The sequence below is a fragment of the Prosopis cineraria genome, unplaced genomic scaffold (assembly GCF_029017545.1).
Source record: "Prosopis cineraria cultivar Desert tree isolate PC_DT_omini unplaced genomic scaffold, ASM2901754v1 PC1, whole genome shotgun sequence".
Lineage (NCBI taxonomy): Eukaryota > Viridiplantae > Streptophyta > Magnoliopsida > Fabales > Fabaceae > Prosopis > Prosopis cineraria.
In genome coordinates this window covers 11,840,303-11,901,250 of record NW_026555332.1, presented here as the reverse complement: position 1 = coordinate 11,901,250, position 60,948 = coordinate 11,840,303, and the positions used below count along the sequence as shown (strand labels likewise).

At 30.5% G+C, this 60,948-nt stretch overlaps 2 protein-coding genes and 1 pseudogene across 4 annotated transcripts; all 3 read right to left on the bottom strand.

The window, feature by feature from the left end:
- Positions 1-513: 513 nt before the first annotated feature.
- Positions 514-3,864, bottom strand: LOC129322870 (2-oxoglutarate-dependent dioxygenase DAO-like; annotated as a pseudogene).
- Positions 3,865-9,966: 6,102 nt separating this feature from the next.
- On the bottom strand, positions 9,967-26,675 carry LOC129320751 (phosphatidylinositol N-acetylglucosaminyltransferase subunit A). 3 transcript variants are annotated; one of them, XM_054966332.1, is made up of 10 exons: positions 26,152-26,675; positions 25,057-25,193; positions 24,008-24,580; positions 23,516-23,584; positions 22,659-22,813; positions 13,655-13,745; positions 13,251-13,367; positions 13,072-13,175; positions 11,102-11,192; positions 9,967-10,434 (listed from the first exon to the last, which is right to left on the bottom strand). In XM_054966332.1, the coding sequence occupies exons 2-10, from the start codon at positions 25,174-25,176 to the stop codon at positions 10,345-10,347; spliced, it is 1,410 nt and encodes a 469-aa protein (XP_054822307.1). In that variant the 5' UTR covers positions 25,177-25,193; positions 26,152-26,675; the 3' UTR covers positions 9,967-10,344. The 3 variants fall into 3 exon arrangements, with proteins under 3 accessions (XP_054822307.1, XP_054822315.1, XP_054822323.1); XM_054966340.1 differs by having other exon boundaries at positions 26,170-26,675; XM_054966348.1 differs by lacking the exon at positions 23,516-23,584.
- Positions 26,676-34,984: 8,309 nt separating this feature from the next.
- LOC129296170 (2-oxoglutarate-dependent dioxygenase DAO-like) lies at positions 34,985-43,440 on the bottom strand. The gene is made up of 4 exons (XM_054934762.1): positions 43,410-43,440; positions 40,313-41,192; positions 36,437-36,761; positions 34,985-35,367 (listed from the first exon to the last, which is right to left on the bottom strand). The coding sequence occupies exons 2-4, from the start codon at positions 40,663-40,665 to the stop codon at positions 35,104-35,106; spliced, it is 942 nt and encodes a 313-aa protein (XP_054790737.1). The 5' UTR covers positions 40,666-41,192; positions 43,410-43,440; the 3' UTR covers positions 34,985-35,103.
- Positions 43,441-60,948: the final 17,508 nt, after the last annotated feature.

Sequence of the window (60,948 nt, the reverse complement as noted above, 5' to 3'; positions counted from 1 at the left end):
AAAAAAAGGGGGGGGGGGGGATGAAGGTCTTAGGGCAAAAATATGCTTTTTTTTAAACAGTAGCCAGAATTTTCCAGTAAAAAGGCACTAAAAAAGGGTGCCAATGACTTTTGGGAAAATCATTTTTAAGATTTCATATAACAAATCTAAATATAAAAAGAAGTATTATAAAACATAAAATTACTTTGAATTTTTCATGTCCAATAAACCGAGTGGTCAATTATTGTGAATAATTATTAGTAGAATATTTTCATTAACAACTATGCAATAACAATTAATAACTATCCACAGTAATTAACAATTTCAATAAAAAGACAATTTTAGAATAATTTTATAATTCCACAGGATTTTTTTCACATTTAAATTTCTTGTTATTCCTTTTAAAAACTTGTTTGAAATAGTTTGAAGCATCCCCTTAAATTGTGCTAAGCATGTAAGAGGAGCTATATTTACTATAATTGAGTTCTCAAGAACTTTTACCGCAGTTTTCTTAGCATGTTTAACACACACATATAGGCGCGCTAGGAATAACAATTTTCACTATTATACATAACTTGAATACACACACACACACACAAACTGTCATGCTGTGGATGATTTTGAATATACATAGCTTGATAGACTCTAGAAATTAGATATTTATATGAATTAATTCCCTGCGCACATCCTTAGTTCTTTAAGACTACATCTAGAGCATTTAAGATTAGACTTAGATAATTTAAATTTTATTTATTTATTTAAATCTAGATTGTCTACATATAAGACACGTACTAAGGCAAGGGCTTCTCCGGCATGCAATTTTTGGGATACCCTAAGCTCCTTGTAATGTTCATAAGAGAAAGGAAGAAAGAGACGAGGATGATGATCAGAATCCACAAGCTCCTTAGGTGCTTGTATGTCTCCCTCCTTTGGTCCCAACAAGAATGAAGCTATTAATACTCTCACACTTGCTTCCTTGCACTCTACTCTGTGCTTCACAGTTTCAAACCCTCCATTGCTCCATACCCAAACACACATTTGTATTATTCATTTCATAATTTGTAATAATCCCAATTTGTTTACACACATAGTTACATGAATTTAGATCCCTTAAGTTGCAATCCCCTCAATTGGTTTCATTTTCAAATTATAGTTTGAATTGATTAAACAGTTTCGATTTATCTTTTTTTATAGAGATGTAGTTCAAGTAAAATAAGAAATAAATAAATATCACATTCATGTCGGAAGGGGAAAAAGTAAAGGGAAAATTACAATTAGGTCCCAAATAAGGAAATTAATTATTTTTTCAGTTTATTTACAAGTCAAACTTTGATATTGACACATTAAATTTCAGCATTTACAAGTGGTTGGGACCTAAAAGTAACTAATTTTCTTATATGGGACTTATACATAATTCGCCTAAATTTGAATTTATAATCTATATAAAATAGGGGAAATATAGACGTTGCATCTCCCTAATTAGGAAGGAAAGAACAGAGTAACAATTCAGAATTTCAGATCAATTAACTATTAAAAATTAAAAATTAAAATCCAGACAAGTTAAGGGAATTGCAAACTAAGGTGATTCAAATTCCACAAGTATTATTCAACCAAGCTTGTTAAAATTAATCAAACTTTCAATCATTTTAATTTGGAAAAACTTCTTCCGCTAATAACAAATGTCAAAACCTCACACATTTCAGAACTTGATGATGATCACTTAGGATTGAAGGCCAAGAGATGTAACTTACATGAGTAATATCACCAAGAATGGAGAAGAGACTTCCTGGGCAAGGAGGGACATCAACAAATGAACCAGACTTGTTCATGACTTGAAGCCCTCCAACATGTTCATCATCTTGCAGAATGGTCAGGGGGCTTGAGTCTGTGTGGATTTGTACACCAAACAACCCTATTGTTTCTGGGTGAACCTGTACTTGTTAATCCTGAACTGATATGGCCAGTCCTAGAAATACCTATCTCCTTCTTCCAAACCCAAATTCTCTGCCATCTTTTTTGATACATCCATCAACAACTCATGAATTGCTTTCCCATATGTCTCTATCACTTTCCTACATACCACACATCACATATATATACACTTCAAACAAAAGCACTCTTTTGTTCGTGGAAACTGGATTCAATAAGAGTCAATAACAATCTTGAAAGATCAATAACATGCTTACAAGACCTAATAGGTGATGAGGGTAGTTTACTTTCTGCTTGTGCCTTGTAACACACATAACTATAAGTAAAAATGGAGAATTTCATTCCTGGAAATAGTTTTACATAAAAAAAAAAATTTTGAACCAGACTATGGGTAAACTATACAAGAGCAATAGAAAAAAAGAACAAAGGGCGAAAAAGGATCAAGGCAATGTTTAGTTCATGAAAAAGTGTTTTCTAGAATTTCATTCCTGGAAATAGTTTTACATAAAAAAATTAAAAAAAAAATTGAACCAGACTATGGGTAAACTATACAAGAGCAATAGAAATAAAAGAACAAAGGGCGAAAAAGGATCAAGGCAATGTTTAGTTCATGAAAAAGTGTTTTCTAGAAAGAAAACAAGAAATGTACCTAGAAAGGGGGGTGGGGTAGGTGCATTTATCATTTCTTTTCTAGAAAGCATTGTTCTACCTACCTAACATTACATAAAAGTTCAACATAACAATGACGTTAAGAACCCTGGAGGTGTGTTGCACAAGTGCTAGAACTTCATTCAACAATCTATGTTTGGAGAATTAAGCATTAGCAAAAGTCAACTTGTTTCTATTTTCCCAGAGTTTCCAACACAAGAAGCCAAAAGTAATTCTTCACTTTTCACTTCTGCGATGAGGATTAAGATTGGTGACTAGCCATTTTTCAAGAGGGAGGTTGAAGAAGTCACTCAAAGTCATGGTCAGTTATTCCCCATCTTCAATACACATGCTATACTATGATCTACTTTAATGGCTTCACATTAAATTCATTCAAGTCCATTCCAACTGTCCATTTGAAACCCACATGATCGTGTAATTTTCATCCCAACCACCCGCACGTAAACTATAGATGGTTGGGATAAACTCTTACCATCTCTTGTTGGATTCATGTCATTTTCAGTGCAGAATAATAAATAAATAAATAAAAGTTATGAATCAACTAAAATGCTTTCAAAACAGAATATCAGACTTTCCCTCCCTGAAGTGTTCTTCTGGTTCTTAGAATTTTCTAACATGTTCTGCAATTGGTGGTCTCCACAAACAAACAGGCACAGACAGATTTTTTTTTTTTTAGTGTGTGTGTGCTTACAATGAGACAAAAAATTGTCCTAAATTAATGGATGATATTTACTTAATAACAGATAATTGTAAGAAAAAGGGAGAAAGAGTTACGTTTGGTGAGGAGAAGCATCTAATTGAGAGCAGAAAGCTTGGACGGCGTGAGAAGAAGCCATGTCGTAGATACCCACGCCCTCGTAGACAGGATTCTTAGAACTTGGAGGAATATAGCCACTTTCTGGGTTACTTGTTCAGTGTTTCGCATCTTGATCTCTACAGGAAGGTCAAGCAGAAATCTTGCAACCTGCTTCATCTGCGCCATGAGACTCGAATCAATAGGATGGTTCGTCAACCTGAAATATCCCCACTCCTCGCACGCCTCTCTCAGTGTCTTCTTGAGATTATCTCCAGACTCTTGCAGATCGATCACTGGCACGTCGCTGATCTTCGCCATCGTGCCCCTTTTCCTCCTCCTCCTCCTCCTCAGTCTGTTCTTGCCTTCGATTTCTTTTTATAAGAAAAAGCAAAATTAAACTGTACTGTACAGACGTAGCCAAGTAGAAAGTGCGATGATCAACGTTTCTCTACGTGATTTTTCCGGGGACTGTCTACTACGGTCAGTGATGAGGAGAGATTTCAACTGACACGCTTTAAAAAATAACAAGTTTTCCATTTAATTTTTGGAGGCACCGTTTGGTTCTTCTATTTTTTACTTTCCAAAAATGCCATTTTATTTTTGGAATATAAAAAGTTATTTGAAGTCATTTTTGAGATTAAGTATATTTTTAGAAAGGACTTTTTAGCTAGATTTAAATGTAAAAAATTAAAAACTGTATTTTATAACTTTTAAAAAGTGAATTCAAAAAGTAAAATACTATTTGATCATACTACTCCAAGTTTAATCTCTTATTTTTTATTTAAAAAAAGTTAATTCATTAAAAATAGAATTATCATTTCAATAAATAATAATTAGGTATCAAATTTTTAGCATTATAAATTATAAATTGAATAATTAATTATGTTAATTTTTAGCATTAATGTATAATAAAAATTATAAGTCTTTATCATATTTTTTAAAATTACAAATGAAAAAAATATAAATAATTAGAAATTAAGTTTTTAACATTATAGATCAAATTTTATGTTATTTAAAATATTTATCACATTTTTTAAATATTTCAAATATATTACATTTATATAATAAAAATTACAAATCATTATAAATCAATGTCCTTTTTCATAATTGCATATTTAAAAACATATTTCACTATCATAATCCGAACAACTTTCAGTGCACTAACTGACTTTTAAAAAAAAATATATTCAAACACAAATTTTGTCACACCAACTGATTTTTATTAAATTAACTTTTGTCAAATTTTTTCATTAAATGAACTTTTGACAAACTGAAAATAAAAAACACACGTAATTTTAACTCAGGTTAAAACCTAAAGGGTATTTTGGTTATTTGATATTCAAAACTTTTATATGATGTAATTTTTTCTTTTAACTTTTGAAAATAGTGCATTGGGCACCCAATTTTCAAAAAAAAAAATCAACTACTAGAATTACTTATAAAAATTGCAAAAAAAAAAAAACATACCTGTAACATCCTACAAATTTTAAGACTCAAATTTATTTTAAAAAAATAAAATAAAATATCTATAATTAAATTAAAATTTAGAATAATTTAATAGAGACTTAGAGTTTGAATTTTACTAAGCAAAAGTTTGGTTTTATTTAATTTTTAATTATGAAAAAAATTACCAAAGTTGACCCAGGTTTTTGTGCAATAATAAAAAATATTGGGCCCTTTCTTGTAATTTTCCCCAAACTTTTTGACCAGGAATTTAAAGGCCAAAACAAATGCAGAAACGCAGAAACTGAATTGGAAAGAAAAGGAAAGGAAACGCAGAGAGAGAGAGAGAGAGAAGAGAGGAGAAAGGGAGGGAGTTAGGCTTGAATTTAAGAGTCTTTGCGACCGTTGCGAGCTCGGCTACACGATAGGTAAACTCCCTACTTCAATCCTCTTCCCTTTCTCTTGATTTTCTTCAATTTTTGGAAGAGGAGATTTTTAAATTTTGATCCCAAAGGCTTTATTCTTGTAATCTTTTGTTTCTTTGGATCCTAGGGAGCATATTTTGAGTTTCTATATAGTGATCTAATGTTTTGAGTGAATAATTGGATGAAAAGAGGTGTTTTGGGCACAAAATAAACCTTGAGAAATTGAGTTTTTGCTCCTCAATGGTTTAAGCCTATTGATTTAGTTATAATTTTGCTATTTGAGCCCAATAAGATTTAAATTAAGGTTTGGTTTTCATTATAAGGGCTAATGGTGAAAGTTGGTGGTACTAAGTAAAGGTTTTTAATTGATTAAAAAATTATATAAATTGAAAATTAGCCTAGTGATGGCTAATAAATGGTTTCGGTGGTTAAGTGATACTATGTTAATGGTTGGTTTAATATATGGACCATTAGGGTGGATTATGACTCATTGACCTAAGTTGTATGGTATGAGTTATAGTCTTCATTAATGCTATTTGTCATGATAAGTGATGTGGATCACTTATATGTTGTAGAAAATTGTTGGTGGAACTTATTGAAAAGTAAGGAACAAGCTGAGCCTTATTTTGTACAAGGGAAACCCTTTTGGTACCAAAGGATTGAGGTAACAGGGGAATTTATATTTTTTATTACTTTATTTTAGCTATTTTTGAATAAATATTACTAGTTATCATGCATTACATGTTTTAAAAGATTAAATGTGCTTTATAAGGGGTTATGGGGTACTACTTTGATTATAGTGCAAATATGTTTTCTAATTGTTTAATAACAATGTTTTTATGGAAATGAGATTTATAAATATTATACTACTTTGGAGTATTGAATGGTCAATACTCAGGAAAGATAGACAAGAGTAAAAGGCATGATCTCGGTGGGAGTTTACTAATGAGAAGGTGTGGATTTTTGATATTTTATGGCACACTGTCAGTACTCAGTATTGTCTTACGTATTGTGGGCTCAGTGCACTAAAGTGGTTAGTGTATTGAGTGTTCGACACCTCTCAGTGGGGGAGGGAATCCAACATATGAAGTGTGAGGTTGAGTGCCTAGGCCAAGGTAGCCCTCATATGGAAAGTAAGTTGGGCTAGCTTTGGGAGGGAGTTAGCTTCAATTGCTTAGGATTCACGTCGAAGGGGCATAGGAGGTTCGGTGGATTAGATCATTCCTTAGATTATGTTTTGTGCCTGTGGAGGTACAAGTAGGTATAAGGTTTACCTGCGAGTTAAAGAGTGTCGGGGGCATTCTGTTGGTCATGAAAGGCCATACCAGCCTAGGTCATGCATTCATGCATTTTAAATGGCTAAATTGTATACTATGTTGAATTTATTATTCGTTTATTTGATTATGGCTTATTTTGTAATAATCAATGTAGATTTCACTGTTACTGAGACTGTGGTTGTTTCACCCCTTTTTTTTCAATATTCTAGGTCCAGGTGAAAGATCCAGTGGTGGACGGGGAAAGGAGCAAAGTTAGGGGTTTGCTTGTGATTTGTAAAGAACTGCAACCCCTTTCTTTTGAGCAAATATATTGTAATGTATTTAAGATTAGGGTGCCAGTAGGATATGATTATGTGTGTGTGTGTGAATATGTGTGGATTGTGTGCTTGTGTATGAATTTTTGTCTGTTTGTAGACTTGTGGCTAGAAAACTTGGTTATGGTGTGTGGTTTTGATGGATTTACTTAGTAGACCAAGTTTCTATTATAAGCAGATATTTATTTTGATATATATGTGATTTTATATGCAAATGCAAAGTGGTTACATTGCAAATGGTGTGCTATGGGCAAACATACACCTTGGATAGAGAGAGTGGGTGCGTGGGCCCCACAAGGAGCTCTGAGCCAAGTGAAAATGTTTAGCATATGTATTTATATAAATTCATGGTATTTGGATTGATTTGTGACTACTCTTGTATGATTTGTGCATTTTGGGGGTCTAGAGTCCATTTTAGGAAATGGCACCCGGGTGATCAAATTTTGATGTATAGAGGTTTTCCATCATTTGAATGTTCTATCAGGTATTTTTAATCTTATTTGACGTGTCCAAAGTGTTTCCACAGGTTTGTGACCATTAGGATGAGATTTGGACAATTTTGAAAATGGTTTTTACCAAAAAGCTGCACTTTTGCATTCGGGTGTCCAAATCTTAATCCGACCGTTGGATTTCTCTAAAATTTGGGTCACAAGTAAAACCTTTTATAAGCTTCGTGTGGGCTTTGGAATCACATCAATTGGATATCGGACGGAGAAATGATGCACTTCGGAATTTGGTCTGGAGGTGCTGTCATGACAACATTAAATTGCTGTCATGACAGCTACAGTGTTGATGTTGTAACCTGCACAAAATTCAATCCGTCCGTTGGATCTTTTCAAAATTTAGTATGCTAATAGTATTCTTTAAAAGCGACATGTGGGCTTTGAAATCACTTCGATCGGAGGTCAGATGATGAAATGGTGCACTCCGAAAATTGGTCCGGAAGTGCTGTCATGACAGCTGTCATGACAGCAAAAGTAACCAAATTTATAACATGTTTAATTTTTAATCCAACCGTTAGATCTTTTTGAAATTTGGTATACTTATAGTACCCTTTGAATGTGACGTGTGAGCTTTAAAATCACTTCGATTGGAGGTCGGATGGCGGAACGGCGCCTTCCAGAAGTTGACCCGGGAGGGCTGTCATGACAGCAATTTAAATGCTGTTATGACAGTATCTTTTTATTTCTCTTTCGTCTAGCTTGCTTCCTTACGCTATAGTTATAACCTATAATTTTTTTTAAGGTTTTAAATGTTTACTTTGCAATTATATATTTACTTAATGATTTTTGGATAACACTCAGGGCAAGTGTTACAATATCTAAAGGATATTGGTTGTTTAATGTCCTAACTTTCACATGATGTGTAATTTCTTCTTTTAACTTTTGAAAATAGTGCATTAGATATTTTATTTAAAAATAAATACTTTGACTGTTAGAATTACCTAAAAAAATTTCAAAAAAAAACCTTAGAACTTCCAAAAAAATATCAAAAGAGTTCTAATCCACATTAATTCTCTTATAGAATTTTATTTGTAATTTTATAAGTTCTTCTTTATAATTTTTAAGATCTTTTTTTGTAATTTGTTTGAATAATTTTTGATCAAAGTTAACATTTTTAATAATAGAATACTCAATATATCATTTTGAAAAGTCAAAAAAGAAAATTATACCATACAAAAGTTTCAAACAACAAATGTTTCTAAGTGCATAATTGTAGAGTAAAAATGCCCTTTAATCTTTTTAACTTGTATCTTTAACTTTGAGCCATTAATAAATTAGCCCTTGTACTGTTAAAAAAAAATATAGTTTTTCAAATGCTAGATTATAACCAAAATATAAATTGTACGGATTAATATTAAAATTAGAAGATTAAGTTGAACCAAGTTTGAAATCAACTACTCAGTGATTGGTTTTTTCCTAATTTTTTATTATAGCTACAATTAAGACCGCGAGTTCATGTGAATGGATTAAAGGTAAAGTGACAAAAAAAAAAAAAAGAAAAAACAAAAACAGTTCCTTTTAATGTTTAGATGATAATAAAAAATAACAGACAACACATTGGATATTCATATAACAGAACGTGACTCATCCTCCTGCAGTCCTGCCACCCATTTATTTTATTTTATTTTTCACTCTCTAAAACCGTAATTTTATATTAAGGAGTCGAAATATTCAAAGTTTGACAACAGACTCAACGTCTTTTTAAATCCTCATAAATACCCATCCAGTTATTATTATAAAATATTTTCAATCATTTTATATATTTTAAAACAATTAATTTTTTCTTAATATCATAAAAAAATTATATATATTTTTATTTTTACCTTTCATTTTAAATAATGATACAACTATATTAAATATTTTTTATGTTAATAAAAATAAAATTGAAAAAATGTTTAATTATTATCAAATATAATATATTTTACAGTCTACAAATAAGATCAGACGGAGTAATAAATAAGGGCAATGTTTTTAAGACCTAAGTTGGTCAAGATGGCTAAACCACCATTCAAATACAAAAATGAAATTGGAGCTCAAAACGATGGGATTTTATTGAAACTTTTTTTTTTACTTATTTTAGTTATAAGGTTTTTTATTTAATTTAAGATTATGCCAATTAATTTTTTTTGAATTTTTAAAACTAAAATATTTCCAGCAAAAGTCTTCAATTTCAGAATAGGATTTCAAAATATAAGAACTTATGCACGTCTTATAAAGGTCGGCTCGCCCTCCTAATTTTTTAGCTTATTATTGTATATAATGAACATGTATTTATGAAATTGAAAATCCAACTCAGAATTGTTATAATTATTTCCTAACTTATGAAAATTTAAAATAGACATTTTGAACCATTATATGTAAGTATGTAACCATTCAATTCAAAATTTAAATAGAATTTTTTTTTTTGGTATAACAATTCAATATCCAAAGCTGACAGCCCCAACAAATCCAAATTCGAGCATTGTTAGGCCCCCAAAAAAGTGGCTCTTCCAAACATATTTTTTCCATTCCCATCACATTAGAGATCGAATCCAAAAGCTGATGGTTAAGGGAACTCAGATTCCTTGCCCTCTGAGCCAATTGTCTCTTTTTTTTTTTTTTCAAACTTCAAGCCATTTATACAATCCAAAGTGCAATAATTAAAGTAACACTAACATGAACCTCAAAAACCTAATTTAAAATTAGGTTAAAGAACCTAATTTCACAATAAAATAATTACAAAAAATAAAATAAATTTAATAAAATTCTAAACTTTCCTAGAAAATAAAATAAATATTCATTCATGTAATGATAAACAAACAAGCACGGAAAATACCTGTACTAAATATTCCTTGTTTTTAGAAGAAATTTCGATTGCTTAACTTTAAAAGAAGCTATGTGGTTTATATTCTTGTTTCATGAGAGGTATGTACAAGTTATTGAAAATGAAAGAGATGTCCCTATAATTTCAATAATAAAACTCAAGAAAAAGCATATAGGATTTACTCCAACATTATTGTATCGTGCTCTTCATCTCATTGGCTTTGATTGATGTAAAATCTCTTCATGGTGGCTGTCGGGAAGAATAACATCTGGCACCACCTCAATCTCATCTGCAGGCTAATGGAAATACCCAAGAAAAGTGAAAAATCACCACAGAAACAAAATTGAAAATGTCAAAACACATGGGGAAATTACAGTTTGAGACCGAAAGAAGAATTTAATTTCAGTTTCGGACTAGGATTATAAAACGAGAAAATGACCAAAGGTCATTGAATAAGTTGACACTGATATTCCACAATTTGATGCTGATATTCCAAAAATTGGCATCCTAAAGACTAATGTTAAAATTTGGCACCAATAGTTTTAATAAAGAACCAAAGGTCATCATTAACCAAGTTGATACTGATATTCTACAATTTGACAGTAACAGAGTTTTAGAATATTATCATCAAATTTTGGAATATCATCATCAAATTTCAGAATATATATATTTTATAACAAAAAAGTTAAGATGAGTTGGGTCCTGGTCCCAAGGCACTAATGGCCATTGGCATGCTTCCAGGTTCAAAAAATATTTACAAAGGCACTTACAAATCACTCACTAACAAAATCCCCATATCAACAACGAGTTTTGAACCCATGACCTTTTTCAGAATATTATTGTAAAATTATTTACGGATCTTTGGTCCTTTATTGAATTTTTTTTTATCCTAAATTAAAATTAGATTCATATTTTGGCCTCAAACTGTAATTCTCCCAAACACATACCAATGCACCATCCTACCTGCCATAGTTCCAATAGACGCCATAACAAAAAGCCAACAATCATAACTAAGCAAAAGAGCTTGCCTGCCCATGATCCGCATGACAGGTACCTAAAAAGGATACTAGGCTATCAGCAACCCAAGAAATATGATACATTAAGATGGCAGCAATATTTCTTTCGGTGAAGAGGAAGATTTATAAATAAAATCAGACTCCTGTCCTTCCTAAACAATAGATCAATCTTCTGTCAACAGAGAATCACAGACCAAGAGGATTTATTAATATTCCAATCTGAATTTTATGACACATATTGTCAGTGAGTTAAGCTCGCTCGCTCTTTCTTTCTTTTCTTTCTTTGTTTTTTTTTTGTAGGCAAATGTCGAAACATTTGTAAGCACAGTTCAAACCCACAATCCGAGCATCACAAGGATGCCCCCATGCCAACTGAACCAAAGGTTCTTGGCACTGAGTTAACCTCTTGACTTTATTAGCTATTCACTGAATTATCATGGGTCTTGTATATGAGGATAATGAAACTTTCGATCCTTTGAGTTTGACTCAATCATCAATTTGGTTCTTGAAATTTCATCGTGATCAACCAAGTACCTAAAGTTTCCAAATCATAGCCAGTTCGTTCTTTTGATTTGAAGGGAAAATAACATCATAAGAACTAATTGTGTATGGTTATAAAACTTCAAACCAAATCAATAGCTAAAACAAACTTAAAAAACCAAAAGTTTCATTCTCTCTCTCTCTCTCTCTCTCTCTATACGCACGAATGTATGTATATTGATACATTAGAATTAGTAAGGTTAATTAGAGAAATCAGAGATGTAAGGGTAGTTTGGGCATTTAGTTATATTTCTATAAATAGGGTCTTAGAAATATAATGGGATCTTGTGAAAATGAATTAGTCTCTTCTCTCTCTCTCTCTCTATTTCCCTTCTACATCTCTCTCTTTCTCTTCTACCTCTATCATATATTCACGGCAAAAAAAAAAAAAACAGAAAAATAATAAGAGGACGGTTCAAACAACAGCAAGCCAAAAACGAATCTGTACATGACAATAACACGAAGACAACTATCAGCTTCACTACCACAAGACAAAGATTCATTAGGGACAGCTAGCTCCTCTAGCGCAAATAAACTTGACTTATATCTAAGATAGGAAAACCTAGCATAAGATGAAGCCTTCATGAGCAGGTCATCTTCCACTGATCTACAGAAAAAACTAAGTTAACCTGCAATATTCCATCTGTCCTCATTATTCTGATGAAATGCAAATTTAGCACCATATCTTGGTTTTAGTGTCCACTACAGGATACAGGAATGGCAGCTAAAGCCACAGTTCATGAGTTGTCACACCATATAGATGGTGTATGAGAGGAATTTGCATCTCATTTAGTCAGGGACTTGAATTACCCTCTCCAAACCACAATATAAGTCATTTTTTTAAAATCTTTACTTAGTCCAAAATATAAGGCATTGGGTAGGTGCCATTGCCATACATTTTTTTCCAATTACACCCTTACTTTATTGAGTACTTAACGAGGGTATTTTGAATAAGTTAAATACTATATTACACTCAAGGACACAATTGGAAAGATGTGTAAATTTTTAGAAAATAAAAATTTTAACCAACCTTTTTTGAGAAACGTAAATTAGTTAATAATGACTTTTATTGTAATCTGGAAGGGGTACATCTCAAGTATCTGATACAAATTTAGTCAAGGACTTGAGCCCATGACAATCTTAGCTAACTTCCGAATTATCACGGGTCTAGTAGGTTAGGCCAACTACCAAACCATCTATCAATCGACCCAATTCTAAACTGGAACTACATATCTAGCTACACCAGTATTGGCAAAATTAAAAAATTTGTTTTCTTTCCAGTATTTAACAAAATAACAAAATTAAACTCAATAAACAACAAACTTGCTACTACAATAATGCATTAGTTACATTTCACATGAGATATTCCGAGTGTACCGTGAAAGACGTTCCAGCAGATTTTGATTGGAGCACCTTAGAGCATTGTCATATACAATCTCAGTCCTTTTGGCAACATCATGCCAATTGTAGAGCTCCCTCATCTGCATAAAATACAGGTGAAAAATAAGAAACTGATTCACTCCCTCAGAGAAAGACTCTTAAAACTAGAAATTCACCCTCTTGTGCATGACTTGTGGATCAATCTCTGGCAACATAGAGATTGCTCTACCAATTGCTTGCACCATAGCACTAGGATCAGGTTCCGCCAAAACAATCATGTCCTCTGGCAAAACCTAGAAACAAAAAAATAAAGTCGACCCAAATTCAAGTGTGACATTATTATGACAATGATTAATAGGTAAGAAACTTAAGATCATAACAAAAACCCTCGAAAGATTACAAACAACAACAACAACAACGAGCCTTTATCTCACTAGATGGGGTCGGCTACATGGATTGTAAGACGCCATTGTGCTCTATCATAACAAAAACCCTCGAAAGATTAAAGAAAAAAAAAAGATTCAAAGACACATATGTTCACAGTTTGAACAAGTACAGAGAGAATATCAATGATACATACCTCAGGAACACCTCCAACTCTAGTGCTAACTGTTAACAATCCACAACTAGCAGCCTCTAATATGGCTATGCAAAATGCCTCCGTCAAGGAACTGCAACAATAGGGGACAAGAAAGAATGAATAGAAGGTACAAATAAATCATATTTTTTAAAACAAAAATTTTACAAGCAAGGTAACAGTAAATACAGTTCTTCCTCAGTATTTTTGTTGAAATTCAAGATTTTGACGCATAAAATCTATATTGTATCATATTAAAGATTATGAACAAGCTAATTCGCCAGTAAGCATTTGAGTAACTGCTAGCTAACACAACAGCAATCAACTCTATCAGGATCAATATCATGTTCCTCAGCCCATCCCTTGGAGTGTCTGATGGGAACAAGGTGTAAAATGAAGAAACCAACTGACAATAAACCTTAACATAATAACCATGTAAGGCCCCAATCAGTACAAGCATAAAGCACTTAGCTTAGTTGGTCACAGAGATAACAGCAAACAAGCACACAAACATGAGAACCTCAGTATTCATCTAAGAAGGAAAATCATTCCAATAACAACTACAAATTTCTTGTTTTGATACGATACAAGGATCAGTTTCTACTTATAATTAAAACCATCACATCAGAATAAGAGTTTCACATCACATATTTTTAATGTTCGGACCTAGGCTGGCCCAAATAAGCCTGAGACAATTTGGGCCAAGCCCAAATAGCCAGATGACTCTTTACGCCTGAATTGCCCAATCGGCTTCAGCCTTGACACAAATACCTGAATGACTCTTTAGTTTTATTTTTTAAAAAAATGGCCCAAATCAAGCGCAATCGGTTTGGGCTTGACCCGAATAACTCTTTAGTATTTTAATATATATATATATATAATATAGTAGATATTAATTAATCCTTTAAATTTTAGTTCATGTTACAATAGGAGACCATAAATTTGAGTATATTAATATAGATACTTTCTCCCAAAAAAAAAAAAAAATCAATGTGTTATATTTTCATTATTTTCATACGTAAAATAACTTAAAAAATAGTTAAAATTTATTTTATCTTTATATTTAAAAATTAAGACCGAATTTTTTAAAATAAAAATTAAGTCTTCTATATTTTTATAACAAAAATAATTAACTTTCAATATAAAAATTACATTTTGCTTAAAAAATGGAAAAAAATCACAATTCTGTAATTCAAACTACCCCAATAAGACTGAAGACTGAAAGTGTACAAGGGCTTTTTTATAAGTTTAGACTTATTTGGGCCAACCCGAAGAGGCCCTCCCTGAATTGAGCACGGCACACATAGCCTAGCCCTCCCAAAAAAGCCTTAGCTTAGTTGAATTTTATCGTATTAAAGATCATGAACGAGCCAATTCAGTAGCAAACATTTGAGTAACTACTAGCTAAGATAACAGCAATCAATTCTATCAGGATCATATCATGTTCCTCGACCCATCCCTTGGAGTGTTTGATGGGAATCAGGTGTAAAATGGTGAAACTGACACGACAATAAACCTTAACAAAATAACCTAGCCTCCAATCAGTATAAGCATGAAGGACTTAGCTTGGTTGGTCACAGAGATAACAGCAAACAAGCACACAAACATGAGAATGAAAAGGAAATACAGAAGAGAGCAGGCTCTCCACGTTACACAAGAGACTGGCACTATACAGTACCAATCCCACACGACTCCAGCACACTCACTTCCTCCATTATATTTGTCAGAGTTCAATGCCATTTGCCCCCAATCTCCGCCAACTCATGCCTCTCCCTTGCCCCTTTTCTTCTATGATAGGTTTCGATCATTGGGGCCATCTCAAGCCCATCAATGACACAATATTCCGATCCCAAAACATGGCAATATTTGAGTCTCCATATCAGTTGATCAAACTAACTTGTCATATTTCAAGCCTTAAAAACTAAATAAACCGACCATTACAGTATTACTCTCAAACATATGAAAGAGGAAAAACTGTCGCAACAGCCTCAAAGAATAAAACACCAAATGTAGGCTCCCCACACACAGACAGATTTTTCAACATGTACTTCCCAAAGATGCCATTTAAAGCTAGAAGCAACAAGGATGAAGAGAACAATTGCAGTTTTTTGTTTGATAGTGCAAGAACCTAACCATAAAGACTTTACTAGCTAGTTACATTACAACTAGTGAAACCTAAGAACCTCAATACTCATCTAAGAAGGAAAATCATTCCAATAACAAGTATCAATTTCTTGCTTTGATAGGATACAAGGATCAATTTCTACTACAGAATAAAAGTTTCACATCATATATTTTTAATGTTAAGACCTATTGGCCCGAAACAATTTAGGCCAAGCCCAAATACCCAAACAACTCTTTAGTTTTTTTTTTTTAAAAAAGGCCTAAATAGGCCCAAAACAATTTGGGCCGAGCCCAATCAGTTCATGCTTGACCAGAATAACTCTTTAGTTCTTTTAAAAAAAAAAAAAAAAAACACACACACACACACACACATGTAATATATTAGATATTAATTAATGGGAGAATGACAAAAAGGTTCCAAAAGTACCAATTAATTCAAGCTAGGGCTCAAGTGCCAAACTCTAAAAATTTGCAATTCAATCTCTCAATTTTGCAACTGTATTGTGATGAATTTGTAACTTGTTTTTCAAATTTTAACATGGTTGAAGAATAAAAGAATTTATTTTTCCTGTTAAAATTTGTAATACAAGTTGCAAATTCATCACAACGAAGTTGTAAAATTGAAATATTGAGTAGCAAAATCATGAAATTTGACACTTAGGACCTACCTTGAATCAATTGATCCTTTTGGGACCTCTCTGTCATTCTTCCATTAATTAATCCTTTTAAGTTTTAGCTCATGTTATAGTAGGAGACCATAAATTTGAGTATATTAATATAGATACTTTCTAAAAAATTATATTAATATTGTTATATTTTTATTACTTAGCATATAGAACATAACTTGAAAAATATTTAAAATGTATTTTACTTTATATTTAAATATTAAGACTGAAGATAAATGAGCAAAACTGAACTTATTTTATTCAGTGGGTGTCGACAGAAAATATACAGAAGGGAAGCCATGATTTGGGCCGAGAAAGAAGGGATTTACAATGATAGAGAATAAAATCAAAACTTCCCTAATAAATCTGATCCTATATGATCGTATAATATCTGCGGGAATAATCACCAAATATTTACATTAAATATTATATATTTCCACAAAGACAAATTTTTTTTAAAAAAAATTGAGTCTTCTATAATTTTTTGAGTATCCCAAATAGAATATTTTATATTTTTTATAATAAGAATAATTAATTTTAAAGTAAAAAAATCAAATTTTGTTTAAAATATGGAACAAAAATTACAGTTCCGAAATTTGGGCTATCACGAACAACCCCGAAGACCGAAAATGTTAGGGTCAATCTTGCCTGTCTGGACTTTTTATAAGTTTGGGTTTATTTAGGCCAGCCTGAAGAAACCCTCCCCAAATTGAACACGGCACAAATAAGCCCAGCCCACCCAAAGAAGGCTTGGCTTAGTTGAATTGTATCATATTAAAGATAATGAACAAGATAATTCACTAGCAAACATTTGAGTAACTGCTAGCTAACACAACAGCAATCAATTCCATCAGGATCAATATCATGTTCCTCAGCCCATCCCTTGGAGTGTGTGAGGGGAGTCAGGTGTAAAATGAAGAAACTGACTGAACAATAAAAATTAAACACAATAACCACGTAAGCCTACAATCAGTATAAGCATGAAGGACTTAGCTTGGTCACAGAGATAATAGCAAACAAGCAAACAAGAGAACCTCAATGCTCATCTAAGAAGGAAAATCATTCCAAATACAAGTATCAATTTTTTGTTTTGATAGGATACAGGATCAATTTCTACTTACAATTAAAACTATCACATCAGAATAAAAGTTTCACATCACATATTTTTAATGTGCAGGCCAAGCCCAATCGGGTTCAAGCTCAACCCCAATACCCAGTGACTTTTTAGTTTTTCAAAAAATGGCCCGAATAAGCCTGAAAGAATTTAGGCCAAGCCTGATCGGGTTTGGGCTTGACCCAAATACCCGAATGACTTTTTATTTTTTTAAAAAAATAAAGATCAGTTAGGGCTTGACCCAAATAACTTTTTAGTTTTTAAAAAAATATATATAATATAGTAAATATTAATTAACCCTTTAAGTTTTAGTTCATGTTATAATAGGAGCCCATAAATTTGAGTATATTAATATAGATACTTTCTCAAAAAAATAAAAAAAATCAATACTTTTATATTTTGATTATTTTTCATACATAACATAACTTAAAAAATATTTAAAATATATTTTACCTTTATATTTAAATATCAAGACCCAAATTTTTTTAAAAGAAAAGTGAGTCATCTATATTTTTTAAGTATTCCAAAAAGAATATTTTATATTTTTCATAATTAAAAATAATTAATTTTATTGTAAAAAAATAAAATTTGTTTAAAAAATCTAAAAAAACTTACAATTCTAGAATTCGGGCAATCCCTAATAACCCAAAGACCAAGAGTGTTAGAACTGGGCTTGGCTATATCAGTGTTTTTTAAAGTTCAGACTTATTCTGGCCAACCCAAAGAAGCTCTCTCCAACTTGAGCCTGACCTGCCCAATGAAGCCTTAGCTTAGTTGAATTGCATCAAATTAAAGATTATGAACAAGCTAATTCACTACTAAACATTTCAGTATCTGCTAGCTGAGACAACAGCAATCAATTCGATCAGGATCAATATCATGTTCCTCAGCCAATCCCTTGGAGTGTCTGAAGGGAACCAGGTGTAAAATGAATAAACTGACTGAACAACAAACCTTAACATAATAACCACGTAAACCCCCAATCAGTATAAGAATGAAGGACTTCTTAGTTGGTCACAGAGATAACAGCAAACATGCACACAAACATGAGAATGAAAAAGAAAGACAGAAAAGAGCATGCTCTCCACGTTACACAAGATGCTGGCACTCTCCCCTACCTATCAAACTAACTTGTCATATTTCAAGTCTTTAGAACAAAATAAACCGACTATTTACTCACAAACATATGAAAGAGGAAAAACTGGTGCAACAGCCTCAAAGAATAAAACACCAAAGGGTAAGTTCCCCAAACAAAAGACAGATTTTTCAGCATCTACTTCCTCAAGATGCTGTTAAAAGCGAGAAGCAACAAGTATGAACATATTAATTAATCATTTAAAGTTTAGTTCATTTGATAATAAGAAACCATATATTTGAGTATATTATTATAAATACTTTCTCCAAAAAAGAAAAAATATTTATATTGTTACATTTTTTTTTCTTTTTTCAAATATAAAATAACTTAAAATAATATTTAAAATGTATTTTATATTTATTTTTAAATAAAACGACTGAAATTTTAAAAAAATTGAGTCTTCTATATTTTTAAGTATTCCAAAAAGAAGATTTTATAATAAAAAATAATTAATTCTAAAGTAAAAATTAAAATTTTGTTTTTAAAAAATGGAAAAAAAATTGCAATTCGAGAATTCAGATCATCCTAAATAAGCCCGGAGCCCAAGTGTGTTAAGGCCAGGCTTGGTTAAGTAGGCTTTTTTAAAAGTATGCCCTTATTCAGGCCAACCCAAAGAAGCCCTCTCCGAACCAAGCCCAACCCAAATAAGCCAGGTCCGCTTGAAGAAGACGTGCCTTAGTTGAATTGTATCATATTAAAGATTTTGAGCAAGCTAATTCACTAGCAAACATTTGAGAAACTGCTAGCTAACACAACAGAAATCAATTCTATCAGGATCAATATCATGTTCCTCAGCCCATCCCATGGAGTGTCTGCTGGGAAGCAGGTGTAAAATGAAGAAACCGAATGAACAATAAACCTTAACATAATATCCACGTAAGCCCCCCAATCAGTACAACTATGAAGCACTTAGCTTAGTTGGTCACTTAGATAACAGAAAACAAACACAAACATGAGGACCTCAGTACTCATCTAAGAAGGGAAATCATTCCAATAACAAGTACCAATTTCTTGTTTTGAAAAGATACAAGGATCAATTTCTACTTATAATTAAAACTACCACATCAGAATGAGACTTTCACATCACATATTTTTAATGTTCAAGCCTATTCGAGCTTGGAACAATTCGGGCCAAGCCCGAATACCCAAATGACTCTTTAAAAAACCATGGCCCGAATAGGCCGGAAAGAATTCAAGCAAGTTCAAGCTTGACACTTACTTGAATGACTCTTTAGTTTAAAAAAAAAAAAATTTGGCCCGAATCGAGCCCAATCAGTTCGGGCTTGACCTGAATAACTCAATAGTTTTTTTTAAATATATATACACATATATATAAAACAGTAGATATTAATTAATCCTTTAAATTTTCGTTCATGTTATAATAGGAGACCATAAATTTGAGTATATTGAACTTAAAAAATAGTTAAAATTCATTTTATCTTTATATTTAAATATTAAGAACCAAATTTTGTTTTAAACAAATATTTTACATTTTTTATAGTAAAAAATAATTATCTTGATATAACAATTAAAAATTGTTTAAAAAATGGGAAAAAATTCACAATTCTGAAATTCGGGCTGCGCAAATAAGCCCAAAGACTGAAAGTGTTAGGCCCAAACTTGTCTACAATGGCTTTTTTATAAGTTCAGGCTTATTTAGGCCAGCCCAAAAAAAGCCCTCCCTGAGTTGAGCACAGGACAGATAAGCCTAGCCTCCCCAAAGAAGCCTTAGGCCAATTCAGTAGTAAACATCTGAGTAACTGTTAGCTAAGACAACAGCAATCAATTCTATCAAGATTATATCATGTTCCTCGACCCATCCCTTGGAAACTGACAGAACAATAAGCCTTAATAAAATGACCACAACCTTAACAAAATGACCATGCAAGCCTCCAATCAGTATAAGCATGAAGGACGGACTTAGTTGCTCACATACATAACAGCAAACAAGCACATAAAAAGGAAAAACAGAAGAGAGCAGGCTCTCCACGTTACACAAGAGGCTAGCACTATCCAGTACCAATGCCACCCTGCTCGGGCACACTCCCTTCCTCCATTATATTTGTCAGAGTTCAATGCCATTTGCCCCCAATCTCCGCCAACTCAAGCCTCTCCCTTGCCTTTATTTCTTTCCATGATAGGTTTCGATCAGTGGGGCCATCTCAAGCCCATCAATGACACAATATTACTATCCCAAAATATGGCAATAGTTGAGTCTCCATATCTGTTGATTAAACTAACTTGTCATATTTCAAACCTTAAAAACTAAATAAACCGACTATTTACTCTCAAACATTAGAATTGGTAATTCCGGCAGGGTGGGCTTATTTAGATAAGGCTCAATTCGGACCAGATTGATTCGGATCTAGCTTAAAGTATCAAACCATAAAGAAAAAAGCCCATACGGCCAAGCAAGACCCTGATTCCTCAGGCTGGCCCGAATACCCTATTAATATGATTTTATTTCATTTTTTTCTCTAATTTCAATTTCATTTTAAAAAATTAATATTTTCACTTTTTATATTATTTTATTAATTAAAAAAAAAGAATACGAGCATTCAAGCTAAGCCCATTTAAGTTTGAGTTTGGCCGGATTTCTTTGGGTTTATTCAAGTGGCCCGGATAAGCTTGAAATAAAGAAAAATCTTTTAACTTCCCAAGCCAGGCCATAAAATTTTTTGGGCTTATTCGGACTTGCGCAAATTACTACCTTTATGACAAACATATGAAAGAGGAAAAACTGTTGCAACAGCCTCAATGAATAAAACACCAAAGGGTAGGTTCCCCAAACAAAGACAGATTTTTCAGCAACAAGCATGGAGAGAATAATTGGAGTTTTTTGGGTTTGATGGTGCATGAACCTAAACATTAAAACTTTTACTAGCTAGCTACATTACAACTAGTGAAACCTAAGAACCTCTGTACTCATCTAAGAAGGAAATCATTCCAATTACAAGTATCAATTTCTTATTTTGATAGGATACAAGGATCAATTTCTACTTATAACTAAAACTATCACATCAGAATAAAAGTTTCACATCAAAAGTAAAACCCGTAATTCAGGCCAAACCTGACAGGCAGACTCGAATAAGCCAGAAAAAGTTTAGGGCTAAAAAGGCCAGGATTCACAACATAACATAATTTTATTGTTCGGGCCTATTCGAGGCAAGCCGGATAACTCTTTAGTTTTTTTAAAAAAATGGCCAGAATAGGCTTAAAAAAAAATTCAGGCCAAGCCTGAACCCAGATAACTCATTAGTTTTTTTGGAAGAAAATGGCCCAAATAGGCACTCTCCACTACCAATCCCACTGTACTCCTACACACTCTCTTCCTCCATTATATTTGTCAGAGTTCAATGCCATTTGCCCCTAGTCTCTGCCAATTCATGCCTATCCCTTGCCTTTTCCCTTCTATGATAGGTTTTGATCAGTTGGGCCATCTCACGCCATCAATGACACAATATTGTGGTCCCAAAACAAGGGAATATTTAAGTCTAAATATCTGTTGATCCAGCTAACTTGTCATATTCCAAGCCTTAAAAACTAAATAAACCGAACAATTACACTATTACTCTCAAACATATGAAAGAGGAAAAACTGTTGCAACAGCCTCAGAGAATAAAAGACCAAAAGGTAGGTTCCCCAAACAGAGACAGATTTTTTAGCATTTACTTCCTAAAGATGCCATTTAAAGCTAGAAGCAACAAGAATGGAGAGAACAATTGGATTTTTTTTATTTTTTTGGTTTGATGGTGCAAGAACCTAAACATAAAAACTTGTACTAGCCAGCTACATAACAACTAGTGAAACCTAAGAACCTCAGCACTCATCTAAGAAGGAAAATCACTCCAATTACAGGTATCAATTTCTACTTATAACTATAACTATCACATCAGAATAAAAGCTTCACATCAAAAGTAGTAATCAAAACTTGAAAAAGAAAAGAGGGAACATCCAAGAAAATTATACCTGTTTAAGAAGATATGCCCAGTTATTAGAACAGAACGAACTTGGTCATGTGGCACAGCTCCCAACATTTCAACTTGATCTTGAAGAGAATGCTTTTCTCTCATCTCTTCCAACCGCACCCGCTTTGCTCCATCCCCACCAATAATGAAACGGACCTGAAATCATATTAGCCATGCTTTTGAAATTCCATGACCATGTAACCACTCTTATTCTAAATACCAAAATTCATTCTAACAGCGATATATTTATGGGTTATTGAATATGGCTCCAGCATAAAAAATATCTTTAAAGCACTAATAATGAACACTTAAGAACAAGAAGAACACTGAAAAATAAAAATATACAGGGAGTCCTTAAAATCACCAAATTCCACAGGTTCAGTAGTTTCTGTTAACAAATAAAACCTTCATATCTCATGGCTGACATACATGATACATGTGAACATCTGATTCCACTAAGTTCTACACAAATGTGCAGGTTAACATCAAACCATGTAATCAAATTTCCAAAAATAGCATTCTGTAGGTATATATATAGAGCCCACTTCAACAAATTGAATAATGTAGTATTATGTCAAGCCACAAACAATGCTGAACTCTCCAACCATAATATTGTTGTCGTGGGAAAAAGTTGTGTCTATGGCCTCACTATGGCTTTGGTCACATGAGTGTTCTAAGGGAAACGCTCTTGGAGAAATGGAGGGAAATTGGAAAGATGTGCTGCATGCTTGAGCTTGCTTTCTCTCTTCTCTTCGTTTTTTTTTTTTTTGGAAGTTTGCTTCCTTTAAGAATCAAGAAGGAAATCTTCCCCCAACAATGTTGGAGAACATTTTTTTTACAAAATTGAATATAGTTTACCTCATTATATTCTGAGCATGACCATAATATGACAGTCTGAAGACTTCTCCCCTCTTCCAATTCAATCATCTGTTTTAATTACAGGGTTTGAAATAGATGCTCTAGTGCATGTTGTTAGCCGTCAAAAATTGGAAATGATAAAAAGCAATGACACCCAGCAGAACTATTTTTCCCGCTTTCTTATGGGCATCAATTAATGTTAATACTGAAACTAGGACTACAGCCATAAGAGTCTATTTATAAAAATATTCAAAGGACTAAATTGATGAAATAGAAATCTCTTAAGGAACTAAAATGGTAGTTTACTCCTACACATTCATTTAAATGCAGCATGGGACAGGTGCTTTGCCTAAAGATATTAAATGTCCATTAATTTTAAAAGAATATGTTCAATCTCAATCATTCGCAGGGATTTTCTAAATTTCACTATGGCATGGGATTTGGCTCGTTTTTGTTGTTGTAGGTAACCTAACAATCTCTTTAATAACTCACATTGGGATATAAGCGGCACACTTCTGGAATGACTTCAACAAGTAAATCAGCACCCTTCCGGTAAACCAATCGACTTATAACAACAATAACAATCTCTTCTCTACTGGGACGCTCATCTGCCGGCTTGAACATGGCAGTATCAACAGCATTAGGTATGACAAAAACCTTTTCTGGTGGCAAACCTGACCGTAACACAGTATTTTCCTTGCTTGTATGTGAAACACATATGGCTTGACTTATATCTGCCAACGTAAACTGCAAAACCTTGTTCATATGGATGCTTCCAATGTCAGCAAAGCCATACAGTGAATGATCTGTAAACACAACCTTGTATCCCATGGTTCTTGCATGCATCAGAGCTTCATGACAAAATGTTGAAAAGGCTTGATGTCCATGCACTATGGTTATTTTTTCTCGAATGAGGATGGTCCTTATAATTGGCATTAACCCATAAATTGTTGGTAGCGTATTCTGCATAAAGAATGGTCTCCATGGTACATAATAGACTTTCAGGCCTCTGGTCATATATCTAATCCCAGAACGATTTCCATAAGCATGTGTTACAACCACCACCTGAAAAATCATAGTTTAAAAAGTTCATGTAACAACTAATTTTACCCACACTGAGCAAGGATAATTTGAAAATTATGGAAAACTAGTTTTTCCCCAAAACCCAATATGCTAATTTTAATTTAAATAAATAAATTTGATGGAACAAAATAAAAAAGATACAAACTAGTTTTTCCCAAAACCCAATATGCTAATTCTAATTTAAATAAATAAATTTGATGGAACAAAATAAAAAAGATACAAATGTATATCAAAAGACAACTTATTTTCTGTACTTTTACAGTAACACCTCTATGGGAAATTCATCTTACTTTCTGGCTTCCATGATGAGAATAAAGGTAGAAAACCTGTTTTAGTAATATTCAAACTTCCCCTCCATTCCTTGCACTCTCAAGCAGCAAAGACCATTTGTAATAGAACCCTATCAATGACCTAAGATTTGAACATCTTAGGAACATGTTGAAATTTTGTTCTCTAACCTTGTGACCCAACTTCAACAGGCACTGGGAGAGATAATATATGTGGTTCTCCACGCCACCAAAGTTGGGATAGAAAAAATCTGAAACCATTAGAATTCTATGCTTTTGATGATCACCCATTAAACCGCTTCAAGAACCTGCAGTAAGTAAATAAAAATAAAGCAGGATATGAAAACAAAACCACCCTTAATCAGAAGTGAATCCCCACTGGCTGAGTGACAAGATATAATGGAGAGAAATGGAGGGGGGGAAGCTTTAGACAAGTACAATAAAAAAAAAATGAACAATTCAAGTTTAACATTGATTTGGACATTACAATATCTAATACAGACTCACTAAAACCATCAAAAACATCCTGCAAAAATAAAACACAATGAATACGAGATGGTAAATGGTTAACCACAAACTTTCAAGCTTGCAGATATTCTATGAATAAATAATCCCTCATCCACAAATTAACAAACACGAGTTCAAATAAAAATTTTAGAATTACAACAGAAAATACATTGCTTTCCAACTGCATACTGACAATAAACTGACAATTTGTATCTCATCAACATAACTTAATTTTCAGCAACATCAGTTTAATGAATCCCTGTCAAAAAGTTCCCATGTTGGACTAAATCCGGCCAAAAGAAAAGAAGCCAAAATTTATTAAAGGAGTATTATCATTGTCATTCTTCAGTGGCTTAAAGGAGTTGTCTGAATCATTTGGCTTACTAAGGCAAACAAAAATTTGAAGGGTATGATATCAACTATGCATATGTCAAAGATTTCAGTGGGGGCACCCACTGACTGTAATATGGGCCCGCCTTTGGTTAGCAAGATGCAACAACAGTGGTCACGAAAGGAGCTTAAAAAATTATTTTATTTTGTAAACATTGATCTATGCCTAAGGGCTTTAGTGGATCATAGAAAACTAAAATATGGTGTGTTGAGGGATGATATATCTTTTGAGGCAATCAGTGAGAAGCTGGCAACTAGAACCATTCCACATAGCTCCGTGAAGTGGTACACACAATTAGTAGCTCATTTTCTAATTGTTAATACATGTGTAATGAACTTAAGTGATCTGTATTGGATGCGAGTACACACCTCACAGTTTACACTTACACTTGCAGTATGGACTGGACTGTGGAGTGTGGAGGAACACGATCATCTAGAGCAGAGACCTGCGCTCAAATGCCCATTCCTCTGTCTCTCACCGTGCAATTGTCTCTTCAACCTCACTGCTCTCCATCTCCCTCCCCCCCTTTCTCCCCCTCCCTCTCAGTACAATCGTCTCCCTACAGTTGAGCTCGCGATCCCCTATTCTCTCCAGCCGACCACCGTTGTCATCCCTGCGCCGTTGTTCTCCAGCCGACGAGAACGACTCAACCGAGATGATGGTGAGTCTTGAACTTCGACAGGCGAGACTCGCGAGCGAGAGGCGACTAGCGACTTCACTCACGGACTCACACTTCACTCACGGACTAGAGGCGACTTCACTGGAGAGCGCAAGCCTCGACTTCACTGCAGCGGCGCCGGCGACAAATGGAATGGAGAAGACGCTGGTGCTAAGAGCGCCGGTCACAGTTCTTCGATTTTTACATTTGCGTTTGGCAATTAGCGGCCGTTTAGGAATTCTGTCAGTGTTTGACGGTGGAGGGTTAAATGTTAATTTGTCAAAAATTAATTCAATAAAAATCAGTTTAATTAAAAAGAGTTGCTATAAAAAGATTTGTATTTGAATTATATATAATAAAATATTTTATATATATATAATTATTAAAAAGAATATTGATTTACAATAATTTTTAATTTTTATTATATAAATATGATATATTAAAAATATTATAAAAAATTTAAATAACATAAAATTTGATATATTAAATAATAAGAATATAAAATCAAATTCAATAGACCAATGCTATTTTTTATCTATATAAAAAAAATTAAAATATTATTTTAACCAAATACTTTAACCTATAAGGCCACCATAAGAATTATTTTATAGTCAATTTTTGTTTTAAATTTTTCTTTTTTACAAAACCCAAGCAATTGAATATAGAGATTATAAAATATCAATAAAAAAAGTTGAATATGCTTATCAAAAGTTTCAATCCATTACATTTAAAAAATTCACTTTTATGACTATTTGAATTGAATATGCTTTTTCAGAAGTTGAGGTGGGTAAAATTTATTAACCAAATAATATTGAATTCTAAAAAAAAATGCAAATTTACTTTTCAGGATTTGTACAACTTGAGTAAATCTCTTCGGTAGGATTTGTGCAACCTGAGTAATAATATTCTTGAACCATGGATTGCTGCTGGTGATTTTAATTGCTATTTATTTGATCCTGATGAGACTGGGGGGCTAAACCAAATGTAATTGTTATAAAACAATTTAATGATTGTTTACATCATTGTCAATTATCATATATTATGTCAGTTGGAGACGGGGACATTTGGAAGAAAAACTTTGTTAAGGAAATGATTGATTGGGCGTTTGGTAATGCCGATTGGTCGTCTTCTTTTCCATCATTCAAAGTGTTCAAAAATTCGGTTCAGGCCACAAAGCTTTGCATATCAAATCTTCTACTGCCAAACCCATGTGAAATACTATAAGACTGTTCAGATGCCAAGCAACCTAGAAACTTGAGGAGGATTTCCTTGGTATTATTCAACGGGCTTGGAATTCAAGTAGTTGGGGTGAAAAAAAATTCAGCTTTTGAAAAGGAAGCGACACTTCGGAATTCAAACAAAGTTGGGAATATTCCTTATAGGAAAAATAAGATCCTCAAGAGACTTAATGGTATTGACAAAGCTCGAGTTAGAAAATTTTTATTTAAGCTATTGGAGATAGTTCAAGCCTTAGTTGAGGTTAATGACACTTGGTTGGAAATTGGGGCACTTGGATGCAAGTGAATTTTAGAAAAATAACTGTTTTGCATTCAGAAGTGTAACTTTTAAATGGGGTATCCTTTTCGAAATAAAAATAGCACTATTAGCTAAATAATTGAGTTAACTTTGTATAAGTATTTAAATTACTTCAATCAAAAATTTGATAGAGAAATAATGCATATTGAAAATTAATCTTGTCTTGTTGTCATGACAATAAAAAGCTATGATGATTTACATAATGCGTTGTAGTATGTGGTAGCCATACTGAGGCATATGACATAGTGAGAGGCATTGCTCTTTATGTCATCCAATGGGCCATATTTGGAGAAATTACAACTTTTCCCTAGATGCAATTATTTATTTATGATTTAATCCCCATACAATTTCTATGTGTTTTAAACTCTAATTTTTATCATATGTTGAGTTCAACCAATATTTTAAAAAGGGTTTTTATTGAGATCTCAAATTTAAATGATTCAAAATAATTTAGTTAACCCTTTCTTATCATAGTAAGTTATCACGGTCAATTAACCCTTAATTACCTTAATAGTGCATTATGTGTGTAATGTACTATGAATTTTTGATAATGTCAAGGCACATTACAAAGGTCCTAGAATAATCACATGCTAGGATAGATGCCATGTGGGAAGAGGGTATCAAAACCCACTCATTAGAGCACTTCCCTATATAAGTTGCATGAGCAATACAATTAACAATGGCAATAGTAAGTCTTAGGTCCCATTTGAAGCCTTAGTAACTCATCAATCTCTCCACTAGTGTCAAGCTATTCCCCTCATACCAAGTATGCATCAAATTCACAATCTACACTAGTGGAAAGCAAACAAAATCAACAACAAAATGGTAAAAGCTAATCTTAATGCACTAATTCAAACTAGTCTACATGGCTTCAACTTCATTAACACTAACGCTAAATATACACGAACCCCCTAGTTCAGCATTATTAGCATCCATATTTCTTGCATCAATAGCTTGCTTATTTAGGCTAGCATTCCTACAAGCATGTCTTCACCAAAGAGACTGGAAAAATCAAAGCAAAATTGTTAATGGAAGAAAGTTCATACAAATTTCTTCCAAAATTAAAAGCATATTTTGCTTCCCTAAGCTTGAATATATCCCATGTAGTATAAGGATAAGATCCTGCAAAATTCCTCATAACCTCAAAACTACCTCTAATAATAACTCTAACATGTACCCCCGCAACAAAGATAAGACCATCAAACTAATCAACAAGTAAGGCATTAGCAGCCTTTAAATTTCTATTATCTTTGCCATGCTCAAAACCTCCTATATGATATAGATTATTAGCATCCTAGTGATTGGTCAAAGAAACACTAGTAAACTGAGAAAAAATTTGTAAGATCAATAAGTTTTGGCTTGAACAAAAAGTTACATCTAGCTTTATCAAATTGCCGGAGAAGACATATAAACTAAGATTTTTGAACTTCATCCATTTTAAGTGAAAAACTAAACCAAACATCAACTTCTTGAGATATATCCCCTATCATATCCACAAGAGCAAGGCTAAAAGAAGATATAAAGGAATCATATCAAGAAGGTTTATAATGCAGGCCAATATCAAAGCCATTGATCTCTCAAGAGTAGTTTCCAACCATAGCCACTGTTAAATCCCCTTGTCTTAGGTTAATTCCCATTATCGTTGCAATCATATACCCATTGAAACATCAATGATGCTTGCAAGATGCTCATTCCTCAAAAGAAGTAAAGTTGCCATCGCCAGTCTATCACAATTTCAACCAAAGAAAAGCTCTATCATTCCATTGATTTCAAAAGTCCCCAAAATAGCATCTAGAATTTCGTAAAACTACCCACTCACTGACCTTGATTTTAGCACCATCTAACACAAATATCCAACACAATCTCTCACTCAAACCTAGCTTTTGGTAGAAAGGGAATGTCATTGATGACATCACTCTACCTTGCGAAGAACCCTCTAGATAAGGGAAGAGTCAAAACCTTAGTGTGTGTTTGGTTTTTAGTTTGTCGAAAGTTAGTTTGAAAAAAGTTTATTTAAAAAAAGTCAATTTGATAAAACTCAATTATTGTAATGAAATTTGTATTTGGATATATTTTTTCAAAAGTCAATTTGGCAAATTGAAAGTTGTTTGAATTAATAAAAAATTATTCTTTTGAAATGTACTTTTGAATATGCAATGACCAAAAAAGATATTGATTTATGATAATTTATAATTTTTATTATATAAATATAATATATTAGAAATGTTTAAAAATGTTAAACAAATTTAAAATAACATAAAATTTAAAATGTTAAATAATAAGAATAAAAAATATAAAATTTAATATTGGATAAAATTATGCAATAAATAGTTAAACATTCATTAATATTGAATTGTTACATAATTAACGGTTCGCTTTATAATATACAATCTAATCTCTAATAGAATATTGAACCCTATTCATCTTTCTATTACAAGCCACGCTTGAAATTGCACTTGAAATTAATGATAAAAATGCATGGTCATCATTATCATCATTAATGTTAACCATATTTTCATCCTCAAAATGCCTCGAGTCAGAATTAGTTATAGATTTTATTAGAATAAAATTATGTATAGCCATTGTTGCACCAACCATACAAACTTGCGTCACAAATGGATAACTAGGCATGTGTCATAAGATTGCAAATCTGTTTTTCCAAACCCTGAAAGTCTTTTGAATCGTGGTCCTTAAACTTGAGTGATAGTAATTGAAAACCTCATTACTGTTTGCAAATTTAGATGAATACCTGAAATCTAAGAGGTGATACCTATGAGATATATAAGAACGTAAATATTCATGTGGCGTTGGATAGCCGGCATCTAACAAATAATATTTACCTACCAATAAAAAATTGTAGGATCTTAAAAAATATTGAAAATTTATTTTAAATTAGATAAAAATGAAATATACTTTGGGATGGATGTGAAAATTTCATGTCCGGCCTTGTGAGTATATAGTCAAACAAACGAGCATCATGAGTAGTCCCTTCCCATTCAGCCATGACATAAGTGAAGCACATATCTCAATTACATGTAGCCATTATATTTTGTGTTGGAATACCTTTCTTTCTAATATATTTCCCTTACTCTTCGACACTAACCATGCATGGGATATGTATTCCATCAATTGCTCCTATGGCATCTTTAAAGAATGGCTAATATCGTAGATCACCTAAAATTTTTGGATATATATCTTGAAAATTGAGATCTTTTGGTTGGATGTATTCATTTGCTAGCTTCTCACAAGCATGCAATACATTTCTAAAATGTTTGTGAATAGTCTCTGTTAAATGTTAAAATTGTTCTTATGCCATCCTATTCCCTACCCCATGTCCAACAATATTTAGGAACATACTGACCATTTCATGAATCCCTATTCTTCCAGTTAGACATAGATCATGTTGCACCAATTTATCACAAAGTTGAAGAAAAATATCTTTTTTTCATGAGAAGGCAAGCTAAAATTGACCTAATATGCTTTCTTGCCCAAGCACTTTAAATAGGCCACTAATGCTCCTCTATTGTCCCTTATAGCCTTATCTAGCAAGGCCGTATCATACTGTCCAAGAAGCATCTCATCACAAGCAATCTCCTTGATTCCATAAAATCCCTTTTCAACATCCACCACATTTTGATCAACTAATTTTGTTCCATTCTCTATTGAGTTATCCGTTGTTTGGAAACCAAACAACTTACTAAATCAACCATCACAGATGTAAGAGTTTTCCCTTCTTGTTTTGATCATTTTCACCTCTCTTTCATTTCCTCCCTAAATTAGTACCACCATTGTATGCATTATTCAAGTTAACCTACCTAATTTCTAGGAGAGCTCCTCCACTAATGTTTCTCACACCATTACTATCTCTTGATCCTTCAGTCAAATCTAATCATCATCTCATAAACAAAAGAAATAACCAACTAACATATATGTTTGAGTGTATGTGTTCGTGTATGCTCATTATGACAAAATTACATATATATTTTCCTTTCTTCTACCTATGCAAATGAAAGGCCACACTTGGAGTAGGAAAAAAAAGAAGAAGAAAGAAAGCTGATACTTGTGGTTAAAATTGATTGAGAGGCTAAAGAAAAAAGAAAAGGAAAAAAAGAAAAAGCAAGAATTAAAACCAAAAGGATAAAGGAATGAAAAACACACATATATACATATAGGGATAGATGCTTCAAGCATTGGCCACAAGACTAAAAAAAAGATTGATATACTCCAAGAAATTAGATTCAGAATGAGGTAGAGAAGGAAATAAGATAGATAAAAAATAAAACAAAAAAAAAGAGTGGGTCAAAAAGAGGAGAAAGGGAATACAATGCAAGGACCCATAAAAATATATAGAAACACATGCACACAGGAATTTTTGAAGGGAAAAAATGAAAATCAAAATGATCATCAAAATCATTACTAATCCTATACCCTTCAACCTTCAATATTTTTAAAGATCATACATGTAATCTCAAATGAGAAGATTGGCTTTCCTTAGAGTATTAAAATAATGAACAATTGATACTATCTTATCTAGAGCATCCCTACCCAATCCTAACATCATATTATAATAAGTAGAGATTATACAAGAAAATAAATATTCCCTACCTTTACAACAAACTCTCTCAAGCTTCTTTATTTGTTGCTTCCTATTTTTTTCTTCCTCCTCTTTTGCATTGATCACCACCCTTTTATAGATGAAAATTAGGGCTTCTCATTTTAATGGTTGAATTCCATCAAATCATAATTTGTGAATAATTTTATTTGACTTTTACTATTTTAAATTAAGGTACATTTTTGGGGATTAGATTTCTATTTGACTTCCCCTTATTGAAGACTCATATTAAGGCACAAATTTAGGAATTTTCATTTAATTATTATTTTTTTATTTTTTTATTTTTTATTAAAAAATGGCTCTTCAATTTTTTATTTTATTCATTTATTTTTTGTGGGGGGCCCGAACAGAATGCGATGTTCACAACCACCAGATTAGATTGAACATACCAATCCTTCTTTTTCACATATTCATGCAAAACAGAGGACCACTATTTTTGGATCTAACAAAAAATGGTTGGAAGTCATCATACCTTGTAGATGGAAGAGCAAATCAAAGGAGGAGGTCAGAGTTTGACAAGCTGGTTCGAAAGTTTAGTTTTGCACTCGACAGGTTGTAAGCCTAGGTTTTTCAACTTCTCTCAACTTCGCAATGTTGTTCAAGTCCAAAAACAAGCTCGATCTTTGAAAGATTCAAGGTAAAAATGAAGAAATGGGGCACTGGAATGGTGAGGAAGGATGACGAAAGAAGAAATGAGGAGATTGGGGAAGGAAGAAATGGAGGGACTCAGATCTATGACCAGATGGAGGAGGAGAGAAAGAGGAGAGACGGCGGAGAGATAGCGAAGAGATGGCAGAGTAATGGAGGAGCGAGATGAGGTAAGTAACAAAGAGAGTAATAAGATAAGAGAGCCCAAAGCCTCAGTTGCACGAGAAGAAGGAAAGAATAATGAGCTACAAAATGGAGTTGTTGATTTTTGCCATTTCAACCCAGTTTGAAAGTCCTTTTTGAAAGCAAATTTCATCTAATAAATTGATGCCAAACAACATTTCACATTCCAAAAGTAAAAAAGCACTTTTGGGATGTAAAATGTAGAGTTTCCAAACACACCCTTAGTAAAGCATTCTCTTAAGCACTCAAAGAGAATACTCTCTGTTGAGATTTTTACTACACCAGATTAAATTTAATAGAATGATGATTCCTTTAATCTAATTAATATTACCAATACTATATAACTTATCAAAAGTAGGCAAGACTAGGTAAAGATATGACCAATGATTTCTTGCTCATAACAACCAAATGGGAACATATTCAAGTTAATAAGATGATGCTGAAAAGATAACCCTCATCGGTAAAGATTTATGGGTAAGCTTCTAAATGAATTAAAGTTACTTCATTGGCAACCTAATCTTCCATTAAAAAGCCCCATAAGGGCTGAGAGGAGAGTGAATTGGCAAACTTGCTAGAATATTTATATATCAATATACTGAAACCATCTTTAACTTTGTACTCTCTTTTCTTAGAAGCCTCCAAGATAAGCTTGTCATCTTGGCGTGTAGAAGGTAAAGGGGTGTTGATGATGAGATTAGCTATCGTAAGATTAGAGTATTTTATTCAACTATACCAAACAACTCCTTCCAACCTTTGGCTTCCATGTCTATGCCACCCCTTTCTTGTCAATCAAACATACGTATTCATACAGCTAAAAGCAGAAAGAAGGGCCGAAAAAAAAAACGTAAGTAAAATAAAATTCTCCTTTAATTCACACAGCTAGAAAAAAATAGATGATTAAACAAAACTACAAGCATTCCATTTTGCAAGACCTTCATAGTCTTTTAATTTTTAGGGTAACCCTTATTTTGAATAAGTTTGATTGTATAATAAATTTGAAAGTGCAAATTTATTAATAGTAATTAGTTATTTTTTTATTGTGAACATATGTTCTTCTATTAGAAACAATATTATTTGAGATACGGTTGAGTAATTTAGGCACCTCTCCCTAGACCCTAGTAGGAATTTGAATATTCATTCACCATCTTGAATTAAAGAGGTTAGATGACCTTGATCAATTGAATGATTAAAAGTAATTCAAAATGATTGGTCCATATTTAAAATTTTGAAAAAGAAAAAAAATATAACTAGACATTAAATTCTTGGGAGAATCACATCCAATCCCCTTGAGGAAATTAATAATAAATAAGAACTAATGCATAACAGATTGTTGTTAAAATGAGAATAAAACTAATTTTTTTTCAAATAAAACTTATTATTAATCTTTATTTGTAATTAATTTCCTTAAGAGGGATAGATATAATTCTCCCTAAATTCTTCATTGAAAAATAATCATTCTCCAAGGTTTATACTGTCCTAATATATATATATATATATATATATGTAATTCTTCACCATTGAAGTTTAATCATCAAACTGTGGATGATTTTGATTACACATCGCTTGATGGGCTCTAGAAATCAGATGTCTTTAGTGATTTAATACTACATCTAGAGCATTTAAGATTAGACTTAATTAGATAATTTAAATTTTATTTTTTATTTAAATCTAGATACTCTAAATTTAATCAGAGGCTGTAGAGATGACGCGTACTAGGGCGAGGGCTTCTCCGGCATGCATTTTTTGGGATACCCTAAGCTTCCTGTAATGTTCATAAGAGAAAGGAAGAAAGAGACGAGGATGATGATCAGAGTCCACAAGCTCCTCAGGTGCTTCTATGTCTCCCTCCTTTGGTCCCAACAAGAATGAAGCTATTGAAACTCTCACACTTGCTTCCTTGCACCATACTCTATGCTTCACCATCCCAAACCTCCCATTGCTCCATACCTACACACATCGATCAAACCCATGTTTTATATTGAGTTTCAAAAATGAGAGGAGAATGACAATTAAGTATCAGAATATCAATCTAATTATATCTAGGTCTTTGACAATTTTTTTTAAATCAATTGAAAATAAACAAAATTAGATAGTTATAAATTTAGAGTCTCAATTACAAATGAAGTATTTATTTACATTCTAAAAGTAATTCTTAATTTGCAAACTACTTTTTATAAAATTTTATCGAAAATCTAACTATCATTAAATAGATATTTTGAGACCTAATTGTCATCTTCTAAGGAATGAATTGTATTATTCACTTCATAATTTAATTTGTAAATAACACAGTTTGTTCATACACAGAGACATACATGGATTTGTAATCTTCTTAAGTTGCAATTCCTTCAGTTTGTGTCAATTTTAAATTTAAGTTATTGGAACAAATTAAGAGCTTGTTTGTCTATTGATGATCTTGAGACCTAAAATTTTTTTGTATGGCCCACTTTTGTTAGAAGAAACTCTTTCATTTTTTTTTTAATTGCTTGCATGTATCCTCAATTTTAGCAAATTGATGTTTTGTCCACTTTAAAGGCCTACGTACAAGCCATATAGCAAAAGGAGCGTGTGAAAGGCAGCCACAATAGTAAGCAAAAGTGAAATTTCTAAAAGTGATTTTGGTCAACAAAACTGAGTAGACAAACATGAACTTAACATTTTTTAGATTCATCATTTTTATAGATATGAAAGAAATTAAAATAGGAAACAAAAAATAGTGCATAATTCTCCTAATAATCTAGGAAGGAAAAAAGCAATAATATAACTCAATAACACATCAATTCTTACAAGTGTTATATCAGTCTTTTAACTTCAATTCTAAGCCACAAAATCGTCTATTAAATTTTTTAATCAAATAATCCATTCAAATTAAAATTATAACACATACAATTGATATCAGATAAGATTTTAACAATTTTAATTTTGAAAATTCTTTTCCTTCCACATAACAAACATTAAAAGCTCTTGATGATGATTAATTAAGATATTGAAGGCCAAGACATATATATAATTAACTTACATGAGCTATATCACCAAGAATGGCAAAGAGGCTTCCTGGGCAAGGAGGGACATCAACAAAGGAACCAGATTTATTGTTCATGACTTGAAGCCCTCCAACATGTTCATCGTCTTGAAGAATGGTGAGGAAGCTTGAGTCTGTGTGGATTCGCACACCAGATGATCCTATTGTTTCTGGTGTGAAACTGTACTTGTTAATCCTGAATTGACTCGCCCATTCCTTGAAATATCCATCTCCTTCTTCCAAACCTAAACTTTCTGTCATCTTCACTGATACATCTATCAATAACTCATGAATTGCTTTCCCATATGCTTCTATCACTTTCCTGTTGGAATATTTGTGAATTAGCAGTAATTAATTCCAAATTAATATCCAAAATAATATAGTGTATATTAAATAATCTTCATTATATTTTGCACTTATTTGAAAGGGATTGAGATCCTAATTGAATAGACCATAATATGCTGAATATTCTATTTGTGTATATTGAAAGAGACTTGAACTCAGAACATTTATGTTATCAGTAACCTATATTTAAATTTGGTAGGGACATTTCAATCATTAAGGTATTTGTTTTAGGACAAGCCACTCTTAAAGTTGGCTTTTGCCCAAGCAAGTTTGTTAACTTGCCGACATTATGCTCCAAGTGGGTTGCATTAGTGTTGTCATACGTTAATTCAAAAATAAAAATGAACCAAATAATTTCAACCATGCTATTTGCAATATAAACAATTTCAACTAAACAATTTTTAACAATTTCAATCATGTGTTGATTGACAAAAGCGAGAAAAAAATATAGGACCTAAAAGAGCTAATTCAAGCTTGAGCTATTACATTTTTTTAAAGGGCTTATAAGAGTTGAGCTTAAAAGCCTTTTGTATGCAAAAATTTCTTTTTTGAAAGCCTGACCCTTAAAATAAAGAGGCCTATACATGTAGTTTGCAAAGCCCAACCTTAATTGATAACTTCATGTTATATGCTCCCTCAATTAGACCTAGGAAATGGACAAGCTTGACACATATGAGTGTGGCTCTTATTAACTCAAGCCTGAAAGCTTTATTATTTCAAAATCAATTATTTTGAAACTTGACCATTATTTAAAAGAATCATAAACTAATTTTTATTATTTTTTATTTTTAAAAATTAAATTTTTACATTATAATATTTCATATTCTTATTCTAATTTCGAAAAATTTAAAATAAATAATATAAATTTTAATTTTAAATTATAATATATATTTTAAAATTTAAATTTAATTAAAAAATTAAAAATATTTTATTTTTTAGGGTAAAACAAAAATGAGCTGAAGTAAGCCTTTTTTTAATAGGACTAAATGGGCTTGAATCCTAATTATGCAAAAAAGCTCCAAATTTTCAAACTTGAGCCTTTTAAAAAAAAAACAGATTTAAACTGGTGGCTCCTCAAAACTTGATCCATATTCCTGGCTTTACCCACAATACACTAAAAAAAAATAACTTTTAATGACGACTTTCAATGGCAACTCTAAAAAGTTGTTGTTGAAAATGATCAATCTGTGGCGACAAAAAAAAGTTGCTGTTGAAAGTTTGGCTTTTGACAGTGATATTCAAAGTCACTATTAAAAGGGTGACTTTTTGAGGTGACAATATATTATTGTCGTTAATTGTCAAATTTTCAATGATGACAAGTTTATGTCACTGCTGAAAATTGACAATCATTGACAACTTTTTAGAGTCCATTGATTGTCTCCATATTTTAAAATGTATTATAATTTCTTAAAAATTAATGTTATAATAAATATGTTATAAGTTTCAACAGCGATATATAAGTTATCGTTAAAAGTTGACAATCAACGGTGACTTTATAGTGTCATCGCTGAAAGTAAGACTTTCAATGGCAACTTTTTTGAGTCACCACTAAAAGTTTGATTTTATATTTTTAACAATATTTTTTATTTTTGTTTAACTAATATTTAAATTTTTAAGACATTAATTTTATTGTATTATTGTAATTTTATAATGAATATATAAAATAATATAATGAGTTTTCATTTAATATATTTTATGGTTAAATTGTAAATTTAAAATAGTAAAATTATTTTAAGATATGGTTAATGTATTATTTAATATTAATAAGTCAGAGTAAAGAATTAAACTAAATCATATTATTTTACATCAATTTTTGTTATCAAATGATATTTGATTTGATTTAATACAACTATTCAAGCCAGTTTAGTTAATTAGTTTTGGTCAAATAACACCAAATCTAATTGAATTGATTAATGCATACCCCTATGTGAAGTGATAAATTCATTCAAAAATCTAATGTTTGATTTTTTTTTAATTTAGAATGCATATAATGTGGTAATGAGTCTCTATTTTAAATATTTTATGATTAAATTGATATTTTAAATAATAACACTACTTGTTTATAATAATTAGATATGTGATAGTTAAATTTATTCATTCATAAAATAATATTTAATCTAATATAATTTTTCAATTCAAATTCTATATTTAATACTAGTAACTTTAAAGCTTGATATCAGTTTAGATGTTCCCAATTTGATGACTAATGATAGAAAAGAGAAAGATAAAAAATGAGATATTCTAAAATTTTACTTTTAACTTTTACAATATACAAAATATATCTATGTATTTGATGCTATATGATATTTTTTGTTTGATGCTATCTTGTGACATAAATATAAAAAAATAGATAATATAGTGTATAATTTTTTTATAAAATTATAATTTAAAAAAATTAATTAAAAAAGTAAAGTGTAATGTAAAAACAACCCAATTACATTACTTAAGAGTTATTGTTAATTAAAAATAAAAATAAAATTTTAAATAAAAATAGCTAGAAAAAATAAATAATTATGAACTAATGTATAATTATCTATATTTTTACTATTTATTTTTAAATATTTTTATATTATAATTATAAATATGAACATTAAAATAAATAACATAATAATCTCAAGAAGTAAAAAAATTAAAATAAATAATACAAATGATATTGTGTCAACTATATTTACAGTTACTTTAGACAACAATAAATAATATAATTTGCAATTTGAATAAATTAAAAGAATTAAATTAAAGTATTTAATGATAGTAATAAAATTTTATAATATTTAATATATATGTATGTGTTTGTATAGTTTAATAATATGCGTATATATATATATATATATTTAATTATGCAGTAATAGACTGCATGTTCATTCAATTCAGTGGCAAAATCGTGGGACACAAAAGGAGGAGATTATGGAATTCAAACCTTGATAAAAGCAACTTATGAAATGAAAATATAAATTGCTGACATGATACCACGTGGTGTAAGGTGGGGGCGACCTCCACCACGTGGAGGGTGACATGGCGTCACGTGATATGAGGTCAAGGCAATACATGGAGGGATGACATAGGTGGTGGTGGGTAATACTTAACATTCAACGGTGACCAAATTGCCGCCGCTGATGTGTGGTTTTTATGGTGACAATTCTTAACTTTCAACGGCAACTGTCTTTTTGTAGTGATAAATTTTCTTTTCTGCGATGACATTTGTTGCTATTAATTCTCAATTTTCAACGGTGATAAATAAAATCAATGATAAGAGCTCTCATGGTGATATTGTGACAACTTTTGATCGCCGTTGAAAACTTTTAATGATGACACTTTTTAATTTTCAGTGATGGCAAAGTCAATTTTTTTGTAGTGATATTCTACCTAGATTTGAGTTTCCATGGAACAAAATATGCTTCAAGGTAATTAACTTAGCTAGTTTATTCAAGCTCTTTCTTCATTTGCTGCAACCCCCATATTAGATATATGTGTGTGCATGTAACATATCACTGTAAGGGAAAAGAGGTAGAGAGAGAGAGAGAGAGTTACGTCTGATGGGGAGAAGAATCTAATTGAGAGCAGAAAGATTGAACCGCGTGAGAAGAAGCCATGTCGTAGAGTCCAAACCCTTCGTAAAGAGGATTCACTGAACTTGGAGGCATATACCCACTTCCTGCAATTACTTGTTCAGTGTTTCTCATCTTAATCTCCAGAGGAAGATCAAGCAGGCATCTCACCACCTTCTTCATTTCTTCCATTAAGCTTGAATCAATGCCATGGTTCCTCACTCTGAAACATCCCCATTCCTCGCACGCCTCTCTCAGCTTCTTCTTTATCAGATCTTTAGGATTTTCTGCAGATTCTCGCAGATCGATCAATGGGATGTTGTTGCTGCTAGTCATCGTCGTTGTCCATTCTCTTTCACTGTGGTTTTCTTTTCTGGAACTTTGTTCATGAACACTCTCTGTTGCTGTGGTGGTTTTTTGTACTCGTACATTTGAGTAGGTTGAGGTTGAGGGGATCTGTCTGGTGACGACACCAATGTTTAGCTTTTTCCAAGGTTTTGTCGATTTCTTCAACCGTATTTCTCTACGTCGTCTTTCTTTATAACTTAAAATTATGAGTTGAGCCGAGCGACGGAATGTGCAAACATAAAGTGTGAAGGGATCAAGACTTTTATCAGAGTTACGTATTTTATGTTTGGATGATAGATGATGAAAGATAACAAAAAACCGTTGAATATTCGGTATGAATTAGAACGTGCGTGACTCATCCTCCTTTTTTAACTCAATCTTTTTAATCCCCCACCTTATCCCATCCTTCTCCTATTTTTTTTTTTTAATTATTCACAGGTATTCTTTTATTCAAGACAATTGAGGATTCAAATCTTATTCACCACATTGTGAAGAATAAGCTTCTTTTACTAAATCTGTAACATCCTGATTTTTATATAATAAAGAAATTGTAGAATTTAGGTTTTGAGGAAAAAAAATGATAATAATAGAAATTTATATTATTTGAAGTTATTAGAAATAATATTATGATTAGGTATTTTAATTATGAATTTAAAAATTTAAATTTAAAACCACATAAGCAATATTTAGTTAAGATATAATACATAAATAATTTTTGTGTTTAAAAAAAAGATGGTATGGTAGAAGGAACAAAAAAAGAGGGTGGAAGGTTGTTGTTTTTAAGTCCCACATTGGTTAAATGAGGAAAGAGAAGAGGTGCCTTCATGTATAAAAAGGAGGGGGTGGTGCATTAGGAAGCATGAGAGGCTAAGATGCAATTTAGAGAAAATTGTAACTTATGGCCCAAAGGTTTGAATAATTAAATTCAAACCTATAGTTTTTTTTAATATAATTTTGGGACCCACAATCCCATTTTTATATTATTTTTCTTCTTCCTCTCACGTTGCTCGGCGTCTTCTCGCAAGGAGGATTTTCTTTTTCTTCAAGTATGTTCCAACTTTCCTATTTAGATTAGCATTTAAAAATTTATTTAATTACAAATTAATTTTATAGTTATTTTCTAAATAATATTAGCTTTCTAGTGATATGATTATTTTGTAGGATAGAGTAAATATTTTGATTAGAATTTTTCTATATGATAGTTAATCTAATGATATGATAGATTAAAAATATAGGTTAAAACTCTTAGGGATATAATAAATATTATAGAATATTTTCTTGAGATTGAAACTCATGTTTAAGAATTTTTGAGTTAAAATCTAGATCTATATGGTTGAATTTATGTAGAATCTGAGATGTAGGGATAAACCTATGATTATTAAATATTTATTAAGTATGAATAGGTATTTTTGAGGTTAAAAAAGGTGTGATTTGAGGCTTCAGGATAATTCTAAAATTTTTAATTTATTTTTAAACGATTTTTAGAATATAGAAGGATGAAATTGTGATACTAGAAGTGAATTGAGAATAAAAAAAATAGTTTATTAGGGTACAGATTTTAGAAAAGAATTTGAGAAGTTAAATGAGGCATAAATTTTAAATTAGTGTTAATATGGATTATAGATCTAAGACTTTCTAACTCTTTAAATAGAGTTATTTATTTTAATGTAAAATTAATATATAGCATTGTGAAATAATTATGTAGATTATATTAACAAAGATAGTGGCGAAAGAGGAGTTGTGAAGGGGAACTTGTTATTCAAGACCAAGGTAATCATTATTTAATGTGTTGTGATGAGTGTGTTTGTGAATGTTTATGTGTTTACTTGTTGTTTGGAAAACTATGAATTATTGAAAATAAATACTGTTATATACTTGTTTTGAATTATTGCCCAAGTGGGTCAAAAATTTATTTTTATTTATCATTATGAGATATTATTGTTCGGATATATTCCTGTTTGGATATTTGAATGATGCATGACTTGTCAGGGTATTTTAATGTATGGTGTTAATGGAAATTTCTATTCGGTTAATTATTACCACGTGGTAAGCCCTCATTGGACCCAATGAGTGGTGTGTCGCTTGGTCTAACTCACCTTTGGCCGGGTGATTTGGCGTCTGAGCATGGCGAAAGGAGGATATAAGGTGCAGTCATGCAAATTAAATAGTTGTTCGGTTTTGTTTGAAAGTATTGTTCGGTTAAATTTTTTGTGTGCCCACTTAGCAATCGCATGATTAGTTACATCCGCATGCATAATTACATATTAATTTTTGGTTACTGGGACTTTTAAGTCTCATTCCCCGTGGTTAATATTTTTACAGGAGAGAGTCCGGCCGCGAGAAAGCACAAGAGGTGTAACTATGGTGTATGAGACACCATCTTTACGTTGCCTCTTATTTTGGATATACAATGTATCTTGTGCCAACTTAGGACATATCTCTTTGAGAAACATGTAAACTCAATCCTTTTATTAAAAGTATTTATATGATCAAGAGGATTATGTCTGTCCCTCTTCATTTATGATCTGATTTGAATATCATGCCACGAGAATTATGTCTATCCCTCATGGTTCTAATTGCTCTTTTTTGAGATCTTTAAGATCTGTGGTATATTATCTTGGATGTATCATGGTAGAAATTTTTCTACCATGATAAGGGTTCAATAAAAAATAATTTATTGAATTAATAATTTGTAAAAAATTGGTTTTTAAATTTGGAGGGTGTTACCAAACCCAACCCTTTGTTGGTTGGCCATTTCTTTTTTCTTTATTTAATAAGGTTATCTAAGGTTTATATTTGAGCTGATTAAATTTGCAGTAGCTCTATCAAATTGAAGTTATTTTTTTATACATTCACATGGAATCAAACTCAAGACATTATATTGTGATCATAAACCCCTTTAACTCCCAACATTTTTACTTAATCACAAGCATTAAGAAAATTAGTGAATTATAGTTGAAGTAATTAAATGTATACCAAAATATAATTATTACACGTAGCCTTAGCGCAACTGACCTCGAGTTAAAAGTTTAAATATGATTTTGATCTTCAAAAGCGAGATGAAACAAGGCCTCCATAAATAAGATAAAGGGAAATAAAAACTTTTAATATCTAAATTCGTTTCAATTATTGATTCAGCCTGTCAAATTTTAATTATTATTGATTTGATTCTTTAAGTTTGTCTCAATTATTAATGTTTCCTTATTATTTAAAGAAAATATAAAATGATTAAAATTTGTTGACATAAATAATAAAATATTGATATCAATCATATATTATTAATAAAAAAAGTGTATTCCTTAGGTAAAAAAATTCAAAAATTTTTGAATGCAAAATAATTGAACACAACATTAGGGACTATATTAATAAAAATTAAATTGATTTAGGGCTAGTTTACATTTAACTATGTACACCATACAAGTATCAACTATCAACATATTAACTTTTAATTAAATTAATTTTTGAGTCAATTTGAGTGTAAAAACTTAAATAACAAATATGACAATTTAAAAAAAATGAGAAACTAAATTTAAATTGAAAGTTTAAATCGATAATGAGACAAACTTAAAAGACTAAAGTTTCATTATCCCTATAAAATGAATTCAATTAATTAAAACTACAAAAGATAGAAGGACAAAATAAACGGACGATTACGATTTTGCCACAACCATAATAAGGATTTTAATAAGGATGGCTTTCAAATTTCTCTTAATTAATTTTAGGCTAAAAATCACAATTATTTTAAATAGATCTTAAAAATTTAATCAATATTCTATTTAATTCCATTTATAAATCACTTCTAATTTTCACAAGAACAAAGAAAAAATTTTAAACGTTATTAATTCTTATATAAAAATTGAACAAGCTTTTTAACTTTATCCCAATTAATATATAATATATATATATTAAAATAAAATATTTAACATTTAATAAAATTTCTATATTTAATAGGGGTAAAATGAAAAAGATAAATCTATAAATTATTAAATTATCTATAAATAAGATTAAAATATATTTTTTGTCTAAAAAAATCGGATCAGAGGAGTATTGTTTTTGAATTCAGATTCTCTAAAGTAATCCAAATAATAAAGAGAGAGAAAAAGAGAAGAGTCAAGGCTGACATTCTATTCCACCATATGACCCTCTTGTGTCTCCACTTATTCAAAAGAAGCACTTCATGGCATATCTAATTTATATATATATTTCAATGGACTTTTAATTAGGATTGAAGTTTTGAATGGTGTGAAGGAGGGCTAGAGCTTCACCAGCACGCATGTTGTTAGAGAGCGCTGAGCTTCTTGTAGTGTTCATAAGCAAAGGAAGGAAAAGACGGGCCATCAGAGTCCACAAGATCTTCAGGTGCTCGCACTTCTTCTTCTTTAGGTCCCAGCAGAAATGAAGCTATTGAAACCCTAACACTTGCTTCTTTGCATTCTACTCTATGCTTCGCGTACATAAACCTTCCATTGCTCCAAACCTTCATGTAATTGCAAATATTTCAAGGTTACTGATATTAATGGCTAGAATTAATTGTCTCAAAGTGTTCTATCGACGGATTCACCAATAAGCTACTTCCTCTGTGGTGTTAAGTGTAGAAGCTAGTTAACTATTCCTGTGTTATTTATGAATTAATGGCATTTTATTGGACATTATTTATCAAGCACTTTTTTTATGCTTGGAAAAAATGTGAGCCCTATGCGCCTTTTTTAGTCCCTTTTTGGCTTTCTATTTTTTTTTTCACTATTTCGAAATAAGAAAAATCTATTTTCACTTCTATTCATTCATCTATTTTTTCTCTTCTCCTTGATCCAAACATGAGACATCTTTTCAAGGCTTCCCTTATTTCCATGATATAGTTAAAGCCAAATATTACGTATAAGCAAAAGCAAATTTTTGTCAATGTGAAGTCAATCATTATTAAAGACTTTTTTTTTTTCTATTTACCCTTTACTCAGTAGGGAGTAGTAGTTAAGCTTGTTAATTAATTAAATGAATGCAAACCCCCCCCATACATATTTATGTTATCATTCTCCAAGTCTCTGGAGGACAAAAGTAAAAGCCATTATATACTGCTCCCTCCATCTCACTTATATGACACTTTTTAGCAAAATTATGTGTATTAATAAAGTTCATAAAATATAGTTTACAATTTTATTTGTTTAAAAAACAAATACTCTCTCCATTTGAAAAATAAAACTATTTTTTGAGGAGTTAGATGTTAAAAATATAAGGCATTTTTAATCTTTTGAAATGTAATCATTGCCTTTTTTTTAAGTGCCCTTATTGATAATAACTTTATATTTATTGTAGGGTGTTAATAGGGACAAATATGAAAAAATATAGTTAGTTTAAAAGTAAGTAACTACTTTATTGAAAGTGAAATTTTGTTAAAAATATCTTACATTTTTTAACAAAGGAAGTATAATTTTTTTAAAAAAATACCCTTAATTTAATATAATCTTAATGAAACATTACTTTTGTCAAAATATGAAGATAGTTTAGGACATCAAATAACTTCTAAAAATATTTATATATAATTGAGATGAATGAAGAGAATATTATATAATATTCGACTAAGAAAATTTTCTAGAAAACACAATATACTGTTTAATTTCATTGATAAATCACTTTTAACATATTTTATCAATATTAAAAAAATTTGTCAAAATATGAAGATATTTTGGAATATCAAATCACTTCAAAAATTTTTTATATATAACTTGGGATGAAGAGAATATTATATAATACTCGACTAAGAAAATTTTCTACAAAACACGTATATACTCTTCTAATTTTATTTATAAATTATTTTCTAACATATTTTATTAATATTAAAAAATATTTAAAACTTACTAACTTTATCTAAATATTTAATAATTTTTAAATTTATCTCCGCTAAATTACATATTTTAACAATAAATTTTTTTAATATTTATGAGGGTTAAAAAATTTATAATAAAAAATAATAACATAATTTTATAATAAATTAAAAAAAAATCTCTTTTTGGTCCTTTGAATAAAATCAGAGGAGTCTAATTAGAACAGAGCAGTATATATCTATCTATCTACGAGTAAACTTTTAGTCCAACTGAGATAGATGAAGAAAAATTGAAGAAATGAAACCTTTGGTGGGGAGAGGCATTTAAGTGAGAACAAAAGCCCTGGACGGCCTGAGACGAAGCCATGTAGAGTCCCAAGCCTTCATAGAGAGGATTGGCTGAATTGGAGGCATATATCCACTTCCTGCAATAACATCAGTGTTTCTCATCTTAATCTCCAGAGGAAGATCAAGCAGACTTCTCACCACCTTCTTCATCTCTCCATCAAGCTTGAATCAATTCCATGGTTCTTCACTCTGAAACATCCCCATTCCTGGCACGCCTCTCTCAGCTTCTTCTTCAGTTCTTGACGATTATGTTATTATCTGCAGATTCTTGCAGATCAATCTCTGGGATGTTGTTCCAACAGATCACAGCCATGGCTCTTCTTTCTTTCTGTCTTTCTTTCTTATTCTTCTTGGTTTCTTGCCCGAGACTAATTTTCTCTTCCAGATATAGGGGGGTGGTGGATGGAACGGGTCTGAGGATACCATGGACCCACCAAGTTTGAGCTCTTCTTTTTTTTTTTTCCCAATTTTTTTAAGAAAACCTAGTTATTAATCTTATATACGTAAGTAATATACTTTTTTTTTTCATTCGAATTAAAACAAATAAATTTTAAAATGTTAATACAATATAAAAGATCTGTATGTTATATTTTTTAAAAACAAAAATTTACATATTTTAATTTAATTGAGAATAAATGCTATATGTATATAAGACTAAGCATATATATTCTGTCTAGTCCTACAAGGTGATGAAAGATTAATTTTTTTTATTTATAAGTTATATTATTAATTTTTTTATCATAATTAATTATTTTACATTTCATTAAATGTTAGTGAAAAAAATATGATATTAAATTATGTAAGTTTAGAGAGGGTAAATTTTAAAATTTTATTAAACTTTTAGATCGAATTAATAAATTTTAAAATTTTTCTTGATATTCTAATGAAATATGATATAAAACTTAAAAGTTACTTATAAATAAGATTAAATAAGTATTTTTTTTCATTTTTAATTAGGGATAATGAAAATCTCTCAAATTTTATCTCAATAATCAATTTGGTCCCTTTTAATTTAATTTTATCATTTTGATCCCTTTAAGACTATCTCCTAAATATGGGGGGTGAACGGGTTGGAGAATACAATGGCTCTGCTAAACTTTGATGTTGCATTTGGGTGGGTAGATGTAAGTTGAAAATTTAAATTTAAAATCTCATATTTGAAATCTCATATATAAAAATTCATAGATTTAAATTATTTATTTGAATGATATAAAAAAATTTAAATTTTAATATTAAAATCTTTTACTTAGATATAAAGTAAAATTTTAAATTTCAAATTTTATAATTAAATTTAAAAGAAACTTGGACTACATAGGCAGTTCATTCTAATCAAAGTCAACGATTTGAATGATCAACTTCTACCAGGACCCGATTATCAACATTGAATGGGTTTATAGCACCGAATATGATTTAAACCAAAAAACTAACTTCTACTAGGACTGGATTGATGAAAACAACCAAGACCTGATGGGCGGTTTCACCAAGACCAGATGAACAGTGTTGCTCACCGCAAGTGTACGGGTCATAGCAAGTAATATAATGAAAGTAAAGTAAGTATCCCTCAAGGATTTGTTTAAAAACAATGATCAAAAAAAAGACTAAGTGAGTCAATCAAGTTGAGCCAATATAAGTAGGTGAACATGATGTTACAAACTAAATTAACAAGAGAAAATAAAGAAAGGAATTGATTCACAAACTTCAAACACAATTTAGGACCTAAGATTATTTATCCCCTGTATTTCATAACACCAAAATTACCTCTCTCAGAAATGCTTTAATGAAAGAAATGCTAACCTAGAGTTCTAAAAATACTTGGACAAGCTTTCTCAAGTCATGAACAAGTGTTTAGTTAAATTTAATTGCCCAATCTCTTGTTACAATTAATAAAAATCAATTTTAAACACCAACCCTAATGTGGCTATGCCAAGGCAAGCAAGTATATCTCTATCTTACTAGAAAAACCATCCATTCAACATGCAAATATCAAGTTCTTGTACAATATTACTCAAGTTCTACACTTCAACCTAACCCTCTCAAGCATCAATTAAGCTAACCCTCTCAAGCATCAATTAAGTGAACCCAATATTTAAATGGTGGCCAATCATGTAGAAGCATTAAAAAAAGAGTAAAATAAACACATATATATCATTAATCACAAAAAGAGAGGAGAAATATGTGTTTAATCCATACAAGGGTTCCAAAATAATCCTAAAACAAAGGGTTTAGCTACTCATAATCATCCACAAGTTACAAATATATAAAATAAGTGGACCCATTTCAGATTACAAGAGAGGAAAGAGAAGAGGAATAGAAAAACCGAAGAAAATGAGCTCCAAATGTCTTCAAAGCTTCAATCTCTTGATCCCCGCTCTTCCAATGCTCAAACCCTAGCACAACCAAGCTCTAAAAGTGTCTAAAAGTCTGAAGAATGCATTTTGGGTCGAGCTCTCAGCATATATATGTCCTAGCCAACCAATTTCTGATAAATCAAACGCAAGACTAAGCATATATATTCTCTCTAGTCCTACAAGGTGATGAAAGATTAATTTTTTTATTTATAAGTTATATTATTAATTTTTTATCATAATTTAATTATTTTACATTTCATTAAATGTTAGTGAAAAAAAATATGATATTAAATTATGTAAGTTTAGAGAGGGTAAATTTAAAATTTTATTAAACTTTTAGATGAGTTAATAAATTTTTAAATTTTTCTTGATATTTAATGAAATATGATAAAACTTAAAATTTACTTATAAATAAGATTAAATAAATATTTTTTTTATTTTTAATTAGGGATAATGAAAATCTCTCACATTTATCTCAATAATTAATTTGGTCCCTTAAATTTAATTTTTATCATTTTGATCCCTTAAGACTATCTCCTAAATATGGGGGGTTGGAACGGGTGGAGAATACAATGGCTCTGCTAACTTTGATGTTGCATTTGGGTGGATAGATGTAAGTTGAAAATTTAAATTTAAAATCTTATATTTGAAATCTCATATTATAAATTCATAGATTTTAAATTATTTATTTGAATGATATAAAAAATTTAAATTTTAATATTAAAATCTTTTACTTAGATATAAAGTAAAATTTTAAATTTCAAATTTTATATTTAAATTTAAAAAGAAACTTGGACACATAGGCAGTTCGTTCTTAATCAAAGTCAACGATTTGAATGATCAACTTCTACCAGGATCAGATTATCAACATTGAATGGGTTTATAGCACTGAATATGATTTAAACCAAACAACTAACTTCTACTAGGACTGGATTGATGACAACAACCAAGACCCTAATGGGCGGCTTTCACCAAGACCAGATGAACAGTGTTGCTCACCGCAAGTGTACGGGTCGTAGCAAATAATATAATGAAAGTAAAGTATTTCCCTCAAAGATTTGTTTAAAAACAATGATCAAACAAAAAACTAAGTGAGTTCAATCAAGTTGAGCCAAATATAAGTAGGTGAACATGATTTTACAAACTAAATTAACACTAGAAAATAAAGAAAAGGAATTGATTCACAAACTTCAAACACAATTTAGGACGTAGGATTTTTATTCCCCTTGTATTTCATAACACCAAAATTACCTCCTCTCATAAATGCTTTTAATGAAAATAAATGCTAACCTAGAGTTCTAAAATACTTGGACAAGCTCTCTCAAGCCATGAACAAGTGTTTAGTTAAATTAATTACCCAATCTCTTGTTACAATTAATAAAAATCAATTTTAAACACCAACCCTAATGTGGCTATGCAAGGCTAGCAAGTATATCTCTATCTTATAGCAAAACCATCCATTCAACATGCAAATATCAAGTTCTTACACAATATTACCCAAATTCTACATTCAACCTAGCCCTCTCAAGCATCAATTAAGTGAACCCAATATTTAAATGGTGGCCAATCATGTAGAAGCATTAAGGAAAGAGTAAAATAAACACATATATATCATTAATCACAAAAAGAGAGGAGAAATATAGTGTTAATCCATACAAGGGTTCTAAATAATCCTAAAACAAAGGGTTTAGCTACTCATAATCATCCACAAGCTACAAATATACAAAATAAATGGACCCATTTCAGATTACAAGAGAGGAAAGAGAAGAGGAATAGAAAAACCGAAGAAAATGAGCTCCAAATGTCTTCAAAGCTTCAATCTCTTAATCCCAACTCTTCCAATGCCCAAACCCTAGCACAACCAAGCTCTAAAAGTGTCTAAAAGTTTGAAGAATGCATTTTGGGTCGAGCTCTCAGCATATATATGTCCTAGCCAACCAATTTCTGATAAATCAAACGCAGCGTTTTTCTGACAGCGGCGAAAGTCGCGAACGAAAGTCACGACTTTGGGACGACTTTGGCAGTTTTGCACTGTTTTTACAGCTAACAAAAATCATTCATTTTGTGCTTGATTTCTTCATCCAAAAGCCTTCCAAAAACATCCACAAAACTCCAGAAATGCTTCTAATTGAAATTTCAACCAAACTAATATCAAATTAGGCCAAAAATATCAAATTAAAGCTAAGAATACAAACCCAAAACAAAATACATATGTTCCTAATTTAGGCAATAAAAACATACACAATTGAGCCAAAATGGATTAGAATCTAAGAAAATATGATGAAATAACATGAACTTTTAGAGGTTAACAAACGGCTAACTTCCACCAAGATTGGACGGCTAACTTTACGGGACTATATGACTGACTTCCATTAGGATCGGATTGACTACGCGAAGATCGAGACTAGACGACTAACTTCCACTAGGATTGGATTGATAGGGATGACTGGGACTGGACAACTGACTTTAATCGGGAGGTGACTGAAACCAGATCACTATTGCTAACTTGGATTGTGCCTCCAACCATGAATGAATAATCGGCTCCCACAGTGATTGGATCGACAACTTTGACTGGGATCGAATTGGCAACTTCAATTGGGATCAGACCGCTGATGATCCAATCACAATCAACATTAGCGATCTAATCTCAATTGCAAGAAGTCGTTTGATCCCAATCAGCACAGGCTGCCTGGTCTCGATAGAAGTCGGTTGTTCAATCTCAATCGTAACCGTCAGTTCAATCCTAGTGAAAGTCTGTCATCCGGTCTTTGTCGTTGCTATCGATCTAATCACAATAGAAGTTGATTGTCTCATCTCTATCGTCGTCGGTGGTGCAATCCTAATAGAAGTTGGTCGTCCGATCTCGGTTGTCACCTTTTGTCAATTTTGGTAGAAGTTAGTCGTCCAATCTTGATCATCACCATTTGTTTGACCTTAGTGAAAGTCTATTGTTCGATCCCAGTCGTTGTCAATGTGCAGTCCTAGTGGAACTCTAAGGCCTATCCGAGTCATCATTGATGTCTAATCCTGATAGAAGTTAGCCATCCAGTTTAAGTTGGTGTCAGTGGTTCAATCTTAATGAAGTTGGTCATTTGGTCTACATTATCGCTTGCAATCCAGTCCTCACGGATGCAGACAATTTGATCCCAATCTCGATTGGCAGCAATGGTCCATTCTCAGTCAAAGGTGGCAGCTTGGTTCCATCAGCTTCGGCAATCCAATTCAATTACTATTAGCAAGCCGATCAAACTTTTGTAGATTTGTCTCAAATTACAAAAGAGATTAGGTTAGGATTTAAAATAACAGAGGTTTAAAAAATATTTCAAATTACAAAGAGATTAAGGTAGAACTTAGATTTGAATTTGGGTCAAATTTAAATTCATACATTTTTAATTATCCAAATAATAGATTTGGCTCAAATGTAAATCTATATATATCTAAATATAGCATAAATATTTTTTATTAATTTTTAATTACTGTAGGAAGGTTTGAATTTTTTTCATTAAACATCCTATATCTTGAGTTTGCTCTACATCAAATTGAGAAGACTTAACACAAGTCGGGACTAAGTTAAATTGAGTTAGGATGAAATCATTTTAAGTTAAGCTCTATGACCAACATTGGATATATGTTTAGGGCTCAAATTCAAGGTCTCTTATTGTGAAGGTACAATTTCTTTATTAGTTTAACCAAGCATACGGCAGACGAAAGGGTTTGAGTCTTAATTGTGTCTTCATGACTTTTTTAACTTGTTTTTTGCTCGTTGTTTTGTCAGCTTCTACACCATTTTTTTTGTCAGCTTACACGGTGTTTTTATTTTTGGGGCTATGCAGTATATTGGGGTTGAATGTGTACTGTGTGATAAATATGATCTATTTATTAATATCAATGGGTAACATTATACAATTGTGAAGTTATAAATTGTGCCTTATTCAGAATCTATGCAAGGAAAAATGAGTATGCATGATGAAATTTATGAAAAATTATATATAGTATGCTTTATTTATGGATTTTGTTTATAGCATGGATATATTTGTCCAAAGTATTTTTAAATTGGTATCTTAAATCAAATTATGGAGCAATGTAATGCACAATCTTTTAAATCGGCGTGGTGCAATGTTTCCTGATTTTAACAGTAAACAATGAGTCAATTTGTGGTTAAAAAAAAATCTCAACATATACAAATTTAATTAGACTTGCTTGGCATTCAAAATATTTTAAATAAATGGAAAAAAATGAGATGAGGAGCTGTAAATGGATACACACACACATAAAGCATTATTCGAACAATTATTGTAAGAATAATATTTATAAATATTTTTGTCTCTAATGAAAATCCTGTGATGACTCGTGATAATCGACCATGGAGAGAGGAGAAAAAGGGGAGGGGCAATTTTATGATTTTACGTGTGTATAAAATGACACAAAATTGAAAATTCCCAACTAATTTTGTTATAAGCTAGAACCAAACTGGTTGGTAATTGCTAGTCAAAACTAGTAGAAGTAACAAGGTGGCCCACACGTAACTTCTTCTGTGTGTATTATTATTATTATTATTATTATTATTATTATTTTTATTTTAGCCGCCCTCTTGGAAGACTTTTATGTAAGAATGGAGTGTTGGAATTGGTTGCTTCTAATCAAATATCGTGTTCATACTCAAAGCATAAAATTGATTGTAAGTACATCCATAAGCTTCAATAAAGTCTCACATTGATTTAAAGGAATAGAACGCCAAACTGAACCTGAATTTGTAGTCAAAAGTATCACGTAATTTCATGAGTTGATGAAGTGGTATTGTCATTTTCGCACAGAAAAAATCATATTTAAAAATTATTTAAAAACTTATTCATAGACAAAAATTAATAATAAGTTTTATTTGAATAAAAAATAAGTTCATATTTTTATTTTAATAATAATTTATTTTTGTTTTAAGTAAGCTAGTTCTTTGATCTAATTATCCCTTGTTCATATTGCTAGCGTCAGAAACTTTCCCATCATTGTCCTAGGACAACAACCCTCACTTATAGACTTAAGTTTGCGATTTTGCAATTTTGCCTTTCATCAAAATATAAATATCACTTTGGTCCCAATACATTAGTTCCATGACAATTATATTTCTTAAGCCTTAAAACATTTTTGAATAAATTACTTTTTTAATTATTCATAAGTATTTTTTTTATTAAAGGTAAGCTTGTTCAATGTGTGGTTGAACATTAAATATAGACACTTCATCTAACAGGAGCTCAAACAATAATTCATTATATTGTGAAAGATCAACTAACTTCTTTTGACTACACCCAATTTCATTGGTCCAAATAGATCACTTTATTTAACCAGGTGCATATATGAAATAATAGACTATTAAAAATATGCACATATATATTATATTTTATTTTAGTTATTAATGAGATAAAATAATTTGCATTTATATTTATACAACTCTTCATATCATTTTTTTCAAAAATCTTATTTTTTTTTGGGTAAAATCAATTTAAAATAAAATAAATATTAAATATTAAAGTATTTATTATTAATATTTTAATTATTTTTAAATTTAATTTTTATTTTTAAATTAAATAATTAAATATATAATTAAAAGTCATCGTCAAAAATTTATTTTTCTTTATATTGATTAGCTAAAGATAGAACCCTTCATTAATTTTCTTACTAACACTTTTAATATTTCAATAACTACCTTATTTTTAGAGAGGCATTTTATTTTCTCATTAATTATTTATTTTTAGAAAGGTATAAAAATTTGTGGCTAATTTTTTTACTAATGATCTTATTTTAAATAGGAATACAAAATTCCTTATTAATTTCTCACTAATTTTTTCATTTTAGAGAGATATGAAAATATTTGGCTATTTTTCTTACTAATTATTTTATTTTTATAGAGGAATTAATAGTCTCTATTTATTTTTCCTCACTAATTTTAAGTCAAGCTATAAAATTAACATCTCTCACTAATTTTTTTCACTAATTTAATATTTTAAATAGGAATAAAAGATCCCTTATTACAAAGTTTTTTACTAACTCGCATTTTTTTAATATCCGAAGTGAATTCAAAGTTGAGGTATTTACACTATTGAGTGTCGGGATCAAATGGTAAAAAGTTGTTCTAATTTATTCCTTTCAGTCTCATTTATAAAGCACATTCTTGAATGTCTATTTAATTTCATTTATAAATTATGATATATCCTTTTATGTAATATTTAAAAAATATTTTTAAATTATTTTTTAAACAATAAGATAACATCACTTTTTATATTTTTATATAGAAATATATTTAAAATTTCATATACTTTTATTATTTTTTTATATTAATATTAATAATGTTGGTAAGAATAACTTATAAAAAAAAGACAGGAAGAATAACTAATAATTTTGAATTTGAATAAATGACGACCGAACGTCAAGACTATAGAGTAGAACTTATCATTCAAAAGGGTCATACTGTCCGCGATCCAAATTAATCTGAGTTCTTGTCAAGTTGATAGGCCTAAGATACTGCATGGTCTGTGATAAAAACAGAACAGAACAAAACAAAACAAAATAAAAGCTGAGTTATTTAAAAACTGTTAAAAATTATTTTTATTTTATTATTATAAAAAATTAATATTTTGTAAAGCACATTTTAAAAATAAAAATAATTATTTTTTTATTTTATTTTATTCTTTAAAATAATAATTTTAAAATATCTGAAAGTTATTCATTTTTTATTTTTTAAAATAATATTTTATTTTTTATTTTTTAAAATGCATTTTAAAGACGTGTTATTAAATAATTTTTTTTATTCTTTTATTTTGAAAAATAAAAAATTATTTTTATATTAAGTTACCATATAAGTTCTTAAATATTCTTCCAATCTTGTATATTACTCACTTTTTATAAATATAATTTGATTCACTCATAAGTTTATGTATTTGTTTTGTTTTAAATTATAATTTTTAAATTATCTTTAAAAAATAAGAAAGAGAAAAATAAAAAAATAATATTATATTATTTATATTTTTATATGAAAATTATATTTAAAATTTTACTTATTTTTATTATTTATATTTTTATTATATTAATATTATTAATATCGACAAAAATGATTTAAAAATAGAATAAGAAAAAATATAATAAAAAAGTACGACTAAATCATTGTATTTTGAGCCAAAAGTACGACTAAATCATTGACCCATCGGAATCAAATCTAAATACGGTAGCTACGTGGCTAAGCATGACATATCAAGAAAGCCAGGTGTAGCAACTATACGGATCTGTAGTATTAAATGAATGTTGGGGTTGATATTGAACTTCCGAATGACGACAGTCAGACACATCGCTCTTGATTTGAAAGCGAGGACCCCCATTCCTTTGTCCAGCACTCCGTGACTTTCAAGTAACATTCATTGGTTAAAAAAAAAAAAATTAAAGATCATACAAAAAGCCGCATATATTTTAAAATTCAGTTATAAAATTCTATTTTTTAATTTTAAATATTTTCATCATTATTATTTTAACGTTAAAAATAATTAATATTCGTTTGTTAATAATAAATTTTATTATTTTTAATTTTTTTATTAAATTAAAAATTATTTTTATCTCTCAATTTAAATTTTATAGTAAAAATATTTAAAAATATAATATAGGGTATACTAACAATTAACTAATTATAAAAAAATGACATGGTGATAAAAAATTAAAAATTAAAAAATAAAATTAATTTATAATTAAATTTACAAAATATTTGTAAGTCAACACAAATGACCCTTAACAAAAAAATATATAAATAAATAAAGAGTTAAAGAATACTTTTACAATAAAACTAGTATCTTTGAACTATGAGTGGTTATTTTAAAATGTTTATGGGAGCAATGTCACTCCTTTAAGTATAAAAAAACATTACAATATCGTCCCTAACATTGACATTTATTATTACTCCTTCTATTAAAAAATATAAAATATTTTTAATTAAATCTCACGTTTTAATAAAATAGTTATTTATTTTTAAATTAATGATATAAGATGATTTTTTTTATTAGAAGTACTTTTAAAAAAGGTGTAATGATTATATTTTAAAATAATAAAAATATTTTATATTTTTTAACATTTAACTTTTTAAAAAATATTTTACAGTTTATATCGAAGGGAGTAACTTCAAATTAATTTTTGTTCACAGAATATTGTTGCCCCAAAAATATTCATAGAAGAGTAATTGATGGACACATTAAAGTTCAATAATGTGGAGTGTAATTCGTACGCTAGTTTTGTGTTACTAAAATGGCACAATCATGTTCAAGTTGTCACATAGCTTGCTAATTAGGTACTAATCATTTAAAAAGTCTGTTAGTATGTATTAATGTTCAACCAACACTACTATTATAAGTTACATAGACAGTCCTCATTCACTTCTACAACTAGCCAGAATATATATACATACATACATATAATATTTGTGAAAATATATATTATTAATTTACTGCTAGTGTAAGTTGACAAAATTTTTTTTTATTGAGAAAATAATGATCAAAGATCATAGGAGGAAATTTAAATCAATCAAGAACTAATTGTTATTACAAGCTGAATGAAAAACAATCTTAAATGAACTATTATTAATTTAAAATTAATTATTATTAAAATTTAAATAAATATATATTGATAAAAAATTAACCCGAATTAACAAATATCTATTTTACTTTTAACAATAAGTAATACTTAATTAATATAAATTATCTCGTGATAATTTTTTATTTTTATTTTATTAACAAGTCATTAGTTGGCTAGCTAAAAGGCATCCATTTCATCCTCTTTTTTTTTTTTTTTTCACCAAAGCATGTGCATCATATTTTGATGTTGACCATTAATGCAAGCTAATTGGAGACTTTTTTCCCCCCTTGATTAACCATTGTCTAGTTAGCAAGTAATATTTTGGCCAAAAAAAAAAAGTTAGCAAGCAATAGTAGACATATAATTTGGGACAACATTGCTAATTGACGATTAATTCACGCTGACAGATTTTTTTTTCTTTTTTTTTTTTACTAACAAACACCGAATTGACAAAACTCGTGATGCCTCATACAAGGTGCTGCATATTTCAATGAAAAAATAACAAATGCAACAATTGCTTCATATTATTAAATCTTAGAGTGCTAATAATCACTCTTTCATGAATATACTTTTTTTGTCTCTATATATAATATGTTTTCTAGCCTGACATATAAGTTTTTAATATTGAAATGTGCTAAATAGTTGTCAACAAAAATATTCTTTTGTTTTTGAGAGATTTTTTTCATTGAGAATATTAATTAATAGTAAATATTATAATTATATATTTCCTCCGTTCAAAAATATAAAACATTTTTAATCAAATATCAACTCTCAATAAAGCAGTTACTTACTTTTCAACTAACGCTATTTTTTCATATTTATTTTTATTAAACACCCTATAATAAATATAAAGTTATTATTAATAGGGACACTTTAAAAAAAAGCAATGATTACATCTCAAAAAACTAAAAATGCCTTATATTTTTTAACATCTAACTTCTTAAAAAATATCTTATATTTTTAAACAGAAAGAGTATTGATTATGAAAAATATTTCAAAAAAGTTAAACTTGATTCAAGCTTAAATCAAATTAAACCAAATTGTTTTAAAACCAAATTAAATCTAACCAATTAAAAGACAAAACCGAATAGGTTTCAAATTTTAGTTTGGTTTTTCCTTCCAAACCAAACTTACGAACACTCCAATTATCTGAAACCACGATGATCATCATTCTTGCAAGAGGCCACTTCATATTTATAAAAGTAACCAACATAGGTGAGACTTAAAGGAATAGACTTTACTGCCATTCCATGGGCCGAGATGCCACATTGACAACAAAATGGCTTCTTAATTAGTTCTCAAATGTTCAAATGGTCCCCAAATGAGAGTGGAGCTTTCGTAATTATTGTGACTTTATTATTATTTTTTATTTTTACTAATATTGCGAATTTAATCACATTTCTTTGAATTAAATATCAAAGAGATATCAAATTTTGGCTACTTTTCTGAAGTTTTCTTGTGCATGAGCAAGTTCAAATTTCTATCCAGCAATTTTTATTTATATATAAAAAAAAAGACTATTACGTGACTCGTTCTCCTTCAATTTCGTCCCAGACTTGAATGACTTGAGAAAGGACGTTACTCATCATCCTTCTTTAACTTCCTTCAATACTTAAATGACTAAAATAGGACGCAATACAATGCATAAGCACACGTTTCTTTTTTTAAACAAGCATTTTGTGGTCCTTTTTTTTTTTATAAATTAAATATTTTATAAATTGAAAGCAATATAAGTTGCCGTGGGCGTCTGTCACTCTAGCTTGTCAGATACATCAAGATCAATTATTGATTGTAGAGTACTCTTTTGAACCAAAATATCAGTTATTTGGGATTCTTACAATTTCTTTTTTTGGGAACTAGGACAATTTTATTCAACAAACATTTTTACATAAAAATCCCAACTAAAAAACATAGGGCCCATAAAAAGAACAAGACAACATGAAGGAGAAAAAAACAAACAAACAAATAAAGGTATGGAAAAATTTTAATAAAGAACCTTTAATTATACCTATTTAAATTTAAAGTTTTTAAATTTTTTAAATTTCACAATAATTCAGAGATACTAATTTAATATTAAATTTTTGATGAAAATGACAAAATTACATCTCGTTTAAATTAATATTAGAACTGTTCTACTTTACTTGTTAATTGTCTCACTTCACTGGTTCATTTACTTATAAAATATTGTTAATTTCTCTACTTAACCTGATTATTTTTCTAGAACAAAATCATGTGAAAGTTTGGCAATTAACAAGTAAAGGAAAGAAATGAACAAGTAAAGTAGGGCAATTAACAATAGTTTGTAAGTAAATGAATAATATGTAGTATATAAACTAACAAATTGTCTAATTTAAACACTTCAAATGAAAACAAGTGACGTAAGATAATTTAATAACATTCCATAAATAAATAAATAAACAAGTCACATAGGGGAGTCATGATATTAATTAAAATAAAGGGCAATTTTATCATTTTTTTAAAAAATTTTAATATCAAATTAGAACCTTTGAATTGTAGCGAAATTTTAAAAATTTAAAAGTTTTGAATTTAAATAAGTTTGATCAAGGGTCCTTTATTGAAATTCTCCCTAATGCTATTAGGATTAATATGAGTTGGATCTAATAAAAAGAGTTAGCCCCTCATAAATAGTGAATTAACATTTAAATTTTTATTAAAAAATATTTTTATTTAATACCTGATAATATTTAAAACAAAATTATCGTGAATAAGAAAATATTTATACGAAACCTTTAAAAAAAAAAAGTTGCTAGGCAAGAAGACTAAGTCGAAGTAGCTTCCAACACAAGAGAAGACGATGACGATACTTGTTGCAAAGGAGGAACAACAGACTTATTGTTCCTGATGCATTGGACCTATTCCTAACATTTGATTGGGCTTTGCAATGTAAAGGGGATTACATAATGTAATCCTGATTCCCTCAAACTCCCAACATCTAGATTAAATAGCTGAACAATATGAATGGGAATTGCAGGATGAGGAAAAGACATTATTGCCCTTAAAAAAATACACCTTCGACTTTCCCTGCTCTTAGACCCGCGCCAATGCTCTTTTGCCTTCTAGAATGATGTCCTACGCAAAGGAGGAGGAGGAAGAAGATGCCCTCAGATCTTGAATCCCTTCACCGCATCGTCCACC

What these genes read in the sequence shown, in the direction of transcription:
- LOC129320751 (XM_054966332.1), bottom strand. Translation starts at nt 25,176, where the DNA reads ATGGGTGATCATCAAAAGCATAGAATTCTAATGGTTTCAGATTTTTTC. An exon ending in CATGCTCAGAATATAATGAG is followed by an intron (nt 22,814 to 23,515) that starts GTAAACTATATT and finishes ATATGATTTCAG; the next exon opens with GTCCGTTTCATTATTGGTGG. An exon ending in CACAAGTCATGCACAAGAGG is followed by an intron (nt 13,176 to 13,250) that starts GTGAATTTCTAG and finishes TATTTTATGCAG; the next exon opens with ATGAGGGAGCTCTACAATTG.
- LOC129296170 (XM_054934762.1), bottom strand. Translation starts at nt 40,665, where the DNA reads ATGACTAGCAGCAACAACATCCCATTGATCGATCTGCGAGAATCTGCA. An exon ending in GATTCTTCTCCCCATCAGAC is followed by an intron (nt 36,762 to 40,312) that starts GTAACTCTCTCT and finishes ATATTCCAACAG; the next exon opens with GAAAGTGATAGAAGCATATG. An exon ending in TTCTTGGTGATATAGCTCAT is followed by an intron (nt 35,368 to 36,436) that starts GTAAGTTAATTA and finishes CGATGTGTGTAG; the next exon opens with GTATGGAGCAATGGGAGGTT.